Here is a 72,089-nt window from a genome sequence, read left to right as displayed (position 1 = left end):
ACTCAGACAAATTTTTGAATCAGCTTGCCATGTTCCACCAAAAACAACAACAACAGCAGCAAACCCTTGGTAGTGCAAATCTCCATTGGTTTTCAAAAAACTGTTCGCTATTCTGTCATCAATCAATTAACTTTTATTCCTAACATTCTGTGTTTTGAAACATAGGAGATTTGAAACCTTGCCATTTGTAAATTAAGTACACCTACTCTTTTAACTAGGATGACTATTTTTAGTCTATATAAGTTAAATAGTAAATTTAAAACACCATTTTAGTATAAATGCCTGAAGTATTGTGTAGTTTTGATTGAGAAGAGTTAGCGAGTAAGGAAGAATTTTTAAAAAATCAAATTTAGGTGTAAACAGGAGAATGGAGTGAATCTGCAGTCATGAACTCTTAACCTTCAATTTTCAAATGATTGTGTTAAGGAAAGGAAGTTAAGTGCTAAAGTTTGGGGCTTAACCTGAACTATGGAATATGTTATGAGGGTTAGTCTCATTACATAATAGTCATCTATAGGATAATAATTTTTCATTTTCATAGGACCTGTCTCTAATCCACATCACATTCTCTGGGGATGGCAGGAGCTGTGAGTCATGGCAGAGAGTAAATGGTTTGTGGAATTATCTCAATTTCCTGCAACTGGGATGTTGAGGTGATTTGCTGAAGGTCACTCGGGACAGCCAAGAAAAAAACCCAACACTCAAGATTTCTGGGCACTGGGATTGCTTGGCCTTGCACCTGAATACCTCAAATCAAGGTTGCATTTGGGCTTTAAAAAGTGCTAATGATAGGCAAGAGTTCAGATTACTCTGAGGGTATTTGTTATGTCTCTATGACTTATACTACACAAGAGCTTTTTTTCCCTGATAACTTTTGTATTTGGAAGGTTTTGTTTTTAATCATCTTAAAACTATCTGACCATTTTGGCCACTGCTGGTATCTTTACTCTTCCCTCCTCACTTGGTAGTTGGCTGCATAAAACTTTTTGGAGAAGAGATGCAAGAAAAAGTGACATCAGGTATCACAGGCTTTATTCAGATACCCAGGTAATATCTGGCAGCTTATCCTTTGCAGGTTTCATGACAGTTTGGAACACCAAAACAAAGTAAAGTTGTTATGGAAAAAAAGATTCTCTCTCTGTACACGAAAAGTTGAGAGTGCCTGTGCTTAAATAAATACAAGGAGTATATATCCAGCTTTTATAGGGAGCATACAGAATCATCTAAAAAGTATGGCAAATTGCATTGTTGACTAGCTCCTTGACAGGGAGGAGAAACTTAAAGCTATTATTTTAATTTCTGGCTAAAGTGAGGAAGCTTTGATACTGGGCCGATGAAATAAACCTAGTGTTGGATAATACTGAACCAGAGCCAGACCACAAATCAGAAGTGATTCAGAAAGCACAGCATAAAAGCCAGAACAATTAAATATGATCTATTACTTCCCAGATGACTTTAGAAAACTTGGAATAAAAAAAAAGGCAAAAAAGAGGGTAAGCCACTGGAATAGCATTAGATTATTAGATTTAGGATTTAAATGCCACTATTTCCTTTGAATCCAGTGGGAAGTTATGTACTCTCATGACTATTAAGTCTGTAGGATGAGGTCAGAGACCCCTTATCTAATGTATGGGGTATGTTTTGAGAGAACAAAATTTCAAAGTGTGGTCTTTATAGAACACTTTGAGGTCTAAAAGAGATTCTATATGAAAACCTTATTGTAACGATGGTAACAATTATGACTGAAAGTAGTTTAGGAGGCACCTTTTGGCATACGAAGCAAAATGTTCTAAAATCACCACCATATGAAACTTTTAATTTAGTGTTAAAATTAACTGAGAACAATAGAGACTCCTTAAAAAAGCTATTTTGACAAGGGGAAATTAAGACATTAAGCTAAGGACAGACCCAGTTTCCTATGGAAAATTTTCACATTATTAAAGCCAAAGAATGAGAGTTATAAATCAAGTCTTTATGCAGAGCATACAGAAATGCTCCTTAAAAGATGGAGTCTCAGCTTGGTGCTTATAAATTTTGTCTGAAAATATTGCTAGTAAATACATCAGTTCTCTTAATCAGTACCACATATATTTGTATTGAATTAAATAGCACTTCCGGTGATTTTGTTAAAAAAATGAAAGCATATCTTCTATTGATCATTTATATTTTTAATAAAAAATATTTCTTCTGCCCTTCAGCTATGTTTAGTAAGGTCAAAATGAAGCCCATTAGGAAACAGTAACAGTAACTGGCACTAGAAGGTAAATTTTTTCTCAAATTGGCATCTTTAGATTTTAGGGAAGGAAGGAAGGAAGGAAGGAAGGAAGGAAGGAAGGAAGGAAGGAAGGAAGGAAGGAAGGAAGGAAGGAAGGAAGGAAGGAAAGAAGGATAGATATCATTTGTTTGGCATCCTATAAATGGGACAACTGAGGCATGGAGAAGGGTGGAGACTTCGGTTGTGCAGCTGGTTCTGACAGAGCCAACTCTTTCTGCCCTAGCCTAGTGCTCTTTGCTGAATGTGGAGTCTACTTAAAATTAATTCCTTAACATAGCTTTGCAAAATTACAGAAAAAGCACAGTGGCAGAAATCTACTTTCTAATTTTAAAACTATAGAAATGTTAATTTCCTTAGGTAGTCTTAACTATGGCAACTAGGTTCAGTTAATACAATTTTCTTTAAATAAAAATGGATAATGCACTGCTTGTTATTTATGTGTGACCCTATTTTTCCTTTTCACTGCCTGACTTAGTCTGTTTTGAATGTGTCCGCTTTCAAACAACACCTCTTCCTTTAGTCTTCAGCAGTTTGACTTCCACCAGCTTACCAAAACTTCTCACCAGTCCTTCTGTTAAATCTTACTCTCTACCACTCTCTAAAGGTAGAAGATTCAAAATTTGTATATATTGTGAAATGGTCACCGCAGTAACATCTAGTTAACATCTATCATCAAACATAGTTAGAAAATGTTTTGGTAGGTCATCTCTGCCACCGTTATGTGTTGCTGATTAATCTCTGCAATCAATACCTTCAAGGAGGGGGTCCAACATGGAATGGAGGGGTGCGTCCTGTTTGCCTGACTCTGATAAAGTCACTTGTTTTGATAGTCCGGTAACTAATTATCATTTCTTAGGTTGCCTCTTGTATCTGGCTTTTGAATCACTGAAAAAATAATTGTCTAATTTACTGTCCAAGAGTGTGTTTAGCATAGCTCTTCAGTTTTCATCTCTTAATCTTGTCCAGAAATGAAGTCTGGAGAGCCGTGGGTTATGTGCAAATTCTCAGCGCACAAGCTCTGCTTTGCCTTTACCCTCCCCAAAAAGAACACATCGCGAGCCTCAGTAGTTTGGGGGTCCCTTAGATAACTGATGGACAAAAAGGACACCATTCATACTTGGGAAATTTATTATACTGTGTTTCCCCAAAAATAAGACCTTACCAGACCATCAGCTCTAATGCGTCTTTTGGAGCAAAAATTAATATAAGACCGGGACTTATATTAATTTTTGCTCCAAAAGACGCATTAGAGCTGATGGTCCGGCTGGATCTTATTTTCGGGGAAACACGGTAAGACCCACATCTGTTTTTCTCTCAGTCAAGTGCCCTTTTCAGTTTCCCATGCTGCCTTTCCTATTTACCCTATTTGCTTGAATTCCAGCCAGCCAGCCTGGCTTTCACTAGGGGAGGGGGGGGGGTGTTGAGGTGGGAGGCTGGTGAGGATGGAGCATGGGGGTGGTGGGGTGGAAGAAAACTAGAGTGTGTCACCAAGGCTTACTCTGGGCCCACAGGTGAACCCTCCCCTTTGGTTCTGATATCAGTGCTATGACAGCCTGGGCCTTTCACAGATATTTTCATTACTGATAAAAGTAACGGGGAAACAGAGGGCAAAAGCATGAAAACAGCCCAGGCTATAGCCCTTGTCTAGCTGGCCCCCTCCCAGAGCTTTTTGATTCCAGCTTCTATGGCCACTGCTTTGTCCCACAGGAGTTCCCAGCACTTAGGCACCAGCCTGAGTCAGCAGCTCAGACCCCCCACTTACTCCAGGGTAATGTTGGGCAAGTTGTTCAACTGCTCTAAACATCCTCATCTGAAAAGCGGGAATAATAAGAATAGTATCACCATCTCAGGCTTGTTGTGAGGATAAGGTTGTCCTAAGTTTACAACAACTATTAGCTGTGATTCTTCCTTCTTCCAGCCTGTCTCCCCATCTCCCCGAGGAGGGTTCCATTCAACACCTGCTTGCACCCCCCACCCCCACCCCTGCCTCATAGAAGAGAACAGCGAGTCAGGTTGCCCGCAAGCACCCTTCCATGGGGCATGGCTTTGCCCTTGGGTCCTCAGGAGGGATCCTAATTTCACATGTCACAGACACGGGGGCACTCAGAGTCAGAACTAGACAACGTCAGTAATGGAAGTTCTGTCACATTGTGGTTCCTAAGTTTGGGAGCCAGGGTGGGAGGGATGGAGTTACAGGCAGAAAACAGGTTTAAGGGATGACAACATACGCATTAAACTTTGGACTCGGACCTGCAGGGATCCTGCTGGAGATCTTGTCGACATCTAGAATGGGCTGTTGGAAAGGCAAGGCTGACTCTTGGGAGAGAGGTCAGGACTGGAAACCTACAGAGAAGGTGGTTTGAGCCCATAGAGTTGATGTCCAAGGGAAGCACAGGGCAGGAAGAGACAGGATGCACAAGAAAGGTTAGACAGGGGCAGGCCTGACATGTAGCAGACTCAAACTGGACTCAAATCCTGTCCTCACGGATCCTATAAAGCTGCCACACACATAAATAATAATATTCCAAAGTCGACAGGGTCAAGCTACTAAGAGAGATCAAGGACCTTATTTCCAGGCATAGGGACCAGGAAAACTCCATGAAGGAGGGCATTTCAATGAGGCTTTGAACCATGAGTGACATCTGGCCTGACAGGATGGGGAGATGGTTAGATACAGCCTCAGCAAGGGCAAGGAGGCAGGAGAGTTCGGGAGGTCTGGGAAGAGGTGGTTAATATCTGGCCAGAGGTACTCATAGAACAAGGTAGAATTAGATTTGTGTTGAAAAGCATTTAAAAAAATATGAGTCACAGATTGAAGTTTAGGAAGAATTTGAAATGTATACTATTGTTGCAGACACTGAGATGGAGATTAGTGTGCAGGACATCTGTTACGGAGACTTCCTGAAATAAACACCTGTGGAAGGGAAGAGAAAGAAGCAGGATCAGGCATGGAAGAAGTTGGGAGGTGCTGAGGTCTCACCAAAGGCCTCAGGTGACCTCACAGGGAACTCGGGAGGTTGGACGGGCCTGCAGAGCAGTTTCCCTATGGAAGGTGTAGTTGTTTGATTAGTGGCCACCACTTTTGGTGTCCGAGTCCTAACCCTCAGTACCTGTGACCTTATATACAAGTGCAGTTAAGGATCTCGAGATGAGATTATCCTGTGTTTAGGGTGAGCCCTAAATCCAATGACCAGTGTCCTTATAGGAGAAAGGAAAGGGAGATTCAACATTTAGACACGCAGGACAGAGGTGGAGATTAGGGTGATGCATCTGTAAGACAAGTAATGCCAGGGGTGGCCTGCAGCCACTAGAAACTAGGAGAGAGCTACGGAATGGACTGTCCCTCAGAGACTAGGAGAGAGGCATGGAGTGGACTCTCTCTCAGAACCGCCAGCAGGAACCAACCTCCTGATTTCAGGCTTCCAGGCTATAGGACTGTGAGAGAATACATTTCTGTTGTTTTAAGCTTTTTGTTATTTTGTAGTAATTTGTTATAGCAGCTCTGGAAATGAATACAGGAGGCCAGGACTTTTCACCATGTGTAATAAGTTATTGGATGTGGAGTGTCCCTGGAAAGAAGTGTGACCTTCAGTGAGTTAGTTTTCTTCAGCAAAGGCAAGCTCCAAAGAGGCCTGACAATTGAGAGCCTTTGTCTGGCAGCACTCCCAGCAGCCTTGGGAATGTGTTCTTCATTCCTGAAGGGGATCTAGATAACTTATTATAGCAGTCATTTCTTTGTCCCTCAGTTTTCCCATCTATATAATGAGAATAACAATAAGACCCATCTCATAAGGTTGCTATGAGATAAAATTAGATGGTAATACTAGTTGCTAACGTTTATTGAGCACTTACTGTATATATGCCAGGCAGGCCTGTACCTGTGTTCACACTTGCATGTTGTCCAGCATATTGGAAGCACCCAGTAAACAGTAGCTATTATCATAGGGGATGTGTCCAAGGTCACAGCTGCCAGCGCCAGGATCAGAACCCAGATTTCCTGACTCTCAGGAGAAAGGCCCTTCATCTGTAATAGGCCCTTTCTCTGAATGTGCCTAATCAGATCTTCTTTTCATGACACTGATAGATAGTACTTTAAAGCATGAAACAAAATTTTTGCCTCACAAAAGAAATTCTATTTACCTTGTCATGTGAAGGGAAGAGCTTTGAGTTGTCTGAAATTCAGTCACACTCTCTCAGGCTGACTCTGCGACCAAAGACATTAATTTGTAAGACAGGCTGGGGCAGGAGGGGCAGCTGGGGTGGGCACAGGTCCCTGCCGCCTCCAGCTAATTGGCTCCACAGGCCCCACTTCCCAGCATCTGCTGACATGGCATTCCTGAGACGTGGGGAGAGGCCAGACACTATCATTTTAAAGAGGACAACGTGAAGGACAGAGAGATTAGCCGATTTGCCCTCTTAATTATGTGGTGAGCTAGAGATGGAGCCAAGAATTGAATCCAGATTTCTCAACTCCCAGATGGGTTTTTTCATCAGGAGGTTTACCACATTCCTTCCCTTGGAACTGCCCCCTCTCTGGATCTCAGAAACACATACCTGGGTTGAGTTCAGGAGTATGTGTCTCTGTGTTACTGCTCTCTTCACCTTATACTGATTCTTAAAAAGAAAGAAATAAAAAGCTCTTACCCTTAAAAAGGGTCACTTAATTGAGAATAGCATAGATGATACACAGATTGCTTAAATGCCCTTAACTACATCTATCTTCCAAGAATTTTGGCTTGGCATGTTCAACGCCCAAACAGAAGGTCCCCTCAGATTTGACCCATGGATGTCTTTCCAGAAGAATTCACATACAGAAGCATCGTGCACATTATTAATGTTAAAAGGAGTTCTCTCTGCCATTCCAAAATCTGAGATAAAATTCACACTGATACAACCTGGGACTAGGAAGGAGCAGTGACCATCCAGAAATTTCCATATGCATCCCTCTATACCAGGAGGGCACTTTAAGGACAATATGGTGGGCTTCCACCACTAGAGGGCTCAACCTGAATTATATGCTTAAAATATGTTCAGCGATAGTTGGTACCCATTTCCAGAATTTCAGGCAAAGTCAGCGTCCCAACAAGGTAACTTGCCACAGATTAGAGTTCCTGTTGACTTTAGATACATTAGGTAAGTATCCCTGTTTTGTGCCCCCTCCCACAACTAAGTTCTATATTTAAAAGTATGTACGACACAAACAAAACCAGTTTGCTAATTTTGATCTAATTCGTTTTGATGACTCTGTTTGTGAAACCACTAGGGTGAATGACATCCCATGGGGCCCCTTGGCAATTATCCTGCCTGGTCTTCTCTGTCAGCATCCCTGTCTCCTCCTGGAGATCTTCTTTAGAAATAGGTAAGGTTTTCTCTTCGCGTCTGCTGGCGCTGGTGGGCAGAGGGGTGGTTAGTGATTTTTTTCTTCAAAGACCTATGAAATTCTTTAAGACAGAAAACAGCTATCTGCTTTGTTCCATTGGTCATTCATTTTATTCAGCTGATAGTCACTAATACCTATTAGGTGCCAGGCACTGAGAGACTGTAGGGCTAATTCCTTGACTTCTTTTAATGAACAGTCTAGCGGAGAATATTAACAATGACAAATGTGGAAACTATGACTGAAGGGTGCGATGGAAGCATGAATTCTAACGCCTCCGCCCCCACAAAAGTGTTAACTGCTCCTTTCTTCACTCTCTTCCACTCAAAAGAAACCACATCTTCATAAAATTATTACCGTGCATCACCAGGAAATACTGTGTTATCTCAATTATTGAATTTGAAAGGGTGTTTCCTTTGGGCTCCACTTGAAGCAAAAATAAATGTATTAGCAAGAGAACAATAAAAGTGCTCTGAGGAAGAGTCCTGGGCTCTTCTATAAAGATATATTTGGCGGCAGGGAGGGGGAAGGTGGGAGAGGGGAGTGGGACGGTAGAGAGCTACTGCTTTGCTATTAACACATTGAGGGCTTGGCCAAGTCACTTAACTTCTGGGGATTTGACTTGTCCAGTTTCTAAAATGAAGGCATTGGACCTTGTCAGCATCTTCCAAAAATGTGTCTCTTAAAACAGAAATCCTGAGAAAACTGGTATTTGGTGGTCAAATGAGTTTGGGAAATGTAGCATAATCTCTGCCCCCACTTCATTCACTATCCCATGGGGATTCAAAATCACCTTAGTATATTAAAGGTTTTGATAGGCCCTAGAGTAAAAAGCCTATTTAACTTTATTTAACTCAGCGTTTCCCAGATGTATTTGCCTGGAGATCCAATTTTATGTACTACCTATTAATATAGAAATGTTAGACTAGATGTTCATTGAAAAGCCAATAAACATTTATTGAGTGCCTACTTTGTGCTAGGAAGTTACCTCTCGGGCTGTATTACATGAGTTTATGAATCTTATGATTTAATCAAATAAACAGTGTAGATGGAGATTTTTCTACAGATAACGCCTTCTAATTAATCTGTTCACAGTTCCTAGGAGTGACTCCCTTCCTTCCAGAGGGCACTGTTTAGTATCATTAGTGGTTTTTCACATCAGTGCCATTTTTTTCCTTCACATTGTATTGGAATTCACAGATTTAATTCTTTGAATTTAATATAGCAAACAGCAGAGGGTAAGTAGTGATAACCTGGGGCTGGTCTTAACTGCCCATCAAATCCTAGCCCAGAGGACTAGGTCTTTAGGTGCATGAGGCTTTTTTGGCATGTTCACACAAACTTCATTTACTCATGCCTCCTTTCTTTGGATTCTAGGTGCTTTGAATTTTACCATTTGGGTAAAATTTATTAGTTTTGGAAAGGATAAACTTTAAGTACAATTTTTTTTTTGTACAGCTGATTATCAAAAAGTCTTCATCTGGGCAGCTCAAAAATACATTCATTTTGTCTTTTGCCACTTTCATACAAAGGGAAAGGGCATCATATGTCTTTAAAATGTTCTTCCAGTTGTCTTATTGTGCAGAAACTTTAGGAAGTGAGTTTTGACAGAGAACCTGGTTTCCTTTATTTTAAAGTCATCTTACTTTATGTTTTCAAAAGAAAGGAAGGGCATGTGAGAGTGAGGGAAAGGAAGGGGTACACATGGCTCATAGCGAGAAATCCCATTGCTTGTTCTAACTTTGCCTTATCTAACATTAGGAGAAAAGAATAAGCAGGAAGTTAGAATCTGCAACTTAGGCATTCTAAAATCTGGATTCTGTATTCTTTTTTATTCTCTGAAATTGACTCTATGCTGCTGATTGTAATGCCTAAGTGATAGCTGCTGATAAATATTATCTTTGTGGAGACGTAGGGCATCATCATATGTCAAGTCTGCAGACTAATTTTTAATGCAAACCCAGCAGATTTTTGTGGATATGGGCCAGGAATTTTAATGAAAGAAAACATCAAAGATGCAGAAGAAATGAGAATATTAGTCAAGGAAGATACACAGCGATGCTCTCTGATAACCCCTGTTATTGACATTAGAACTCTGTGGGAGCAACTTAAATAAACATCTGGACACCGAGTTTAGACATTTTCAGTGACAAACCCCAGACAGATCTTTTCGACTTGCAATAATAAATATTTCAGAGGCTATATGAATCAACTGAAAATCCTGTTTTCAATTATTCTCGTTTTATAAATAGAGCATAGTTAATTATTCAAGTATAGAATTTCTTTTGAAGATTAGGTGAATTTTATATTTCCTTTGTCCATGTTATACTTCAGTTTTATTATTCATATCAAATTTATGTCTGTGTGTTCAAAAATAATATAGTTGGCTTGCCAGATACTATTAAATCAGAATCCAGCTGAGCTTGATTTTTTTATTATTTTATTTTCAGCAAAGACTCTTTTACAGCCCTCAGCACTGCTGTTCCATGAACTTGTTCAGCATGGCCAGCCCCAGTGAAGGACACCAGTGCTAATAAAAGGAGAAAACGGACTCCCTAGCTCTTCTTACCAAATTTCTTTGACTTTTTAGAGTCATTTGGCCATTAGTTAGTCAGGAAGGAACGAGCACGCTAGAAAGACAGCGTGCTGGTAATACATCAGGAGAGCCAAACTTTATGAAAAACTTGACTGAAGTAAAAAGAGCTATGGCGTCTGTGGCCAAAGCTATCCGGATGGTCCTGTTGATTGCTATTGTACATTTTATAATATGAATACAGACTTTCCCCTAAAAGCTGAAAATTAAAAAGAGAAATGTGATGAATTGCACATATTACCTCCAGAGAACCTAAACTCTCATGCATTAAAAGTTAGTATCTGCAGTGGATAGCCCCCACTCTTTATGACCCACTCTGGGGGCCATCTTGGTTAGAGGCTGGCTTAACAACTAGTGGAAACTTGTTATGTGGTGCTTACCAGAGTGTACTTTGTGGAACAGTTATGTCTAGACTTGTTCCTTCCCACCCTGGTCAGACTGCAGACTCACGGACTGGGACTAACTCATCCCTGGTTTGGGCACAGAGGATGCCCTTTTAAATGCTTTGATTAAGAGGTCCTAGTTCTGCTTTGGATAATTTTGGAAAGAGAAAGCTTTAGGGAAGCCATTTGCCCAGTTTTAGATCTCGGACGTGATAATAGTAGCCAGCATTCATTGAGCTCTTATTCAATACAAAGCACTGTATTAGGAGCTACATTCAGACAGAACTAGAAGGTTGATAATGAAAAACAGCCATCCTGTTTCCAGCCCCGTTCTATCCCTAAAGCAACTACTTTAGTTGTTTGTCAGTTATTAATCTCCAGATTTCTAAATAGCGTGCTTATAGCGCTAGTGCTTAATTTTTAAGATAGACATTATCTACTGATTGAAGAGTGTGATTTAGCTCCTATACCCCATCCATCCTCTCACATTTCTGGCCCTCTCAATCTTTCCAATTTTTTTATTAAATATTCCGTGTCTACATTATAATGACTATAAACACTATTTTCTATTGATAGTATTTTCAAAGTATTGTAAGATTACATGTCCTTTACATGACTTCAGTTTGCTTTGGGATTCATAATCACATTGTTTATTTGTTTGCCTGATTTTCTATGTGCCTAGAAAAGGAAGTCTCATATTTTCTGACAGAAACCTAAAGCTCCTCTCCATATTGTCAAACAAATCAAATAAACATCAGTTCTCTTCTACTTGGAGCCTTCTCTGCTAGAGCCCCTCTCCTGCTCCACTCTGGGCTGACTGGTCTCCTAGTCTGCCACATGCTGTCATCCTGAGACTTCCCTTCAGTTTCCTCCTGGAATTCCCTTCACTTCACTCTTGCATATGATCTGTTTTCTGGATCCCGTGTCTTTGTCTTTCTTGGTTTTCTCTCAAGTTTGATGGCACACATCTTCCATCAAATATGGAAGCAGCAAAAAAACAGCATTGGAGATAAATTTTGGATTCTTTGCATGTCTGATGGTTTTAGTTTTACCTCTACTCTTGATACACAGTTGATGTGGGTATAGAATTCTAAGTAGGAAATCATTTTCTCTTAGTATTTGAAAGCATGAATGACTCTACTGTCTTTTAGCTGCTGAGAAATTTGGTGACTTTTTCCAAAATCCAAAATCCTTTGTATGTGTTCTCTTTCTCTCTCTTTCACCCCCTCCCCACACTGCTTTTTCTTCTCTTCTCTTCTCTTCTCGTCTCGTCTTGTCTCGTCTCGTCTCGTCTCGTCTCTTCCCTTCCCTTCCCTTCCCTTCCCTCCTCCCCTCCCCTCTCCCCTCCCCCCTCTTCCCTTCTCTCTCTCTCTCTCCTTCTGTCACCATTTAAGGTTTTTTTTGCCTTTTTTTTTAATCCCTAGGATATTGAAGTTCCATGAGGATGTGTTTTGGTGTTTGCCATTTTATTTGTGTGGAGGGGTAGGGTGACTTGTTCAATTTAGAAAAGTGTTTCTTGATTCCTGGGAAATTTTCTTGTATTAGTTATTTGATAATTTCTCCTTTCTATTTTTTATTTTCTCATGCTGGAACTTCTAGTCAGATATGGGATCTCTCAGATGGTTATTATTACATTCTTATTCATATTCATTATAGTTTTCTTTTTTGTTTTAGTCTACTCCTTGCATTATCTCTGTTTCTTTTAAGGCTCTCTGTCACGTTGGAGGCTTTCTTCTGATCTCTTCTATCCTTGCTGGCTGGTGAGTTACTAAATAATTGTAGGGAGTGTGTGTGTGGACCTAGAGTGATGGGGGCACCCAGACTTTCTTCGGGAGATCCCCAAATGTCAGCGTCTGTTCATCTTTCTTTCATGCTGGCTAGGTTCTTTAGAAAGTCTCCTGCCTTTGCAGTGGACCCTAGTGGCAGGTATTCAGGGGAGAGTACTGAGACTCTTACCATTCAGCCTGTAGTCTTTCACTCCACCCCCCCTATTTTTAATGAATTGCCTCACTCCCACCTCCACTGTGTGTCCTTGAGTGTCCTTGAATCTACCCCTCTCTAGTCTGTCTCTCTAGAAGGGCCACCGGTCTGGGATGTGTCCACTCCCTGTGCACACTGTCAGTGAATCCTCCGCTGTTTAGTCTACCTTTCAGGCTGACTTGCCGATAATCCCACTGCTTCCATTTCCAAAACTTTTTGGGGCTCTGTGGTATAAACTGGCTTGTTCTTTAGTGGTTTCTCCCTGCCTGCAGACAGTTACATATCAGCTTTCTCTACTCTAGTAGGTGGGTGGATGCATGGGTTTGTATAATTTTTATTCTTCTATCATTTCAGTAGGGCTTTAGGATAGCATGGATTTAAGTGCATGTACTCACTCTGCAGTATTTAACAGGAAGTCTTAAGCAATCTTTTCAACAACCTTGTAATGTAGGAACAGTTATTATCCCTGTTTTACAGATGGTGAAACAAGCATAGTTTAGGTCACACAGCTAGGAAGTGACAGCGTTGGATCTTAAACCCAGCTCTGTCTCACCCTCTGCCTCAAAAGATTGGGCTTGGTGGTCATTAAAGCAGTGGTTCTCAACCCTGTTTGACATAAGAACTACCCAGGGAGCTTTAAAAAATGCTAATACCTCGGCCACACTGAAATCAATTAGAGTCTCTGAGGATGGACTCAAGGACTGATGGTTTTTAACAGGTCTCGCAGGAGATTCTAATGTGCATCCTGGACTGAGAAGCACAGCTCTGAATTCTTGTCTAGCTCCAGGATTCTTTCTACCACTTTCCTTTTAGAGTAGAGGATCACCCTGCAGTGTGACAGTCTGGATTTTTCTGTGAAGCTCCTCAGACCTCTTCCTCAATTACCTTTCATCCTTTCCACCCCGCTTCACCTTTTTACTTGCTCTGTTTAGCTAGGGTTGCTAGATTTAGCAAATAAAAATACAGGACACCCAGTTAAATTTGAATTTCAGATAAACAACAAATACTAGTTTTAGCCTAATGTCCCATGTAATTATTGTGACATGCTTATACTAAAAATTTATTTGTTGATTCTTTGAAATTCAAATTTAGCAGAGTATCCCATATTTCATCTGGCAATCTTGTATTCAGAGCAACAGTTTGCAGAATACTCAAGGTGTGCTGAACATTCCATCTGGAAGTAGCCTGCCTTCAGGCCCCGAGACTCCCCTTGGCATTGCTACCCCCTATAGTAGAATCCAGTGTATGGGCAGAAGCTAGGCCTCCTCCTCTCATGAACAGCATGTTCATATTTCTCAGTGCCAGCTTGAATACCACCTCCTCCAAATACAACTTCCCTGTGTTTTCCTTGGTGTCCCCACAGTCTTTTGTTTGGGATTAATGGTTGGAGTTACTGAGTTCCTTCTGCATGTTGTGCGATGTTGTATCACTGTCTCCTCCATTTGACTGAAAGCATCTCCAGGACTCAGATCTTGTCCCTTCAGCATTTGTGTTGCCGGGGTGTGGGAGTGGGACCTGGAGGAACTTAAGGAAAGTTGTTTCTGTTGTGGTTGTTTTGAAGCTGTGTTCTCCTTGCACCGTTTCCCTTAGGCCTCAGGGCTGATCCTTACTTTGGCAGATCTCTTCCAGGCTTGCCAGGCACTGGGGCCTACAATTTAAGGAGGCACTAGCTTTCAGTGTTGTGCAAGTACTGATCCTGTACTTACACGACACTAAGAGCAAGTGCCTCCTTAAATTTTATACCCTAGCGCTTTGCTTGCCTCACCCTAGTCTGGTGCAGCCTCTAGCAGAAAGAGCAGAAGAAAACAGGCCTTGAGTCACACAAGTGACAGGATGTGTTTCCCACTTGGAGCTTGGTTGGTGTCCCCTTTGCCTCATTGAGAGTATGTGAATGCTGAGGCCGTGCCTATGGTCTGTGGGGCCACCAGCGCATTGACACCACGCGAGAGCAGTTGTATGAAACATATACTCCAGGTACACAGAAGAGTCTTCAAACTTTCTGAAGTCTGCAGACAAATATTTAGGAAATATTTAGTGAAAATGAGCATCAGCTCCTATCGTCAAAGAGTTTATGGTACGCAAGTGTCTAAAGTTAAAATTACATACCTCTCTATTAATGAAAATATGTTCTTCCAGAATGAAAGAAAAAAATCACAAAATCTCTACATTATCTTTAGCAGAAATAGGGTCTTTGATGCCATTACATGGCTACATTATTATAGAAGTCACTTAACTTCGAGGACCTTGGTTTCTTTGTTTATAAGATGATGGAGGATCTGATGAGACAATCTCTAGTCCACTCTGTATTTATAAAGCTCTATGATTTCTCTTATCTTAGTATTTCACTTTCTACTAAACTGGCACTTATCTCCTGCCAAATGACAAAAATATTTCTATTTTGGATATCTTTCTTGATTTATTTCTTGTTTTAATCTAGTTTCATATCCTGGCATACTGCTTTGTCTAAAACTTGTATTTTAATTTTTTAAATGCAATTTGTCCTTTATAACTCTTTTCATGTCCCATAAAAATGATGGATAGAGGAAGGTAGATAAAGCTACAGATCAATCTTACATTCTGATAATCTAATAAATGCTTTGAGCACCAATCTTGCAGTTTATGACCTCTTGCCAATTGATTTACGGCCTTGTAGTAAATTTTCTCTCCCACTTATCCAATATTTATTGGAACATCTTGTTCTTAACAGACAAAGTACTGTATAAAACATCTGTCAAAACAAAAGGCAATTCAATTAAATATCTTTTACTTCCAAATCTACTTCTCTGGTTCTCTCCAGCATCCAGATTGCAAAACAACAAGTCATGTTATGCACATGTTAAAACCTTTGAGCAAGGTTTTAGGAACATAAAGTGTACTTGAAAAAGCATTAAAATGAAAGTTAATCTGAAAGGAATGAAAAATCCCTATTTACTCCACATTAGAAGCCCACATTGATGCTGGATCACCTAGTGCTTCTCAATCTCTTCATCAGTGATGGCTCTGTTGCTCATTTCCCCCCACAGATATCACAATTTGAAAGATTTTCTTTAGAAACAAACTTTACTTAAATCTGGTACAAGCTAGCTTAGTTATTAGCCTAAAGATATATTAACCACTAATTTCTCTTGTTAGTCTGTGATAATCCACGTTCATTCACAGAGTTGATATAATTCCAGCCAAAAACAAAAGAAAAGATTGTACAATTTCTTTAGGCATTTAAAAAAAATTGAAATAATATCAGGCGCTCTCTCTTCTACTTTCTTTGAAGGAACCACTAAGTAAATATAAACTGAGAAATTTTTCACTCAATTAGATCCTCTTTTTCTACTATCAAATCCAATGGGGAAAGAAAAGAGCCAAATTCTCCAAGAATTACAGACATGAGGGGGAACTCTGGCTCTTTGCACAAAGATTCACACATCTGTATTTGTAATGTTTCCTTTGTGTAAGGGTGAGAAGTGTTCCAATCAGGGTCCTCCACCCCTCTTTTTAACCTGCAAACCCCTGAGCTCTACTCTGAAGGCCAATTTATGGATGGTTTGTGTATGTAGCTTAGTGAGCCCAGAGTTGCAATGTCTCCATAGTTTAAATTTCTCCAGAATTCAAGGTTCCAATTTTGTTCTTGTTGCTGCTAAATGCTCCCCAAATGTAACATGGATTGATGACATATTGAAAGCATATGCATATTTACCTCTGTATTGATGTCATTTCCTATAACACCAGGAATTATATGTGAAGTGCAGGGTGGGGGTGTGTGAGTGGGGGGATCTGACAAGCAGAAGCAAAGGCCAAATATATTCCAGGAGAGGATATCGTAGTGCTTTTGGTGTTAAACTTGAAACTTGAAATATATTGTCATCTTAAGGAAGGAAAAAAAAAACATCCTTTTGATGGACACTAGTAGTACCTGAGCCATTTTCTTTTCCATCTTAAATCACAGGAAATTTTGGAAACAGTTTTAACTGTAAGCCTTCATATTAATTACCACAGCACTGACTATTTTGCCTTTGTGCTTAAGTTTTCAATCATGGTATTCTCATATCCACAGGGAATAAGGATAGACTAGATATAACTCTAACGAACACAATTCAAACTTGTTGCCCAGGTCTTTTATAGAAGTTGTTGAGCCAAAGGGAAAAGCGTTGGAAAATGCAAGTTAGAATATTGTAGGAGTGGAGTTTTGCAAATGGTGGATTTTTGTCATCTCGGGCCTGGGTGCTCCCAGCTCTTCTGTGGACAGAACGTATTTTAGGTTCCATTTTAAAAATTCTGCTACTGAAGGCCAGTAAGTAATTTTTTTGAACTTTCACACACTCAGATTGTCCTTGGACATTTAAGATTTCAAATGTTAGCCCAGAGTTTCTCCAAAAACTCCATTGAAAGCAGGTGAAGTGCAAGATCCTCTATTTGCCCGCCGCCGCCGCCAAACCTCTCCCTGTGGCCCCTGCCTCCCGAGCAGGTCTGGAGCAGGCCTGTGAGGAGGCAGTGTGTGCAGGGAGCTCCTGGGGTCACTACTTGCTATGTCCCCGTGTGCCCTGCCTTCTTGGGTAAAGCCCAGCTACACCAAAGGCCCCCCGCCCAATGCCTGCCTGTCTGTCCCAGTACTGCCCCCTTCCTGACCTACTTCCTGAGGGCCTAGGGTCTCTCCCCCAGAAAGGCATAGGCTCCTGAATCAGAGGTCCCAATTGGGTATTGCTTAGCTGAATGTCCTTGGGCAACTTACTTAGTCTTTCTCTATCTCAGTCTGCTTACCTGTAACGTGGATTTTGTAAAGATCAAATAACATGATGCATGCGAAGTACTCAGTACAGGGCTTGGCACTATTAGGGGTGCAGGAAATATTGATTCTTATAATTAGTGTGAGTAACAACACTGGTGTGGAAGTGACCGTGTGTCACAATGCCTCAACACTTTCCCCTGTGTTTCCACATCCAAATGCCTTAGACCAGAGTATGGAAACCCCTGGACCCTGACTTAATGCACCGTATGAGGTAAGAATGGGTGAAAGTCAAGGAGGCCTTAGCTGTCCTTAGCAGCCAGAGGTTGAAAGTCCATGAGATGCTGGTGAAATTCACGAAGGTGCTCTCATGAAGCCCTTGCTGGGTGCAAAACCCATAATGGAGCAGGAAGCAGGACAGCCGGGTCTAGCTCTCAAAGAGCTTCCAGTTGGGCAGGAGAGAGAGCAACCAAATGATTGCCCTGCAAGTCTCCAGCAGAGTTTTCTTTCTGTTCCACTGCCTGTATGCACTGTCTTTCCCATGATGCTCACTTGCCCCCTACGTCCACCTCAGCCAACCTGCCTGAAGTTTGGGCCGTTTCTCCCTGGTCTTTTGTAACCCCGCTCTGTAGAGGTCCCCACTACACACTACACTCAGGCTATGGTCCTTGAGCACAACTAGCCACTTACCTAAGTCTGGTTCCTGTAACTGTGGCTGCACGAGCCCTACCACTGGCATAAGGAGAGAAAAGAGAGACTATGTTTTGTCCAGCAGATTCTTAATGCGGGATCTTAGTCTGGAGTCTTCAGGCAGGGCCCCGTACCCGTCCAAGGGAGATGCATCTCCCTAATATTCCTACCAATTAGTAGTAGTTTTAGTAATTCAGATCATCCCGGTGGAGCTTTCAGTATGTGAGAAGCACTGTGCTAAGCATTGGCTATGCACTGTCTCATTGCCCTTATCAACCTTTGGAATCACGGCTATAATTATCCTGATTTGACGGATGGGAAAACCGGGGCTTGAATTGTTTTATATTCTCTCTTTCCTGTTTCATGCAGCTTCTGCTAGGGGCACGGGTACTTCTTTCCCAGCTCGAAGGCTTGCCATTTCTGGTGTTTAACTTCTATCCCATCCAATGGATTGTGTCTGTCTGACATTCTAGGCCTTTCACAGCCGGAGAAACCATGGCATAATGCCCCTTCGGCAAAATGATGAGATGGGCAACATTTGTCTGCTTTGTGGCTTTCCTACCTCTTCGTATTGTGCCCTTATAAGTAAGCCCCATGACCCTGGACAGTGTATCAAATCATGTTTGCAGAGCCCGCATTCACCCCCAGGTGCAACCTATTGACAGTGCTCTTCCTGGGAGGTGTGACCTGTTTTAACTGGAACCAAAGCCGTAAGGTAAAGGAAAGAGGATTTCATAGAGGGATAGCAGGCATCTTCAGGCAAGGAGGACTTTGCTTAGCCTCCTGCAATTCCACCTAGGCTACCTGATTTAATTCATGTTGGGCATTTTTTATATTCCCCAAGGGATAATTTTTGCAGAAAGATCTCAGGGTGGGAAGGCTGGGGCCCTGCTGGCTATGGGAGTTCCTGGGCCAGCTGATAGGTGTATCTGTCAGCTCCCAAAGAAAGGGCACCCATAATCTGACCTTGCTCTTCTCCTCTTACCTCTTGGGCTGCCCCTCATGGGTGCCTCTCCTTCCTCTCACTCTCCAACAATGGGCTTCTTTCATCCCCTGTCCCTTTTCTTTGCCTTGCCCCTCACTATGAGCTCGTCTATTCTCATGGTTTCATCAGCACCTCTTTGCAGATGACGTGCGAGTTGACCTTTGCAGCATGACCCTTTCCTGTGCCCCAGACTGCATTTCCACCTGCTGACAGGACATCTCCACTCACATATCCTGAAGCCCCTCAGCCTCAGTGTGCCCAAAGCACTGCTCTCCATCTGCTCACTCCCTGCAAGATGTGTAGGTGCTTCATCTATGTAGCCATTTCAATCGGAGCTCTTGCCAGGCTTGTAAGAGTTCCTGGCTAGAAATATTAGAGTCAGTTACTAAAACTCGACCAAAAGTCTGTTGTGTGTCAGGCAGCATGCTTAGGCTCGGGGTAGAGAGATGAATAAAAGTCATTGATAGAACTTAAGGTGCTCAGTCTTGAGAAAGGGAGAGATGCATAAAGAACTCCAGGCAATCCTAGGGAGAGAGGTGTGCAGGGAGCTATACATGGCAGCATTCAGTAAATGTCGGTAAGGAGGATCTCAGTCTTGGCTGGTCTTGACTTTCTCCTCTGCCACCATCTTGGTTCAATCCCACATCACTTACACCTAGATTACTGCCACTGTCTCCCCTTTATCTCTTTGGTTGTGAATTTCTGTCACCAGAGAATTTTTCTAAAATGCCACTCTCAGTTTATTCCAATTCTCAAGGAAAAAAAATCACTCTGATGCCCCATCCTTTCTCTGGAGTCTCATTTCAGCACAGTGGTCAATGGATGGGCTCTGATGTCAGGCTCACTGTGCTAAATTCTCAGCTCTAACATACAATTGCTGTGTGACTTTTGGTAAGTTACTTGACCTCCCTGTGCTTCAGTTTCCTCCTCTGCAAAATGTGGATAATAATACCTACCTTACGGAGTTGTAAGGACAGAATGAGTTAATACAGTCAAAAGTTATAGTAAGCACTGAATAAGTGGTAGCATTATTATTATTATTATTATTATTATTCTCTTCTACTGCTTGCAAATAGTAGGGGCCCTCTGTTCCTTTGAAGCCTCTTCACAGGCCTTGGGGATTTCTGTCTCTGCGTTTCACATGACACTTTTTGCTGAAACACCTGGCTTTTCTGGTAATGTTCCTTCTGCCCGTGTATCAGACCCAAATCAGTTCCCTGAACCTGACTGGAGTGCCCTCAGCTTCCCTAGCTCCTGGTGACCGCCTTTTGCCATCTGGGCTTGAATCACAGATATAATAGAGGCACTTAAAGAAAGTAGACTTCCTCTAACAATACTGCCCTTCCTTTAAGCAAGTGAAGACACTGTCTGGCAGCACTGAACATGAAAACACTGTCCTCTCCTGCCCAGAGTATGGGGACAACTTCCTGCCTGCCATTTGCACCCTCTGTGCAGGGGTTGGCAAACCTCTTCTGCATAGGACAAACAGTAGATATTTGAGGTGGTGTAGGCTATATGCCCACAACTCCACTCTCAACTACTCAGCTCTGTGGTTGTCTTGAGAAAGCAACCAGAGCCAATATGTGGCTGTGTTCCGATAACATTTTCCAAAACAGGTGGTGGGCCAGATTTGGCCCGACAGTTGTAGTGTGCTGACCCTGCTGTAGCTGGAGCCAGTTTGCTGGGCAAACCCTTCTACTCAGTTAGCCTCCCTGAATTTTCCTCCCCACAGCGATTATTTCCTCATTGTTTGGACTCAGTCAGCCTCAGCAAGTGTTTAAGTGGACTGAGATGCAGAGGTGACCAAGTGTGTGTCTCATCTGACAGCTTTGTTCCTGAGATCAGCCAGAGCAAGAGAGGATGGGCCCAGGGGGCTGAGGACGGTTAAGCAAAAGGAAACCAGAGGTTCTTCTCCTCCCCTTCTTCCTCCCTCACCTGCACTCCACTGCCCTTAGCCTATTCCCAGAGGTAAATACATATACATTTTTATAACCACCTCAGACACATTTTTATTATTAAGAAAGGAAATTAAAAGTCTCTTAAGTGGAGATAATATGGAGTTCGCTGGACAAATTGACGATAGCCAGGAAATTTGAAACTGAGGGCTCCAAGCTCCTTCCCTGAAGGGCCTTTGGGGCTGTCATAGCTCTGGGGTGGGCTGGCTTCAGGGCGTGGCGGTGCAGCCTCGGCCACACGCTCAGTGGACCTGGAGTTTCTCTGTGGGCCGGGCTGCTTTGCCCATTATGGATTTGGCATTCACGGGGATCCCTCTGCCGCAGGCTCCCTTCTTCCCTTTGCCCTCTTAAAGGATTGGTGGAGAAGGCAGTTGACTCCCCCAAAGACAGACCCAACCTCCAAACCCTGGGTTACTCTGTTAATGGAATCTGCCTGTGAGGGAGACAGAAACATCTCTCCTGGACTGCCCTGCTGACATTCTCCATCACCCCTTTGGTTGTCACCAGGGGAGTAATTATAATTTAAATCGATGGGTACTTGAGAGAAGGTGAACTGTTTGCCCTCCCCTAGCACTTGACATTTTGAACATTGGACAATGAAAGGTGACTTTGTTTATTTATTGAGCTATTATGGCTTAATGCTAAAAGGGGTTCCTGCCAAGAACTGAAAGAAACCTCCTTTTTGGGATTAAATCTTTAAGCACAAATTGCTTTGGTACTGGTCAATATTTGGGGGAAAAAATCCAGTGAAATTTATATCCACTTGATATTGCATGTATTTTTCTATATCTCACTGGGTACATCGAAACTAAATGCTTTCTCCAGTATTTCCGACATCTGGTCTTAATATTTGAAAGTCTTTGTTTCATGTACTTTTGATAGACAACATTTTTTTTTTTTTTTTTTTTGTGTGAAGCATTTTGTTATTAGACTATGAAATGTTGATATAAATCTGAGCTGCCCTGGTCTTCATGGAACACAAGGCCAGTCTGAAACTATCCTTGGGTACATCTTTGGGAGATTGTTTTGGGGATCATGGAACTTATTTTGACAGTCATCCAAGGGCATCTGACTTTATTTTGTGGAAATACTGTGTGTGTTTCTAACCCAGAGGACCCCTGGACAGGTTTGCTGCTCACTTCAATCTCCCGAGCCAGTGTGTTGGGTGCTGTTAACGCGGAGTATTGGCAAGTTAAAAGGTCAGAGTTCAGGATTTACATCCTCCACGCCAAAGGAATTGAAAGGCTCTGTGAGAAGAGGAATGAATTGTATTTGGGAAGGGACTTCAACACTTTCTGGATCTGAATGGACTTAAAAGCTGAGGCCTGTTTTCCGAGAAGCCATTTTCTAGTAGGCTGGCCCACGCTGAGCTTGGAGGACTAGCTGCTCTCCAGACTCGGCCAAGCCTGTTTGCAAATGGGCAAAAATGACCTGGTCACATGCAGAGTGATGACACTATCATGTGATAGCAACATCTTTAATGAAAAAAAAAGTACATCTTTAAGGAAAAAAGGTGCTGATGAAGTAAAATTTAGAAAATTTATGAAAATGTATAGGGGTGGGTGGTTCCATTTTTGTGGAAAACCTTGGAATGAGGAAATGTGATGAAATTGAGGCAAGGTGATTTGGAGGCCACCAACATCTCAGACCTGGAGCATCTGTGACCTGGCTATGGTCATAGCAAGTTAGTGTTACGAGTAGGACTATGTCAAGTTAGTGTTAAGAGTAGGACTGGGTCCAGGGCTGGGTATCCCCACTAACAAATCACCTGGGGATGGGATAGAGACTTATCCTTCTTGATCAGAAATGTTGATTTTTGTTTGTACATATTTCATGTCTTTTTCTCTATCCTTTAAATTAGTAAAGTGTCAGTTAAACTTTCTAATGTAGATTCCTTAAACTAGGGACGAGGAACTAAAACCAAGACGTTAAGAACCTTAAGGATATAACGATAGGTAGACTTCTGCAGAATGACCCTTCAAAGCTGCCCCTTCTCAAGCTTTTTTCCATAGCACCTCTCTCACCCCAAGAAAATGTCCTGGGCTTTCTTTTTAGAACCCATATAATTCTACTTTCAACTAAATTTCATTACTGCGTTGTTGATTCACAGATGCTCTCAAGTTCACTGAAGAAGAAAATTAAATAGAAATGCACACAATACAATATAAATTTATCATCCAATCTAATAAATTAAGATAGAATTAGAAACCTTGGATGAGAAATATCCCACAGGATTCCCAGCCAAAGGTTAGTGTGCCTCAAAAGAGAAAAAAAGATCTTTTAATTCCCAGGATGAACATTCATTTTGGCAACCACTTATAAAGACTTATAAAGTTAAAAGGTGCTCTCAGAATCATGGTGGGTGGCCCAACTTTTAAAAATTGTACTTATTGGCAGAAGGATCACCAAGATGTATTGTTCAGAGAAATGAGTGGGGTGGAGAACAATGTACATAGTGTGCTACTATAGGTTAACATGTTAAAGAGCATATCTGTGTCTGTGTATGTATATAATAAATCTAGAAGGATATGCAAAAGTTGGCAAGGCTGTATCCAGAAGTTGAGTTGGATGGCCAGGGTCCAGAGCAGGAGAGGAACAAGCTTTCCACTGTGTAGTCTTTTATATCTTTTGAAATCTAGACTTTGTACATGCATTACCTATTCCCCCCCTCCCATTAGTCTAAGCCAATAACTGAACAAAATGACTACTTACTGAGCCCTCTAGCTACTCTGTGTAGCCTTCTAGAACTTTCTAGAAGAAAATCAAATTTACCAACTGAATTTATAGAAACAAATATTCTCATCCCAGGTCCTTTCTATCCCATTGACAGACCAACCAAGAGCAACCCTAATACTACACTATGATTTTTAATAAAGAAGTAAAATCTTTCAAACCTTTATACCCCTCTCCCCACTTTATTTTAGCAGTCATGGCACAGAAAAACTGAACAGGATGCTAAACATCAAAAATGGTTTTGCATTTAGGCTGCTGACTTGTAATGTTTACAAACAGGGGCTTCTAAGCATGGAAATGAGATATGCTCAATTATTTGAAATCCACCTGCAGAGGGATACATTTATTTACAAATGAGCATACCCAGAGGCAGTCTCTGCACTGAAGGCCAGGGTTAAGGCATATGGTTAATGATAAAATAAATAAAAGTGACTTTCTAAAAATGTCACATGGAAGAAGGAAATAAAAGTGAAGGGAAAGCTGGCCTTTATAATTGTGGGGACAGAGCCAGGAGTGCAGTTTCCAGGCTCTTGGCCTCACATTGGAAAGCTGCTGGCTCAGGTAGTAAATGGCCATCAACTGTGATTGGATGGCCATCAGCTGTGGCTAGTTGGCCATCAGCTGTAACCAGTGAGCCATTGGCCACTAATATAACTGCTGTGGATACCCTAGCAGCAAATGGGGACTAACAAGAAGATGGTGGCTGAGCTAGCAAGAGCCGATTGCAGTTAGCACGGCGGATTGCAGCTAACAAGTGAGGTCGGTTGGCGGAAAAGCAGACAGCAGGTTGCGGGTCGTGTGGCTCCTGCTTCCCGTGTCTCCAACCCAGTCACCAGTGAGACTAGAGTGGTGTGACTCCTGTCATGCAGGATCTCTGGTCCCGCTCCCCACACAAGCATGCAGGACATGTTGAGGCCGAAAAGGAACACCCATGGAGCCATAGATAGGGGAGTGACACCACTATAGTCTCATTGGCGCTGGTGGCTGGGTTGGAGACATAGGAAGCAGGAGCCACACGATCTGCAACGTGCCGTCTGCTTCTCCGCCAACCCACCTCATTTGCTAACTGCAATCCGCTGTGCTAACTGCAATCTGCTTGCTAGCCACCATCTTCTTGCTAGCCCCTATTTGGTGCTAGTGTAGCCACAGAGGTTATATTAGTGGCCAATGGCTCACTGGTTACAGCTGATGGCCAACTAGCCACAGCTGATGGCCATCCAATCACAGTTGATGACCATTTACTACCTGAGCCAGCACCTTTCCATGTGAGGCCAAGAGCCTGGAAACTGCACTCCTGGCTCTGTCCCCTCAACTCCCTTATCTATGGCTCCGTGGGTGTTACTTTTTGGCCTCACGATATCCTGTGTTCTTATGTGGGGAGCAGGAGCTGACACCCCGCATGACACCCTGCATGACAATAATCGCTTAATGTTCCAAATATAATTGCCATCTGACAGATCTTCTCAAAGGTTGTAGTGCACGGGTCATGTTTTCAGTGGCATGTCTTTGTCATTAACAAAATAATAACTTGGAGAAAAAGGCTGTAATGATTTCACCACAGAATTTAAACTCCTCAGTTACTGTCTCATTTTCTTCCATAGATGCATAGAGATCTCCTAGGAATGAAGCAGAACAAATGTATTTCCCAGGGTTGGGATTTTGAGGTGTCGTTCTTTTGGGGAACAGGAAGTATTCACAGGAGCACGGGAATGGAGCCAGGTTGCTCAATGTCCATTCCTGTTCTGCTCCTTCCTAGCTGTGTAGCTTTAGACAAACCACCCACCGTTTTTGAATTTCAGCTTTCACATCTGCATGATGGGGTTAATAATACTAACCTGGAAGGTGTGTTATGAGGACTAAGTGGGAAAATTGGTCTGGAGCACCTGCATCCATTCAGCACTAAGAAATGTTCGTTCCTTTCCCTTTGTAGAGTCCTGAGATAGAAACCACTATCCCCCAATGGCGGCATCCCCATTCTATTTTTACAAGCTGCCTGGGTAAGCATTCCAGGACCCTGACCTTCCACTGAAATCGATGAGTGCCTGCTCAAAGGTCCATGACGTGCTGCAGATGGCATTACCTGTTAGAGACACAGCTTTCTCAAGAGGAGCTTGAATTTCCTTTACTTGGAGAAATGCTATTTCATGGTCCCTCAGTAGATGTCAGCAGCACAGCAAACATCTCTGTGCCACCGTGGAAGCAGGTTGATTTAAAAACAACTTTCCAATGAAAAAAATTAAAAACATCATTGCTCCCCTTTGCAATTTCCTTCAGAAGTCCCACAACCAAAATGGTTACATCTACTGGCCTCAGAGTAGATTCTTGAGAGGATTACCAAGGGTGCACTTGCATTTTAAAGACAACCTTTCTTCTCAGTAATGAAAACATCATCCCAGAAATGGTTAGGGATTATAACAACCTTTTTAGAATTTTCTGCAAGTTTATCTTGCATTTACCCTCCAGGCAAGAGTGAAATAATAGAAGATGTTCAATGTTTTGCTTCTTCCTGTGAAGTAAATCAAAACCGTGGGAATGTTTTCCCCTAATTTAATTTAGTGCTGTCTCCTCGAATGTATCTTTTATTGTATTCAATTAACCCTCTGATTGCAACCACAGACAACTGCAATGAGGTCAAAGAAGTAAGACGGAGTTTTTTTGTTGGAAAAAAAAAGGGATGATTGGGGTTTGTGGCCAAGTAATATTTGGATGTGGATATCGACCCAGGGTTTTGCTTATGACATTTAATCTATAAACTGACTCTCCCTCCCACTCTGTTCTCCATGCTTGCCTGCCCCACCCCCAGGTATGAGAGGACCCAGGTTAGTACTGCTAAGATGTAGGAATGCTTTCCTTACTTACATGCCCTTTTGTCTGTACTAGTATGTATAACTTTGCAGCCAAACTTGATTTCACACAAGGTTGGCTCTTGAGTTTTGTATTTTTCTTGCCTCTGCTCCTCACACCTTTCTATTGAGGCTTCTATCTGTGGTTTCCTGCCATTCCTACCATGGCCTACATTTTGGTTGGAGGGAAACAGATGATGCCCTGGGTTTGAGAATTTACAGCTGCTGTCTTTAGGTAGTGAGCTCCTTGTCACTTCTCATCTGAGAGGGAGACAACAACTAGGGTGACCAGTCATCCCAGTTTACCAGGGACTGTCCCAGTTTTAGCGCTGAAATTCCCATGTCCCAGGTTACCCTTTTTGTTTTGGGTAAACTGAGATGCTTAGTCACTTTAACTGAGGTTTTCTATTCCCAGAGATTTCAGTTTAAATGAGAATTGAAATGTAAAAAAATTTTCCAGTTTATTCTACTGTACAGCCAAGGTTTAGAATGATTGACCTTGAGGCCAAATGACCAGGGTCAGAAATGCTATAGAAAGGGCTCTTGAATAAGCTGTAGGAAGAGGTGGCTTTGCAGGTTTTCTGTAGCTGTCAGAGCCTTGATCTGGGGATGTGGCACGGTTGCTAACACAACAAGCCACTTTATTCTCGTATGGGAAAGACTAGGGCTGGGATCAGGGTGAGGCAAGTGGGGCACTTGCCTCGTGCACAAAATTTAAGGGGGCACTAAAACCCACAGTAGTTAACATAGATAAAATATTTAATACAATATTTTAAAAAATTAATGCAAAACTTCCATGCTGACTAAAGTATCAAACTTCTAAATAAAGACTAGATCAGTAACAGTGTGTGCAGAGGCATATTGGAGCCTGAGACAAAAGGAAAATAAGGAATACTGACTATTTAAAATTTTGACATTTTATTCATCATGGACTTTTTTGCATTAATTTTGATGTTGCATTTAAAGATCATACAGAGGGTGCCAAAAAATGTATACACATTTTAAGAAACAAGAAAACTGTATTAAAATTGTAATACTCAATGTATACCGATAACAAGCAATGAGTACAAACGATGAGTATGCAAGTCATGCGTACACATTTTTTTGGCACCCCCGATATTATCTTGATGACTGAGGTTTTTGGTGCCCCTTAAATTTTGCACTTGAGGAGAGTGCCTCACTTGCCTTACCCTAGTCCTGGCCCTGGGAAGGACACCTCTCCTGTTTTACCCAAACCAGCGAGGGCCTGATGGGCTTCTCAGAGGCCCAGCAGGTGCACAGGTGGGCAATGTTGTCCCTGTCCACCATCTTCAGAAGGAAATAGGCTTCCTAGAAGATGGGATGTGGTGAGGGGCGTGTCTGAGTGAGTGGAATTCACAAGGGTCCTGGAAGGACGGGGGGCTGTGGTCCTAGGCACACTGACCAGAGCAGGGCAGGGGTGCCCCGTTTGGATCATCCATCTCAGGCAACGCTAGGTGACTTAGAGGTTTCAGCTGATTTAAACTCCTACAGCCCTTTTGGTTAGAAACTAAAAGCAAACTGTCTTTCTCCATTTCCAGGATTAAAATTAAACAAAACTAGAACTTTTTTTTTTTTTTTAATGTTTTTTTGTAAGTGGAATGGAGAACAGACAGTGCAGAAACCTGTCCTAGGCAGGCTTTTAGGGAAGAGGGAGTCAGAGGGCTAATCCTGTCCAGAGTCGGCCAATTACCCAACTAGCATGCTCCCTGGGCCAGGGCTCCGACTGGTAGTGCCAATGGCAGGAAAGAAAAGCTTAGGTGGCTCAAGGTGCTAGGAGCCTCTTCAGGCCGAGAAACCCTACAGTGAAGGCCGCCTCCTCCCTTCTGTCCTTTTGCCATCCGTCCTCTTTGGATCAGGAACAATAAAAATTGTACTTATTGTAGATTTTTTTTTGTATTGTAAAGGGAAGAGTGAACCAAAATGTTATTATTTATGCAACTTGGCTTAATGAAACAGCGTCAGATTTGGATTTTGAAGACTTGATTCCTATCCCACCCCTACCTCTAGCCAGTTGTGATGTCTTGGGCAAGTCAGTGAGCCTCCTAGAGACTCATTCCCACCCTGTAAATTAAGGAGAATAGAACTTACCCTGCTGGTCCTAAAGATATTCATGGGTCTTGACTGGATTAAGTTTGTGAAGGTGCTGTGTAAGGTACAAGGCTCCACAAATAGGCCTGACTGTGGTGATGTTTGTCATTATCATTTGCTGCCTTCTCCCAGTCTATGGTCTCACGATTTGGCTTGCTTACTGAATTAGTTTCTTTGATATATATCTTAGATCCTGCCATGTGCAGCAGGCAGATAACGCAGATAACACTGTGAGCAGATAAAGTGTTTTCCTGCTAAGGGTCTAGGAGGAGACAGGACAAATATATGGTAAACTATAAGACATGATAAAAGGGACAATAATATGTGAGAGGCGCTCTGGCTGGAGGTATCTTAGAGGATCTTGTGTGTAGCTAATTTTGGGGATGGAGCAGTAAGAAAGGTTGGGCATTTTCTGGGGGACGGGAAGACATTCTGGTGAAAAGCACAGTGGCTGGGAATATGTTGGGGCGTGTATGGGGAAAACAAAGGCATATCTTTGGCTGGACTGTGGGGTATATGAAGGGAAGAGTGGCAAAAGTTTGGAAAGATGTGCCGTGGCCAGATTGGTGGGGAGTGGGGAATCTGATCTAGGGGGAGAAGTATGGACTCTATCACTTTGGCAGCTTTGCTCCTGAGAGTGTTTGAGCAGAGAAGTGGCATAGTCATAATCACATGTACAGATTCAATCATTGTGAGTAGGACACAGGCTCTCTGCTGGCTGGTCTAGGCCTGGTACCATTGTTTCACATTCTTTTCCTTTTCGGACTCACTGGTGGATACTGATGGATACGTGGGTTGCCAGTAAGGGCAGCCAACCAGCTTCAGGTAAGAAGGCTCTTTATCACGCCACCTCAGGGCCCTGGGGACTAAGAATTTGAACAATTCAGTAAGTATATATAAAACACCCTTTCTGTTCCAGGCACGGGGCCAAAGCTTGGGATCTAGTTGTAAACTAGATTTAGTTCCTGTCCCCAAGTCTGGTGGGAGAAAGAGTCGAGTGTCGGGGTCTGCAGTAGGGTGCGGTTACTGTACTACCATCATAGCGTGTGGGAGCACGGCTGGTCCTTACCTAGGGTTTGGGGATGCAGATGGAGGGGGAAGGATCAGGAAGGATTTGGAAGAAAGGGATGACTAAGCTAAGATCTAGAGGCTGAGAAGAGTTATGCAAGTAAGACAGTGGGGAAGGAAAGACAGCCGAGCAGAAGGACAAGCAGCATAATCCAGGTGCTGAGAGGGCAGGACATATGGGAACCTGTAAGCAATTGAGTGGCGCTAGAGTCCAGCATCCAGGGACCAATGCTGAGTCCTGTAGCCAGGCCAAGGGCTTCAACTTTCTTCTGAGGGCACGGAGCCTGTCGGTGGCTTTAAGTGTGGGAGAGACTTGGTCAGACTTGCATTTTTTGGAAAGAGGACTTTGGGCAAGGTGAAGATAGCTTGGGTTGGGGGAGGTGGATGGAGCCAGCAGCTTTTTCTGGGCCAGAGACAGTGGTGGTTAGAATCGGGGCAGGAATGCTGGAGCTGGAGTCCAGGCAGGACTAGCAGGACTTAGTTTGGGGCTGAGAGAGGCAGGAGGACAAGTCAGAGATTGGCACGTACAACATTTAATCTTAGTTCTCTGTGCTCAGATGTTTTCTTTGAGGATTTTAGATCAATTTAAAATCAGTCCTCTGCTCCTTCCAAACCCAGTGAGCTGACCCTCCCACGTGATCTGCCCAGGTGAGCTGATTCCCCTAATTGTGATTTTTCTACTTGTTGGTTCCAGTGTTGGACGCTGCCACACACTGCAATATCAGCCCGGTAGAGGGGCACTGGAGAGCAATACTAACTTCCTTGTGTGAGGACCACACTTACAGTGTTGTGCAAGCATCATTATTATCAGTTTCCAGAACATTTTCATCATTGCAAACAGAAGCTCTGTGCCCATTGAACAATATGGGCAATGGAACTTTAAAAAGCGGTCCAGCTGATTCTAAATGCAGTCAAGTTTGAGAATTACACACCTGGACAACTTGCTCACTACATTTAGAATGTTCCACCAGAGGCTGTGAGCCCTTCTATGGTGAAGCCTGTCTTTGAATACTGAAAGACCCTTGTTCAAATATAGACTCTGCGATCTTGGCAAGTCAACCTCTCTCTGAAGGTCTGTTCTATATACATGAACAGGCAATCATATATCCCTCACGGTGTTGTAAGGGTGATCAGAGAGCCCAAGTAAAGCATTTGGTCCAGGGGCTGGCCTATACAATTCAATGAAGAGTCATGAGTCACGTTACCGAATATAGTTCAGCATGTTACTAATACTATTGAAAATATGTACTGTCACATATATTTTCCAATTCATACTAGCCTATGTCAGTTTATTAAGTCACTGTGTGGCACATGGGATTGTATTTGCACTTCTCATGCCTATTTTTACTAAATGTGGAGAGACAAGTTAGTGCAAAGAACACAGGTTTTGGAGTCAGAGAGACCTGAAAAATACTGGCTTTACCACTTATGAATTATGTCATCTGGGCAGGTTATTTTACCACTCTGAACCTTTGTGTTATTATCTGTAAAATGGGGAGATAGAACCTACCTTATAGGGTCACTGTGAGAATGAAATGAGATGACATTGGTATAGTGACTGGCACATAATAAGTTCTCAAATAAGTGAAGGTAATTATTTACATATGTGAGATGTGTCATTACTTTTGTGTCATTTGTCATCCAACAACAAAATAATCATAGGCTTTTAGCACTAACAAAGATTTTTAAGACTAGAGAAAAATTAGTAATATATCAAACCTTTGAAATGTTCCCATTTTTTTGCAGTGCAATAAGGGAAGCAACTGTGGGTTTCATAGTTATCAGAGCCCCTGGAGTTCAAATACCTGAGCTCTTGTTTGCTGTGGATTCTCAGGCAAGTCAAACTCTCAGGGACTCAGTTTCTTCACCTGAAACACAGAAAATTTAAAAATGATAAATATACATCAATCAATGTGTGAATTTGAACAGAGAAAGTTCTTCCAGATCTTTTGTCTTTCAGGACCTATCAAAGCTTTGTTCATTTCACACCAAGCTGCCAGGGGCTAGAATAAGAGTCCCTCCTTTGTCCCATCCTCCCTTGGCCCCCCAATCCAGGGCCTCTTCCCCCACCTGAAAGACCTGACATGTGGGTAACACCACTAGTAATCATCCTCTTGTTCCCACAGATATCCATTAAATAAAAGATTCTTTTCAGCACCCTCTCCATTTACTCTGAACTCTCAACCAAGTAAAGATCTTTCCTAAACCAGGATCAATTTTGTTTGGGTTAAGTTGTTTCTGGTAATATATACATGATCTGAACCTCCAGGAGGAAATGTCAGCATGTTACTAATACTATTCAAAATATATACTGTCACATATATTTTCCCATTCATAATAGCATATGTCAGTTTATTAAATCGCTGTGTGGTACATGGGATTGTATTTGCACTCCTCATGCCTGTTTTTACTGTATTGTAGTCAGGATGAATTATGCTTGAAGAAGATTTGTAGATACTTTTTGTTCTTGATGGTCTAGCTTTGATTTATCATCAAAATTACTTTGGTTACATGATTAAACCAAATGTTATCTTCTTTTTTGTCCTGGATAGTTTGGAATGTATAATGTTGATAAATACAGTGATTTAAGATTGAGAACCAGGATAACATTTCTATCTTAAAGCTAGATGTTCCATTTATAAGACATCAGTAAGAAATAAAAGACCTGGAGTCACATTACCGAACATAGTTCAAAATTGCTGAATATAGGATAAGTGTGTGGGGAAGTAAACCTGAGGGGTTCACAGGGATGAGGTCCTAAAGGCTCTGAAATCCTAGGCCAAATCTCGGTACTTTATTCCCGGGACCAAGGGTCACAAACTTGAATACTTACTGTGGCCAGATAGCAGTGACTGAAGCAACAGCAAATGAAGAGGTTCAGTATAAGAAATGGCAGTTTTGTATTTTTTCAAATTTGATATACTTTTCTTACAAATGTATTTTAAAAATGTCATGGCTGTGAACAACTATGTAATTCTCATGTTTTTCTTTGAATGGGCCCTCGTAAACTCTTGATTTGTTCTATACTGGATAGAGGGAAAGATAAATAGTTTTTTTGTGTGTTTTTTTCCAAGTCAAGTTGTTGTCCCTTCAATCTTAGTTGTGGAGGGTGCCATTCAAGTTCAAGTTGTTGTCCTTTCAGTCTTAGTTGTGGAGGGCATAGCTCAGCTCCAGGTCCAGTTGCTGTTGCTAATTGCAGGGCCTTTAGCAACATCCCTTGCGGGACTCGAGGAGTTGAACCAGCAACCTTGTGGTTGAGAGCCCACTGGCCCAGGTGGGAATCGAACCGGCAGCCTTCGGAGTCAGGAGCACGGAGCTCCAACCGCCTGGGCCACCGGGCCAGCCCGAGAAATAGTTCTCTGCTATAAGGAAAACAACAGTATATACAGCATAGGGAATGCAGTCAACAATATTGTGATAGTGTGGTACGGTGTCAGATGGTTGCTGGACTTATGGTGATCACTTCTTTAGGTATATAAATGTTGACTAACTATGGTGTACACCTGAAACTAATATAATATTGTATGTTAGCTATATTTCAATAAAAATCTTTTTAAAAAAGAAAACACCATACACGGATCATATTGGCAATTCCCTCTCACTTCAGTTTCAGGGAGGCTATAGGGAGGGGTGGGGAGTGTGGCTGGCTGCACCATGTAGTCCCTGCCTGAAGGGGATCTGCCTCTGTTTAGGCTCATTTGACGTTTTTCTGGGGGAACACGAGCTCCATGTGGATAAGTGTGAATTTTCAATAAATGTCAAAAATTCACTTTCTGTGAAATCTTTCATTTTAAATGTTGGACCAATAGCACCTGAAAAAAAATGTGCGTGCAAAACACACATGGACATAGCACACATCTGTAGACTGGATTCCACTTGAGAATTGCTAGTTTTAGAGCACTGCCAACAACCAAAGAGCTTTAATAATGTAAGTGGTGTGATCCGTTGCATTTTAGGAAAATTTATATCCAATAGCAGATTAATACCAAGGGTGCTAATTGGTTAAAGTAGTCTCATTGGCCTCTTTATTTTAAAACATGTACTTAACAGATACCCATATAGTGTTAACTATATTCCAGAAACAGTTTTAAATGCTTTGCAAGCATTTACTCCTTCTAACAGACATACATGCTCTACACTGTTACTATCCCTGTTTCATAGATGAGAACAAAAGCACAAGGCCACAAAGCTAGTAGTGACAGAGCTGGGTTTTGACTCAATCTGTTTCCAGAATGTGGCACTTAACCACTATGCCATGTTACCTTCCAAGAATAACTAAAACTTGCTAATATGCATTCAGGAGGTTGTGGTGTGTGTGTGTGTGTGTGTGTGTGTGTGTGTGTAACGTGGGGGTGGTGGTGAGTATAACTTCTTGACCTGTAATTATGTTCTGATTGTGGATGAGGAAAACATGGGGAAAAGGAATTTTGTTGGTCAAACAGCATTACTGAAGGATGAAACACTTCTCTGTGGAATATCTAATGTATTTGACAAAGTATAGAATAAGTAATAATGTAGTCTGAGGACTCTAAAAGGAGGGAGAGTGAAAATCCTAGAGAGTGGACTGGTGTGCCCCTTCTGTGTACGGGGTGGGCACTGGCTGTGCCTGTGTAGCTAGGCCCAGGGAAGCTCTGCTGAAACGGCAGGGCCATGAGTCCTGCGTGGAGAACCCCACGTGCTGTGCTGTTGCTCTGATTTTCCCAAAGGGCTTTGGTTTACATAAAAATGATCTACGGAATGAGTTTTGCTCTGATTGAATGTACATGTTGAGGAAGCCCTGCTAGGAGGACCCACCCTTGGATCCTGTGGTGGGGCGGGGAGCACGGGCACAGGGAGCTGGACATGAAAGCGCAGAAGGCTGGGGCAAAATCAAAGACTATCTGGCTTGCTTGGCTAATGGAGCAAACAGGCCTCAATTGAATAACTGAGTCACTCCAGGCAGTTTCTGAATTCACAAAGAATTCAAATACAAGGAAATACACTTAACATTAAACAAGTACACTAGACGCAGCCTAAGCTTTCAGAAGGCCTTCAAGATTTTGTGGGATCAACATAATAGGCATCAGTGGGCATTGATGATACGCAGAAGTCTTGGCTCATCCTTCTCTACAAAGAGCAGAATGCCTCAATTCCTTCTGATAATTTTGCTGTTCTCTTTCATGTGGCAATATCTCAAAGTAAAAATTCCATTTGGGGACTTTTAGTATACTTTTTTTCAAGAACCATAATGATAATCACAAAGGAGGTGACAATGACTAAAAACAGTAGTCTCCATCAAACGTTATACAGATGCTCCTCCACGAAAGACGGGGTTATGTCCCGATAAATGCATCATGAGTTGAAAACATTCTAAGTAAAAAATGCATCGAGTACCCCTAACCTACAGAACATCATAGCTTAGCCGAGCCCACTTTAAACGTGACCAGAACAGTTGGGCAAAGTCATCTCTCTGCTCCTGCCCAGCCTCAGAAGAGTGTTATGCTGCATATCACTAGTCCAGGAAAAGATCAAACCAAAGTATGGTTTCTACTGAAGGTATATTGCTTTCACACCGTTATAAAGTCAACAAACTGTGAAGTTGAACCATCGTAAGTTGGGGACAGTCTGTATTTATTTATTGCCTTGTGTAATTCAGAAGAATTTGCACACATTAAACTTCCATAATTAGCAGAAGCATAGATTGGAGATCAAAGGGTAGTGGTCCAAGCAGAATAGGAGAGACAGATCAAACCCCCAGACTTCCTTCTTTCTGTGTTGGGAAGGGCTTGGGTTAATTTCACCTGGAGCAAGAGAAGAATGAGGTCCCTGGACACATGGCCCCCTCAGAGTCCTGGAGTCTGGTTCAAGCAAATTTGTGTCTCCTTCTCTTGGACAAGAGTGAGGAGAATATGGAGAGAGGGACAGAGAGTGTTCCCTCTCTTTTACAATCTTGAAACTCCCAATGTGTACTTTTGCTTTAATTCTCCTGATGAGTGGCTTGTTCTTTACTTGTGATATGGCTGCTCCTGATAATTTTGCAAGTTGGGCCACAGCCGATAGCTCTGGTGGGCCAAAAATCACCTGCTGTAGTGCTAAATTGGGCATCTTTGGTCCAATTGGCTATGACCAGGGCAGGCACCCTAACTACTTTAGAAAAGAGTTCACCTTTTCTCCCAATGGTTTTTTCTCTCCCTGGGAAAAATGTTCCCAGCTTCTTGCGTTGAAGCTTTTTCTTAGAAGAATCCCCTCTGGATAATGGATTTCCTCCTTGTTATTCATTACAGTCCTCTCAAACTGAATTAAATCATCCTGCCTTTGGATTTTTGTTTGTTCAGGGAACTTAAATTTATTTTACCAAACCATTCTCTGGCATTTATGGGGTATTTTTCCCTCTAGAGCGAAACTGGGGCACCCTTGGAGCACAGATGTAATATAACCCCTCTCCCAGGCTTCACTAGTCTGAGTGCAAATTAAGTCACATTAATGTCAATAACTGAGTTCCTGTTCTCGCTCCCCCACACACTCATAAGAGTGCTCCAGCCTCCTGCAAAGCCTCTCCAAATATTTTTGTACCTTTACAAAGAGAAGCCCCCATGGGGCTACAAACCAGGGGCAGTCTATACTCACCACCTGGCTTCTGTCCTGATCCTCTCCCTCTGCTGCCCCTTACTCAATCTCTCTGGGTGGTGGAAATGCCAGCCTCTGTGCCCAGAGCAGATTCTGCTCCCAAGCTGCCCTCAGGGGATTTGCGTGCCTAAGGGGAAGAAGAGAGCTTTCCCCTGCTTAAGGCTACATTTGTCACCTGGGCCCCCGAAGTGGCCTTGCTTTTGAGTTCCTCTTGATACAGGTTCTTTTTTCCTGTGCCCTAACTTCTTTCTCGCAAGAGACCTGGTAGGGCGTGGGCCCCGTGTGACAACCTTCCTTGTTCTCATCACTCTCCTTTTTCTTCTGACACCCTGCAATCAACAACAAAATCCTCCTTCCTCCTTCTCCAGCCCCAAACAGAAGTGTCCACTCGTATCAGCTCATATACACCCACATCCAGGGACCCCTGGCTCAGCAAGACCACAAAGGGAAAACCTCGGAATTCCCAATTGCACAACTTAGAAAACTCTGCTATGTGATAAGTGAGAGATTCTCTTAAATGTAGTGAGATTCTTGAGTTGAAGTATAAGAAGCAGGGAAGTGACTTTTTTTTTGATTTGGAAACTAAAGACCTAAGAAAATGAAGAATTTCTTTATTTTTAGAACTCACTAAAATTCCTTTCAGATAATTGTATTCTTTTTATTTTCCTTTTATTTATTTTTTAAAATTTGGTAAAATATACATAACATAATACTTATCATTTTACCCATTTTTAATATACAGTTCGGTGAGATTAAGTACATTCACATTGTTGTGCAACCATCACCACCGTCTGTCTCCACAACTTTTTTCATCTTCCAAACTGAAATACCATACCCATCAAGCAAGAACTCCTCACTGCCCTCTCCTCCAGTACCTGGCTACAGCCATTCTGCTCTCTGTCTCTATATCTGGGTACTTCATGTAAGTGAAACCATACAATATTTGTCCTTTTGTGACTGCCCTATTTCACCTAGCATAATGTCCTCAAAGTTCACCCATGTTTCAGCATGCGTCAGAATTTCCTTCCTTTTTAAGGCTGTATCCATATTCCATTGTATGTACATACCACATTTTGTTTATCTATTCATCCATCAGTGGACATTTGGGTTACTTCCATCTTTTGGCTTTTGAATCACATTTGTAATGTTAAATTTTCTAGTAGCAACATTAAAAAAGCAAATTGGTGAAATTCATTTTAAAAATGTATTTTATTTCACCTAATGTATCTAAAACTTTATCATTTCAACATATAAACAATATAAAACATTTACTAATAAGACGTTAAATTCTCTTTGTTTTTTAAATAAAGTCTTCGATGTCTGATGTGTATTTTACATTGATAACACAGTTCTTTTTAGACTAGCCACAGGTCAAGTGCTCAGTGGCCACATGTGGCCACTGGCTATTCTAGTAGATAACCAGATCTAATTCATCATAGGGCTGGAGTTTGGGGATCCTAACAATATCTTCTTTCCCTGGATTGTCCCTGGATTGTCTCTGTTGGACAAAGCCAGTATCTCAAATAAATATTGGGCAAGGTATAGATTGCTGTCCGTTCTTAGCTGATTTCTCCAATAAGTTCCGGGAGTCCTGAATTTCTTTGGCTCCAAATGTTTTAGCTCTATGTCCATTTTCATTTTGAAAATGAAGAAAATTGATTTAAATTCTCCCTAGGCAGAAGGACATGTGCTATCATTTATGTACTTCAAGTACATTATGTACGCAACACATTAAGGCACCAAATATATTTTATCTACATATGATCCAACAGACTGATTCCATTTCATATGGAGACGTGCAGGTATCTGAAAATAATACTTCACCACAACCATTTGTTTATTCATGAATTCAATGACTATTTGTTGAGCTGCTTTTATGGGCCGAAACCATGCGAGGTACTGGGGGGTCCATCCACAAGGAGATGTACACAGAACCCATCCTTAAGGGCCTGGACCTACAGCTCGTGGTCCCACCCTGTCAATGTACTTGACATTGGCTGGCATGGAAAGAGGATGCCCACCTTAGCTTGGGCAAACCTCTGTAGTTCTCTCCCTTCTAACCTGAGAGATAATGCCATTCCCTTGATTGTCCACCCAGTGAAAAAAGTAACATTAGCTCTTTGGAACTTCATGGGTTAGTGTGTCATGTAAGTGATGTAGGAACTTTGATAAATACAACAGTAATTTGCCACGAAAATTACTGAAAACTGAAGCTCACTCAATGACAACTGGGGTGGCCAGACGGATTTTTTCCACATCACCCAACTTCTCGATAGGAGGCCTGGGTTTTATTTCACATGAGTCTTACTTTTGCAGCTAATGAAGGCCCAAGTGGCATATTCTATGTCATGATATGTATGGTTTCTACAGAGAGTTTTAATAATCTGTGGTGTAGAAGTGCTGGTTGAGTCTGAGCCTGATTTTGTCTTTTTTACTCAAAAAACATGGACATGATGCTTGAAAATGTCCTTAGTCCTTTCCTTCATTCTGCCATTTATATTCACAAGAACATCAAATTGTTGGGAACTTGAACACATGGGCCATTCCTGAGAAGGGATTTCTTGATGCCTCCTTTGATTGAAGTTGTGGAGCTATATCCCACATTTCCTTAGGGAAAATTCCTTAAAATTGGTGGATTCTTACTAGATACCTCACTATAAGAGAAATGCCATTCACTTGATTTCTAGAATTGTAGATGAAAACTGTATGGATTTGGATGGAGGTTATTGTCCTTCCCTTCAGGGCAAGATTCTGGGGATTTCAGGTCGGAATTTAGTAGGGGTTCCAGCTTGTCAGTCCCTGTTGTATCTGGGAGGGCAATTTAGAGCACGGGTCCTGGAGGTGGCCTGAGAAAAGCCAAATTCATCTCTGCCTTGGTTTCCTTCTCCCACCATCAGCAACTCAAGGAACCCGCCCCTCTTCTCTTTGTCCAACCAAGCAGCACCCTCCGTTGTCCACACACAGAATTTGCCACCTCTGGACCTCTCAATAATTTTCTTCATTGAGCATGTACTTCCTGTCCTTCCATAGCCAGCTCAAGTGTCCCCACCTTCTTGAAGTCTCTGCCCCCACCCCTACCCCGTCACCACACCATCCCCAGACCCTCAGGGTCACTTGTGGAATCTGGCTTGTCAGACTCTTTCTTTCACCTCAGTCTTTCTGCTGCAGCCCGAAAAAAAATGAAGACAGAAAGATGAGAAAGAGAGTTTTTGTTTGATTCTAGGTGGCAAAATGTAATTCTTTTATATCCAGAAGCAGACTTTGTTTTTCTATGAGAACTCTCCCCTCCCCCACCCTCCCTCTTTTGGATGTGAATCTTGGCCATTTCTACCTGATAGGTGGTCACTCCAAAAAGAGAACACAGACCCTGGGCATGGAGGGCCTTCTAAACCATCTCCATATGGTAATAAATATAATGTTGGAACTTTACATATGTTAATTTGTTCAGCTCTCCAAAGGTTGTATTATTATCAACCGCATTTTATAGGGAAAGAGCCCGGCTATGGGTTGAAATGGTTTGCTAATGGTTACACACTATACAGGCACCGGAAACAGGGCTGGTGACAGTCAGTACAGACAAAATTCTACAGTTGGGCCAAGGCTTGGTGAGTGGAGCACAGGCCCCCCTTCCTCCTTCAGCTGGGCACAAGCCTACATAATCCCTCTGTTGCCATCGCAGCCTTCTGTCTGGATCCTGTTCTCTTTCTCATTGCAGCAATGTGTCTCCGCTACATGGGGAAATTATAGGAAGGCGGAATATGGTGATGAGCTATTGTTCTTTCTAATTAGGGCCAGGCTTCTAGGTAGGCAACAGAGGCTGTTGGTTTTTTCATGTGATTTGAGGGACTCAGGAAATCTTCCCTACCTGCTTGAAATTCCATCATAAAGTCTGGAATGGATTAGGGATCCACTCTGACTTTGGGCTGTGCTCCTTTCAGGTATGCAGGTTGTAAGTAGGTCTCTCCATTCTTCTAGACCTGAGTTTTCTCAGCTGTAAAAATGAAGGAGTTTGGTTAGGTCGCTGATTTTGGAAAAAAAAAAAAAAAGAGATATAATTACATACTATGAAATTCACCCTTTTAAAAAAACACAATTCAATGGTTTTCAGTATTTTCACAAGGTTGTAGAACCATCACCACTAATTCCAAAACATTTCCATCACCTCTGAAAGAAATCTTGTACCCATTACCAGTCATTGTCAATTCCCCACTCCTCCCTGGCAACCACTGACCTATGGATTTGCCTATTCTCGATATTTCATGTAAATTGAATAATAAGGTACGTGGCCCTTTGTGTTTGGTTTCTGTAATTTAGCATGTTTTCTAGGTTCATTCATGTTATAGAATTGATCACTGATTTTTAAACTTCCTTTTGAAAAACAAAATGCTGGGAACAGAAATCTTGGATTGAACCTCAATATAGAGGCAGACCTCAGAGATATTGTGGGTTTGGTTCCAGACCACTGCAAATAAAGTATCGCAATAAAGGGAGTTGTAGTATTTTTACTGGCAGAGGGTCTTGCCTTCAATTTGTGAAAATAAATAAATAAATAAATAAATAAATAAATAAAAAGCAACATGTGTGAAATGCAATAAAACAGGTATGCCTGTATAACATAGATAGAAGCAGCAGTGATCCGATGGCAGCAAGGCAGAATTCCCTGCCTTCTTGAGAGCCCTCAGCCTGGTGGCAGCTCCTGGGGCACTTCTGCAGAACCATAGGGCTTCGCAGAACACAGATTGAAAGACCCTGAACTGGATCATCTACTTTTCGATTCAAAGACCTGTGTGTCTAATGATTTTACTTCAAGAATGCAAATCACCCTACTGGTCATTTTCACCTGAATTTGTTCAGGACACCCGCCTCTGAAACAATTCAGAGAGCAGAAAATTGAACAAATGGGAGTCCAATGGGAGAAAAGCATAGGAGGTTTTGTAGCTTTGACACTGCCTTAGAGAGGAAATGGGAAGAATAGGAGCTCTGGCTACTCGAGGGAGGGGTCGGCACCTGGAAAGAGGGAAACCATATAGAAAGGAAGGAACTGAAGGTGGCAAAGGAGGCTACTTTATAATATTGCACTGTGGCCTGGTCCACAATGATGGACTTTTCTGAGAAATGTCCGGTCTTTAGCTGACTGGAGCTCTTCTTTCGCTGGGACGTGATTGCCTTTCTGGGCAAGAAAAAAACCCCACATAAATCTCTGTCCAAAGTCAATTATGTGAGATTTGGAGTAGTATAATTTCCAATGGAAACTGTGGATCATTTGTATGTGGCCTGGTATGTGGGATGCCTCAGACAGCTTTTCTGGCTCTTCCTTCTGTCCTCATGGGAGACCTCAGGCAGCTGCAGCCGCCTCTTCAGCTGTTATCCACCACTGTGCTCATCCTAAAGGGAGTAAGTGTCTTCCGAGTCAGTGTCAGCCATCTTGACCATGGTGTGAAGCTGGCAGGGACCTTGCCTCCTTTATTCCCACACATTGTACCTGAGTCCAATGTAGGCTCTAGAAGGTGAAAGGAACCCTGGACAGCAGTCAGAAGACCCAATGCTGACTAAGGAGACACAGGCTTTAATGTAGGCTCTGCCTTTTTTTAAGCAAGTGATAATATGCAAGTCATGTTGTCTCCATGAGCCGTAGTTTTCTCATCTGTAAAATGATTGATTGGTCCCATCTTGTTCCAAAAAGAGATTTAAGGCAACTCTTCTATAAAATTAAGGAGTTAGACCAAGGGATTTCTAAGTTCTTTTGTTGTTGTTCTACATGTTCTAAAGACTCTTCTGTAAATTGGGTGCTGATTTATGATTTAGAACCTTATAAATATCCTAACAGTCTCCCCAGCATATCCAAATAGACACCGTGTCACTTGTCATCTTTTAACTCTATCCACCCAGTGAGGCCAGATTCCTATTGACGAATTTAAACCCTCTTTAAATTGCCTGCCTGACGGGGAGGATGTTCTAGATGAAAGGAAAATGAAGATGTGTGAGAAAGAAATACAATGTGTGCTCCTGAATGGAATCTTGGATCAAACAAAACCAAAGCCAACAACCTACAATGGATGTTTCTGGGAACAATTGAGGTTTGAGACTCAGAGCTCCCCCAACCTTCCCAGAATGCCTTCTTTGCTCTCCTCTTTTCTTCTTTCACTCATCTTCGAGGGCCTCACTCAAACCTTCACTCCCCAGTCCTTCCTCAAGCCCACTGACCCCTCACTTTCCTTTGCTGCTGCACCCACTTCTACTGAATACTCCCTTCACACTTCCCCTTAACCATAGCATCCTTAACGATGAGAATTGCTTTATCTGTGCACATGTGTGCAAGTGGAAGCTGTTAGTGGCCAGGGGTCCTTGTTTCTGTGCTACCCGCCAGGCAACACATTCAAGGAATAGTTTTGCTATTGAACTTGGAAAAGGTATTCAAATTCAAATTTTACTGTCTATTTCTTGCTGAAGGCAAAGTTTCATATTCTGGGCCTCTTGCTCATTATTCAGAGGTGAGGGCAACATGGACAAGATCAACCTGGATCCTGACAAAGCCCAGTCTCCCCCAAGCTCAGAGCCCTATGTTTATTTTACAACTATTAGAAGCGTACAGGCTCCTTCACAGACAGGTTAATATATCAGGCCAACTTGTGCAAAGCTCCTGCTCGAATATGCCTGGTGCAAGGACTTCAAGCACAGCTTAAAAAGTTGTTTTGGCAACAGGATGTTGAGAGGCATTTCCCTTATTTCTCTAGAAATTGCCACCAAACTGGGGGCAATGAGATATGACCACCTCCCATTTGGAGGAAAGCCTCCAATAATTGGGGTCAAACTGCCCTCCAGGGCCAGCCTATCACAATCAAAGCATCAGGGGCTGCAAAAAATCACAACTAAAGACTAGCTCTGCCTGCTAAGGGAGACTGGCATCCTATGATCTAGTTGGATGCCTCCTCGGGCAATAAGTTCATCTATTAGGGATCATTAATCATTGTCTGGAGACATCTTTGTCAGAAGGGAAGGTACTAGTGGCATCTAATGGGTAAAGGCCAGGGATGCTGCTAAACATCCTGTTGTGCACAGAAGAGCCCCTCCCCCCCTCGCCACGCACAAAGAACTGTCTGGTCTGAAATGTGAGGAGTGCCATTGTTGAGAAACCCTGGTGTAAAAGAGCTGTTGGTCAAAAGGGAAGGAATGTCATTATTCCTGGGGACACCTTAGCAGTTGCATCCTATCCTCATGTTCTCATCTGTGGGCCAGCACATCTACTGCCTTTCAACACTCTGTATTTGTGTTCTCTTAGGCAAAATGTTCAGGCTATGGCCCACGTCCTTAGGGACCCACGTGTTCTTATTTTTGCCCCAGGTGTTGTGGCCTATTAACTGTGTGATCCCACACAGGCACTTTTGAAAGGGAAGCTGCTCCATTAAAAAAAAAAAATTGTTTTTAAATTGCTGCACATTAGAATCATCTGGGGAGCTTTCAAAGCTCCCAATGTAACAGCTGCATCCATGTCAATTAAGTCAGAATCTCTGGGGGTGGAATCTGGGCAGCTAAATTTTTTTAAATCCCCAAGTTATTCCAATGTGCAGCCAACTTGGAGAAACTGCTGGTCTCCATAAGCCTTACTTTCCTGGTATGTGGTCTCAGGTGAGTCCTTTGTCCTGTTGCAATTGTAGAGCAGGGCCTGGTAGGTGCCAGTGTGCTCAAAGTGGGAAGGTGGCTTTGATCCACCCACTTCAGGTATTAGCTGTTCAACAATAGCTGGATTTATTACTTAACTCCAGTATATACATGTATATTGCTAATTATTTATGGATTTATATGTATTATATATCCTGTTTAGCCATCAATCCCTCCTCACTAAGGATTGGGAAGATGTCTCTGGCCCTCAGAGGCTATGGAGTAGCCATTGGAAATAGGCTTCTGTGTCACCTGATTAATCACCTGGAGGGTCATGATTTTGACCATCACACTGGCTTTTGCTGTATTGGCTGTCCTCTTCCCCTGGGATTCTGTCCATTACCTGGGCTCTTAGTCCATTCCTGTCTCTGCCAGAATTATTATTACCTCTCGTTTATTCTTTCTTTCATCTCTACTTCTTCCTCTTTTCATTGTCCCTTTACAATGGACTCAAACTCTTTAATGCCTAAATCAATAACTCTGGTTGCTGTGAATGCTGAGGCATTGGGAGGTTTTTGAAAAAAATGTTTTTTAAATTAAGTGATTGTGTGTGTGTATGTATATATATATATATATACATACACACACACATATAATTATATATGTATATAAAATTATATATATGTAAAGTTATAACTTTACATATATACAAGTATATATATTGCACATGTATATACTTGTGCAATAATCAAAGGAATGTCTGTGAGCTTGCCTACCCCCTAACCCAAGAACTAGATTATTGCCCATATGTGGTGTAAACCACTGCTGATCATCTCTGTGCTTTGCTGCCAGACTCCGCAATATTCTAAACTTTGTTTATCCCTTCTGGGGAAAAAAAAAGGATTTTTATCAAGGATGTATGGATTCTTGAACAATGCGCTATTTGGTTTGGTTTGTGCTTATGCTATATTAAAATGGTAGCATACTATATGTAATCTTTTGTGACTTGCTTTTTTTCCTTAATTAATTTCTTGCAAAGGCTCATCCTTATGACACCAAAGAGTTCACTCATATTAAGTGTGAATAACATTCCATTGTATAACTATACAAATTTATTTATCCATGTTACCGTTGACGGGCATTTGTGTTGTTCCTACTTTTTGTGTTGCTGTGAATAGTGCTACAAACATTGTCTTACACATCTCTTGCTTTATATACGTGAGCAAGAGTTTCTCAAGACCAGGGCTTCTCAAACTTTAACAGGCCTATGGATCACTTGGGGATCTTGTTAAAATGTAGATTCTGGTTCAGTTTATCAGAGGGGACGTCTCACAGTGACACCAGTGCTGTGAGTCCATGGACTACACGTTGAGTGGCAAGGTCCTGGCACGGACGTGATTGGCCAGCTTTATAGGAGGCTGCCACATAGCCCTCTAAAGTGGTGGTGTCCATTGACATCCCCACCAGCAGTGAATTTTGACACCTCTTCTCTAGGACTTGCTATTGTTGGTCTTGAGGTCTGAATTTGCACTTCCCTGACTGTCAATTAGGTTGAATAATCTTTTATATATTTATTGACCATTCATATGTATCTCGTCTTCTGTGAAATGCCTATTCATATCTTTTACCCATTTTTCTTTTAGGTAATTTGTCTCCTTATACATTTGTAGGAGCTCTTCTTATCCTTCTTATGTTCTGATTCAAATCCTTTATTGGTTTTGTGTGTAAATATTGATACCCAGTTTGTTTCTCCTCTTTTACCTTCCTTTATAATGTTCTTTGATAAATAGAAATTCTTAATTTTTTTCAGTTTGATAGATTGAACATTATATTTTGTAAATTTAAGGTATACAGTGCTTACTTTAATGCATTTATATATTGTCGTATCATGGCCACCGGAGCAATATTTATCACATTATCATTATAGCACAATATTATTGTCTATATTCATTATACTGTGTATTAAGTCTCTATGGCTTATTTACTAGTCATTACAAATTTATACCCTTAAACACCATCATTCTTATCCCCTCACCTCCCACCCATCCCCTGGTAACCACCATTTTCTTTTACAGGTTTGACGTTTTAGATTCCATGTATAAGTGATATCATACAGTATATGTCTTTCTCTGTCTGACTTATCTCACTTAGCATAATGTGCCTAAGGTCCATCCATGTGGTCTCAAATGGCAGAATATCTTCCTTTACCATGGCTGAATAATATCCCATTGTATACCATAATATACCACATTTTAAAAATTCATTCATCTGATGATTGATATTTGGGTTGTTTCCATATCTTGGCTACTGTGTATTATGGTGTGATAAACATGGGTGTATATATGTCTCATTGAAATACTGTTTTCATTTCCTTTGGGTATATACCCAGAAGTGAAATTGCTGCATAGCATGGTAGATCTAGTTTTAACTTTTTAAGGAAACGCCATGTTGTTTTCCACAGTAGTTGGACTAATTTACATTCCCATTAACAATGTATAGGGGTTACCTCTTCACCACATCCTCTCCAGCACTTGTTGTCTCTTCTCTTGATAGCCATTCTAATAGGTGTAAGGTGATATCTCATAGTGGTTATTATTTGTATCTCCCCAATGATTAGTGATGAGTATGTTTCTATGTGTCTGTTGGCCATTTTGATGTCCTCTTGGGAAAAATGTCTATTTAATTCTTCTGCTCATTTTTAATCAAATTGTTTGTTTTTTGTTATTGTGTTACAGTAGTTCTTTATATTTTTTGTATATTAACCCCTTACCTGATATATGGTTTGCGGAAATTTTCTCCCATCCTGTAGGCTGTTTCATTTTGTGGATTGTTTCTTTTGCTGTTTTTTTCATCTTTTTTCAAAAAAATCTTTTAAAATTCAAATAGTTTAGTTAACAGTATTATACTAATGTTAATTTCTTTGTTTTGGTACCCTGTTTATTTAAGATGTTAACCTTAAAGGAAGCTGGGTAAAGAATATAAAGGACCTCTTTGTACCATTTTAAAAACTCTTCTGTAAGTTTAAAATTATTTCAAAATAAATATTTTTCTGAAGTCCATCATTGTCATTAGGTTATGAAGATATTCTCCGATATGATTCTAAAAGTTTTGCCTTTCACATTTAGGTCCTTGGTCCATCTGATATTGATTGTCTGTTTGGTGTGAGATATGAATTTAATTCCATGTTTCTCTACACGGATTGCTAATTGTCCTGCCATCATTTTTGAATAGTGTCTTCTTTCCCTAGTTCTCTGCAATGACCTCTTGGTCATATACCAAATACATACTGGAGAAGGTATCTTTATGGAACTTCAAACTATATAGAAAACAAAAAAAGTGACTTCTGTGAAGGGTGCTCCTAGGAAAGCTGTGCCATACTCTCCCAAACTCATAGCCCTTTCCTCTAGGGCAGTTCCTCCCTGTGCAGCAAGATCAGAGGGACTATTCATTCTTGATTTGAAGCTCATTTGGGGTTTTCAGTCACACCCGGCTTAACTTCATGCCATTGATTTTAGACTTTGTCAGACCCATTGTACTCAAGTTTTGTCTTTTGAATCACATGCTGTTCAAGCTAGGAAGACGCTTGGGATGAAGTTTTCCAGCCTTTTCAGTTTATAGTTGAGAAAGCTTAAGTGACTAAGCAATGTAGCCAAGGTTAGACACTGGTTGATAGAAGAGCTGAGATTAAACCCAACCTTTCAACTTCTAGTTGTACACTCATTTTTTTTTCCTGTCCTGTGTTTCTAATTCCAATTCACAGCAACACTGTCTACCCATTTTCTACCAAGCTAGAAATCTGCATGTACTCCTGGCTGACCCCTCCACCCCTCTCTGAACTTTTTTTTTAAATTAAAGTTTACTGGGGTGACAATTGTTAGTAAAGTTACACAGATTATGGGTGTTGTAGATGAGGGTAAAAGGGATCAAATATATGGTGATGGATGGAGAACTAACTCTCGGTGGTGAACACACAACGTGATATATAGATGAAGTATTACAGAATTGTACACCTGAACTTTTTATCATGACCACATTCTTATAATTCTGCCTCTTTTTCAAATTTGTTCTTTCTCATTCATTAGTACATCCAATGCCCTACTTCATGCCCTCATTAATGCTCAGTTGGATTACAAGAGCCCTTACTGGCCTTCTTGTTTCTTGTCACTCCCACCCCCTTGCTAGACTGCTCTTAAAATTCTAAATTCAAAAACCCATACTTGGTTGTTTAACTGCCCTGCTGCTTTGCTTAGAGACCTGTGTCTCCTTTCTAAGGGATGAAGTTATAACTTTTATCATCTGCCCCTAATTTATCTTCTCAGGTTCATCTTTTATTACCTTTCTCTTCCCTGCCAGGTAGCAGTGCTGCATCCACAGTGAACTATAGGATGTGCCTAAGAAATGCCACATATGTTGGGACCTCTGCTACTTAGCACATGCTGTCTCTTATTGCGGCACCTTTATACCTTTCTCTACCTATTGCAATTGCATTCACACTTCAAGACTCAGAAAAGGACTGTCTCCTTTATGAAGTCCCCCTGAATGCCCTAGTTGCAGCTAATCACTCTCATGGCATTTTGTATGATCCTATGGAACCCTGTTATAACAATGGGCTTATATGTGTCTGTATCCTTACTGGTCTGTGAGCCCCTTGGGGTCTGTACCCATATTTTAATCATATTTGTGCCTCAGATATCTGGCCCAGTGTAGATACACAATGTACTGTTGTTGATTGGATCAATAGATATAGACAGAAAATGCTTGGAAAATATTTCTTAATATTATAATTTCTTATTCTGCCAACACATCCTTATTGGTTTCACTTATATAGTAGTCAGGACTTGTGGTGGCAAGTGCAGAAATTCTGTTTGCATAAACTTCAGTCAAATAAGAAGCAAGTATTGGTTCACATAATCTGGTGTGGAAAGGGCAGGGCAAGAGCGGGCTTTCTGGGCAGCGGGAACCAAGGATTCAAATGTGTTCAGAGCTCTCTACTCCAGGTTGGCTCCTTTGGGTTTCTCTGCATAGTGGCTTTATTCTCTCCCATGGGTTTTATTTCTTCCATGGGAAGCTCTGGACAAATATTAAGAGCAACATGACAGAGAGACAATAGCTTCTCTCTTCAGTCCAGTATGAAGCATTCTGGAGAACTCTGATTGGCTGAGTTTGGGTCGAGTACCTGCCCCTAACCCATTAGGGGAAGTAGAGTCATCTAAGAGAATGCACAAACATGGCTAAAATGGGGAAGAAGGAGCAGATCCCCCCAAAGATGGAAGGACTAACACTGATAGGTGATGACTGGACAGTCTCCTCCCTGTGAATTTGTGTCCACTTAGGGGACAGGAGATAGAAAATGACTTTTTTTTTTGTTCAGTGATAGTGTTTGGACAAGAAAAGAGTGCAGTATTTGCATACTCAGCTGAAATACTTGACGAAGTGAACACGTCTCCCCATAATGAAGTTATTCCATCTTTTGGGCAATGTCTTCATGTTTGACAAGTACCAGGGACTTTAATTGAAAATTACTTTGGGAATCTTGCCAGACATTACAAATTAAAAATATGAAAACCCTTCTCCTGGGTCAGAAGTGTAACAAGCTCCATGTCAAATGTCATTACCCCACATGCATTCTAGGACTGTGCAGGTGGGAAGCTAAGTGTTGATTGCATATTTTAGCCCAAGAATAATTTCCTGAATGGCAATTTGCTCCTTTATTTGATGAAACTGAGGTTTTCAACAGCAGTAAAATGCAATCTTTCCAGAGTGTATTTCCGTGGGTTATGAAGATTGATTATGCTGCTTAGTGAGAGATTCATTATTTGGTTATTTAGACCATGATTTATTAAAAAAAAAAAAAAAACGTAATAAGCTAATGATTTCCAGTTAGGAAGGTCTGCCCCGTGAACAGTGGTATTTAGCTCAGTATCGCTTCTAATTGATAGAGCTGGGGCGGGAGGAGGGGAGTCTGGAGACAAGCCCTGTTTTACACTGAGCCATTGGCACTTTCTGGAACCAGAAAAGGGGCCCCCTAATTTCTCTGGATGTTAGGACTGCGTTTCTCCTCCCCACTGCCCCAAACTAGATGGGACTGGAATTTTTATTGTGCCCAACAATAAGGGAGGAGGGGGCAGGGCAAAGGCCTGGCTGGAGGCAAAACTGAGGTCTTGGAGAGAACACCAAGCCTAGGACAGACCCAGGGAAAGTCAGAGGGGGAGAGCTGTGAGGAAGATATGTCGGGGAAAGAATCAAGAGAGTAAAGCGTGAGTGAGTGAGTGAGAAGGAGAGAGACAGAGAGAAGAAGGCAGAAAATCATATAAAAGAGTTCAGATACAGGTGGTAGACTATGAGAAGTGGGGTGAAAGGAGAGATGAAGAAAGAATGGGGTCCCCTCAGCTCTCGTGTGTCTGTGCTCAGCTCCATGCCCTCCAGGCTTCCTGTGCAGACCGGTAGGGTAGAGAGAGGGTGAGCCTCCATCTAGGAAAAGACGACTTAACAGAACTTTCTAGGCTGCAACCCTCAAACTCTCTTTTTAGGAGAACAAACTTGTTCTCAGTTTTGAGGATCAGAAAAAAAAAAAGGTGGGGGTGGGAGGGATTCTGGGAGGGATATTGTTCAGATTACAGAGGAGACTTGGAGAAAGGAGGAAGAACACAGGAAAAGTGGACAAATGGATTTCCTAGTTACTCTTCTGTGCCTGTAATTGTGTCCCTGAACATGGTTGTCACATTCCAAACCCCTGCGTTTCAGAAGGCTCCTCTTGGAACAGAGCCCACAGTGGTGAGAACAAAGTGGTAGACAGGAAGTCCTTTGTTACATGTCAGGAACCAGCCCCCGATCCTAGAGAAATGACCTGAAATATCCCAGAGCAAGAGCTGAGATGATGACAACCCTAACTAGTCAGGTTGACTCCGAAGTGGCTGGGACCTGATATTATGATCTCCTTCAAACCTTGTAAGAACCTTGCAGGGCAGGTTTTGTTACTGCTATTCTTTGCATTTTACAAGGAGGTGTTATCATCTCTCTTCTACTGAGCAGGAAAGTGAGGTTCCAGAGAGCTGGGTGTCTTGTCCAAGGTTTCTACTCTAGGAGGTGATGAGCCAGCTTGACACTAAAGCTCCAACTCATTCCTTCATACCGGGCTGTCCTCCAGGCAGTCCGTGGGCCAACTGGAGCCAGTGACCAACCACTTTAGTGCACATGTGAACACAGATCCCTACCTTTGCGTCAGACTTAATAACCACTTTTCAAAGCCATTCATGTCTACGGTATTACTTTGGTAATGGCCACATGAGAGGCAGACCAGGCATCCTGGAGCAGAAGGGTGGGAGGGGCTTTGGGTAGAAGGAGCAGGGGAATACCTTCTAAATGGTGTCCCTTGAGTCTGGAAACCTAGTATCACTGGCCAACCTGTCTCGTGAAAGTTAACCTTCAGTTTAGAACTCAACTTTGTGACTCTGACCCTGCCTCAGGTCAAAGACCCAGAATACCGTTTGAGGAAGGAAATCTTTCTTGCCAGGCTTTAAGGGAGCAAATAACCCCATAGTTGTGATTAGGGAGAGGTGGGAAATGGCACATTCAGTGGAGCCCTGCCAAGGACAGCTCCCTATTTGGACCTCAAAGGAATCCAGAGTAGGAGAAGCAAAGTCATTGGGGGAACAGAACACCCTTTGTTGTTCCTTTGAGATGGTCCCAACCCAGTTTCCACAAAGTCATGCTTCGAATTCCTTCAGCATTCTTACATTTTCTTATTATTGTGTCTCCAGGGAAAATCCTCTCATCACCCAGGGATCTCATTTCCAAAGATACAACTACAAAGTTCATTCAAGTGATGGCTTACAAAAAATTTTATTTTTAAAACGTATTTCACTGTAGTGACAAATTTCACAATTAGTTGTTTTGTCACAGATCTCTCTTAAGACTTGCATTAACTAATGTCTTTTCAAGTCCACATGGGATGAGCAGATTGTTTTCCTGTGCTTTCTACATATAGTTTACTGTAAAGGAAAAGAACACTTGATGAGGGTTTTTTTTGGTTCTGAGAAATACGGTGTGGATTTTTATGGTGCATTTCCAACTAGGAAAGATAACACTTGGCATTGAATACAAAAAAGAGGCTGGTAGTAGAAATGAGATTTTGCTGTACAGTCACAGTCTAGTTGAGTTTCATTGACAAAGCTGTAAATGAGAAACTCAAATTTAGAAACATAATCAGGAAAAAGGTATAGGATAAGGGAGAATGCATTGGCCATGGTATCCAAAAATGTGTTGTTCTTTATGACCTTTGTTAGCTGAATGATTATCAATTCCTGTAGGTCAAGAGAGTGCTTTTTTTTGGTCCATTGTATGTCCCCAAAACCTAGTACCGGGGTCTTCTTGTACAAACTATTATGCGCTGCACAAAGCTGCCAGCCCAAGGGGGTGAGAATGCTGCAATGTAGCCAGCTCTCGGCTTGCCAAGACGAAAGGCCTGAGCCTTCCTTCTCCATCCCAATTCAAACAGTCTGGCTTAGTGGAAGCTCTTCCTGGCATAACACAGTGTCTGGTACTTCAATGATTAAAAAAACAAAAATTCAACTGACTGAACTTGCGTAAACCACTAAAACTCTCTCTCAGTTTCTTCATCAATGAAGTGCTGTGAATGCTTAGTTTATGGGACAATTGTGAGGTTCAGATAAAAATAGAAAAGGCTTTGTAAAGTCCCATATGACTATAAGATTTTATTCTTTTGGTATTGCAGAATCTGCCATGCTAATATCATATCAATACCCCAAGTCAACCATCTACCCATTCTCAAAATTTGCAGCTCCACTTTTACATGGCAAAAGTGAAAAAAAGAACCATTCCCAATGCACCTTTCAGTGTCATTAACCAAACCCAAAGAACGTGGGTTATTATTTTCTCTCCTAAGTGGAAATCTTAAGAGCAGGCTCTCTGAAATAATTGCCCTTTTGCAATATTAGAAATATTTCAATAGAGACAGCTTGGAAATGCTTTAACTTTTAAATACTTAAACCAAATAATAAATAAGCCCCCATGATGAATGTTTCCAGAAGGGACGATTAACATTATCCTTACAGCTGTTCATGATATAATATCAAAATGAAAAACATACACGAGAAAAACAGCAAGCCCATGCTGACTTCATGTCGCTTTTTTTGCAAATAGCTCTAATGTGAAGACATCCTCGGTAAGACTTAACCAACGATATTTCATCTGATCATCATTTAGCCAAACCACAACAATACTCCTGAGGCCTCTTCAGTTTCACTGACAGCATCTGTCATTTCAGTTACTGCAAATGTGATCTCTTGCGATGATGCTAGCAGGGTGCTCGGTGGCCTGAAAGGAACATGAATCTCTCTTTTTCACATTTTAAATGTTTTGTTTTTGAGGTAGGACTCAATAGTAACTCAGAAAGAGAGGTTTGTTGTCATTATTGTTATTTTGTTTGTTTATTTGGGGGGATTTAGGAAAAAAGAAAAGAAAACATGGATCTGGGTAAATACATATGTTTCTGATTTAACGAGGTACCTGAGCTTCTAAATAGCAAGAATTCCTGTTTACATCAAAGATGGTGTAAAGGAACAGAAGGTTGAACTATAACTTAAAAAAATCTATAATCTTACTAGTCAATAATTTATTGGCAGAATGCCACAGTAACTTACAACTTTACGAGAATAATAATAATAACCATATGTGGCAGGCTTGCTATATGCCAGACGCTGTGCTAGGTAGCCTTAAATACCTTATCTGACTTGGTCTTCATGACAACCATCTGAGGTAGGTATGGTTTCTCTCACTTTGAAACACAGGAAACTGAGGCTTAGGTTGGTTGCTAGAGGTGGCAAGATTGCCTGACTCCATGGGTTGTTCTTGTCCACCCTAGAAGTTCGTATGGCACCTCTCGGCTACTGAAGGAAGGTGAGGAGCATTTTAGGTTGTGAATAAGATTTCTGCTTTTCAGCTTCCTTCGATCCTTTGCTTCCTTCTCAAATGAAACCTTGTGTGTGGTGGGAAGGGGAGGGAAAGCACTCTTCTGAAGACTTGGCAGTCATGTCTCATCTTTCTGTGTTCATCCAAATGGCCTCCATCCTGGACTGACACACCCTCTTCCAGGAGTCTGTCCATTGCCTTGCTCTGACCGGCTAACAAATCCTGTAATCTGGAAATAATAATAATGCCCCAAGCATTAATGAAGGACAATGGGGCTTTGATTTTGGACAAATGCCTTGTGAAGGATGGGTTCTGGCTGACACACTTTCACCACTGGGGCTCAGAATTGAGAAGGGAAGGAAGACTGGAGGTGTCAACTTTAGACATGTGAGGAGACCCAGACTGTTAGCTCCTGCCCTGCACTTTCAGGTGACAGAGAATGTAGCCTCTGACCCCCCATGTATCAGGGGTATGTGGAGCACCCAGGAGCCTTTCCTCATATCCAGGCAGAATGGCTCATTCTAGGTGGGTGTGAAAGGAACTGAGTTTGGGTACCACCACCTGAGCTACAAATTTCCTTGTTCATGTAAGAGAAAATGTTCCCACATTATTTTAGTCCACATTGATCTCAAAGGTGAGGCTGGGCTTAAGTCAAAATGGATCTGAAATGAAAGCAGTTGTGGTGAAAAGCCCATAAAACATAGCACTCAAGGGTAGTGAGGCTCTGCAGCCTATAATCGATACTGTTTTCTGCTTCTAGAATTTATCTCAAACTTTCAGTTTTTAGAAAGCTTCCATTTGAATAGTGAAATATTTGAATTCTAAATCCTCTAAATTCTCTTTATTGTGTGGTTCAGTCTAACCTGTATTTAGGACTCAGTTTAGGCCTCATCCCCTCTAGGAATCCTTTCTTGACACCCCGAGTTCTGGTTGAGTCCCCTCCATGTGAGCTTATACAGCCACCTGTGCTTACCCTTAGATGTCTGTATCAAAATTGTCTGTTTAATCTCTGTTTCCTCATTTGAAGGAAGGCACTGGGTCTTGTTTACATTTTTGCATGATATCACTAAACACGACATAGGAAATGATGAGAATCATGACAGAGACCCAGAAAACCACTCGAGTTGCTCTGAGGAGGGTAGTCCATGTTAAAAAAAAAAATCTCACGTCCTTCACCAAGGAACAGATTGCTCTTAGGATGTTTATAGTTTCACGCTATCATGAAATTTGTATTGATGATTGCTTTTATTTCCTCAAGTTATAATTTCTGCACTTAAAATTCACTGACTGCTCCTCTCCTAGCATTAGAGTCTTCAGCATCTGGCTTGGTTTTGGTGAAAGTCAGTAACTTGGGTCTTTTTGAGCAGGGGGTCTGTTGAATAATGATAGTGAACATACCTAAGTGTCATATGATGTGGTTTTCTGAAGCATAGCGATATTATTTGGTGGGATCCTAACCTTGGTCTTGTCAGGTTGAATGGCTTTCATTATTGGTTATGAACGAGCTGGGCTCTTGGAGGCACAGATCACCAGGCAAGGCTCAAACCATATGAAACTTCTAAGTCCCAGTCAAGGTTCCTCTTCAGATGGTAACAAAAGGCCCCTTTTTTTCCAGAATCCACTCAACATATTAGTGACCCCAGGGTGTGTTTAGTTACATGGTGACCTTGTAGGAGCTGAAGGTGTAAAGGGGTTGGGCCAAAGTCAGAGTCCTGTAAACACCTTTATGTTGGAAGACCTGGACAGGAGATATAACCAACAGTGAGCGAAGGGTCCCAGGCTGCTGTGAGAGCCCAGCACGCCACTCCAGCTCTCAGAAAACATGAGAGTTATATGGTCTCTGCAGGGTCTCCTAGCTCATGCGTCCCACAAGTATGAAAGGCTATAGCTCACAATCCTTAAACACAATGAAAAAAGTGAACCAAGACTTGGAGTTCATCATTCAGCTCTTTGCTGTCACCCCATCAGTGTGCCAGACAAGGCAGACCCCTGGACGACAGGGTCTGTTTCCCCCCTGTATTTATATACATGTGTACATTGGAGTAGGGGATTTCCCAGTTTTTTTTTTTCTTTCACCTCATCTAAAGTATTTCTTTCTACCTCATATATAGCATTATGTAATTTTTTTCCTGTTACAAAAAAACATTCTGAAATAGAAATAATATGTACTTAAGAAAATTCACAAATACATAAAAGAAACAATAAAATCCATCTATAACACAACTAGAGGAAGCTACCATTAACTTGCTGAATTTTCACACTTCTCCTATGCAAATACACATATATGAGTAAATATTTGTAATATATAAAACTAAAAATTAATTTTCTTATTCATAGGATTTTGAAATTTGCCTTTTTCACTTAAACGTACGGCAAATATCTTTTCATTTCCATGAATGCATATCAACTACACATTTGCAATAGCTGCATAGTGGTATGATTGAGTTATCCAGCCCCCTCTGTCTAAATATCTAACAATATTTTGTTGTAACAAACAGCATTGGAATACACATTCTCACTTACTCATCTGGAGGCCGCAGCATCTGGGCTGGTAGAAATGGCTGTGGCTGATGAAAGCAGGGCCAGGAAAGAGTAGCGGAGACCTGTGGAGTCCTGGTGATCTCAGATCCCATCTGTGGACCTTGAGAGAACAGAGTTAGTTCTGAGACCAAACTATGAGTTTCACTCAGCAGTTGAGGGGCCCTGATTGGTGTTTGAACTGTTCTTATCTTCAGGGAGGTGTGGAGTGGCCCAAAATCAGGGCATACTTCCTGGAACTGTGTCTCCAGTGGGCAAAACTCACAGAAGTTTTCAAATAACAGATTGCTCACCTAGAGAACAAAATGACTATAGTCGTACCTTGAAAATCCCTTACACTGTAGCAGTTGTTTGTTCATGTCTGGAGCAGTCAGGGAGCGTGAGGGATGTGGAGAGAGGAGGCAAGACCAAGACACTTCAGAGGCTGAGCATCTGTAGAAGCCGCTGTTGGTGGGTGGTACCAAGCAGACTAAGGAAAGGAAACTGGCATTATTGGAATGTTCTGGCTGTTTTAGGACCATCCTCTTATTGAACTCACACATCAACCTTTGGAATCATTCTCCTGTTTATGGATGAGGAAATAGAAGTAAAGAGAAATCACTTTTCCAAGGTCAACTCATGGTGACAGAGCTGAGATTTATGTGGACCTTTGCCTTTCAGGCACTTCCTGTCAGAACAGTCTAGGAAGCTTGAGAATTGCCCACAACCACACTGAGGTAAAAACTAATTAATATCAATTTTGAAAGTGGTGAGTTAATAACAAGTATAAGAAAGCCTAAAAAATACGAGAACAATGTGAGATACCATGTCAACTTCTGTCCCATGTGGTTGGATCTTTATTTTCAAGCTGCCAGTCTGCCTGTAGAGAAAATCTTAGTGGGTGTCTTGAGAGTTTTGCCAATACATGTTTGGCTGGGATCTGGCTTCCATGGGGCTCTTACCCTCCACTCTGTGCTTAGCGACTTCACAACCACCACCAGATCTGCTGTGGGCTGGGCCTCAGAAGGCAGTGTGAGTACAGAACAGTTAGAACACTCCTCAAGTTGCCAGTAGTCCACCTTCTGATATGGCTAAGTGTCCCTGAGGGTTCGGCTGCCCCTCGGGCATGGGGTCTCTGCTGTTTTGCCCATTCACTTTTCCCTTATTACCTTAGTTCAGGGTCAGCAAACTTGTTTTTGTAGAGGGCCAGATAGTACATCATTTAGGCTTTGTGGGCCATATGTCTTTGTCACAATTATGCAACTCTATTGTTGAAGGGTGAAAGCAGCCAGGAACAACACATTAACAAACAAACATGGCTATGTTCCAGTAAATCTGAACTTAGCCTGTGGGCTGTGGTTTGCTAACCACTGCCTTAGTACAACTGGTTTATCAAAGCCCCCACACTCTTTTCCTTCCACAAGATAATGCTTCAAAATACAAGTTGTCCCCAGTTTGCTGGTCACTAGCCACAGAGAGTATATATAGGAAGGCCACTAGCATTTGCCTCCTTTTATCAGTAACTAAATGCTACATTATACCAAATTACCGTGCAACTAAACAAGGAGCCACTTTCTTTGCCATGTCTTTTCTTTGGCTGCTATGCACATCTGGTGGTCATAGGTGTCCTGAAGATTAAGCCTTTTCTAAGGTAAAAATAAGCCCATTACATGCTCCTGGCACAGTGGTCTGGACTCGGTGCTGGCTGTCCATAGCCACCCAAACCGGTCAGCCTCAATATTGCATTTTGTTTCCCCAGTTGTTTCTGATGCGACACATAGTAAAGCCCAGGGTCACTTACTCCTAGAGTGTCTATTTCCTAAAAGAGTACGGAGGATTTTGGACTAAGACACAGGAGGCTTGTATTTTAGTCTCGGCTCTGTCTCTATCCAACTACTTTATCTTGGGCAGGCTTCCTTCCTGTTCTGGGCTCAGTTTTCTTTTCTGTTAAAAACCATCTTTCACCACATGCAAAAGAACAAAGGCGGGCCCTTACCTTATACCATATACAAAAATTAACTTGAGATGGAACAAAATCTTAAATGTAGGAGCTAAAACTATACAACTCTTAGAAGAAAACATATGAGAACATGTCATAACATTGGATTTGGCAATGATTGTTTGGATATGACATCAAAAGTATAAGCAACAAAAGAAAAAAAATAGATAAATTGAACTTCATCAAAATAAAACAACAACAACTGTGCATCAAAAGACAATCAACAGAGTGAGGAGACAACATATAGAATGGGAGAAAATATTTGCAAAACTTGTATCTGATAAGGGGTAAAGATCCAGGATATCTAAAGAACTCCTAGAAGTCAACAACAACAACAAAAAATCCCCCCAAAATCCAATTAAAAAAGGGGCAGAGGACTTGAATAGACATTTCTCTAAAATAGATAAATAAATGGCCAATAAGCATATGAAAAGATACTTAACATCAATAATCATAAAAATGCAAATCAAGATCACAGTGAGATACCATGTCATAACCATTAAAGTGACCGCTATCAAAAAATAGAAAATAACAAGTGTTAATAAGGATATGAAGAAACTGGAATCCTGGTACACTGTTTTTGGGAATGTAAAATTGTGCAGTTGCCTTTAGAAAACAGTCTGGTAGTTGCTCAAAAAAGTAAACAGAATTACCATATGATCCAACAATTCCACTTCTGGGTATATACCCAGAAGAATTGAAAGCAGAATTGCGAAAAGATATTTGTACATCTATATTCATAGCAACATTATTCACAATAGCCAAAGGTGGAAGCAAATGCAAATGTTCATCAACAGATGAATGGGCAGACAAAATGTGGCTTACGTATATGATAGACTATTATTCAACCTTAAAAATGAAGGAAATTCTGACACTTGCTAGACGGCTAACTCGCCTCAATAAGCTCTCGGTCAAGAAGCATCCACTGAGCTGACAAGAAGTGTCAGATATGGTGCGAGGACTGTGATGCAGTGGGAAACGGACAGGACAGGTCACTGGTCAGGGTGCTCCCATCCCACCTAGGAGTCTGGTTATAAACATGACAAGTGCACAGACGTGCTATTTCCAGGTGGTGGTAAGTCCAGTGAGGGAAACAAACAGGGTGCGATTCCATGGAGAATAACTGGGGGAATGTTTTAGTTATAATCTACAGGGAAAGAAAAAGATGCCAGATGAAGAGCAAAGGGGAAAACATGCCAGGCAGGGACAGCAACTGCAGGTGGCCTCTTGCTGCACAGAACTTGGGGAGGGAAGGAGGCCAGTGTGGCCAACCACAGGAGTGAGGTTCTGTGGACAGGGGAGCAGCAACCAGCCCAGGGAGCCTTAAAGACCAGGATCCTGAGTTTGGGTTTTATTCTGGGAGCAACCAGAATTCGTAAAGACCATGTGGGGGAGGGTGATTCTACCATGGAGGCCGCCATTGTCCCAAACCTCACAGAGGAAGCTGGGGACAGTCCCCACCCCCAACTCCTCTGCACATTGGCTCAGCTCAGCCTATCATCTCCACAAACTATTCCTACTACCCTTATGGAAAAAATCTAAACAACGTATTTTAGGAGTTATAGGGTCCATACATTTTCCAGTTTCTTTTAGGAACCATAAACCTTCAGTTTTATGATGACTTAATATTGATGTTGAGTTGTAAACAGAGCTGGGCTAGTTTGATTAGGAAAGTGGCAACTTCATGCCAAATAGGCATTTTTCTTCTTTTCTTTGCAAGCATGTTTAAATCTAACACAGGAAGCAAAGGAGCTGGCTTTCTCTCTTGAATATCAGGCGGCTTCCATGTGTCCTTTGGAAGCCACCTCCTAAAATCTTTCTCCTCCAGGAAGGCACCTCACGTTGCAGGGAACACCACACAGTGTAGATGCCTTGCAGGGTGCCTCAGATGGGGAAAAATTGCAAAAACCATCAGCAAGTTAAGTGATTATCACCCCCCCACATCTCTCCAACAACTCTCCAGGAACATAATATTTATAGGGCCAACAACAGGACTGCAGGAAGGCCCGCGGTGCAAGAACTTGGGGAGAGAGAAGATGATGAAAAATAACTTCCAGAAGAAGTTAAAATGAACTCATTTTTTTGAATAGAAGTAGTATTTAAAGAAAAGCAAAGCCCAAATCCCAAACATCCTATCCAACAGGAAATCATCATCAGTGTTAAGTAATTCCAGAAGAGCACCCTGGGACAGGTGAAAAATTAGCACATGCACGTCAGTTGGGCGGAAGAGCGGAGGGTGGATGGACCAGTTTCCCAGACACCTGGGGGTGTGCTCGGTGTCCTGCACTCCCTCGACAGCCTGGGAGGGCAGAGATGTCAGTGCTGTGCGTGAGGAGCTGGGTAAGGTGCTGTGGACACCTGTCACTTTGCTATATGGCCTCCTGTAGTCGGTAGATATTAATCATGCTCCTCTTAGGTGCCGTCTAGGTACCGGAGATACATGGTAAACAAGACAGCCCGAGTTTCTGCCCTTGAGGAGAGGGCACCCACTGCTTTGGGAATACTCTGTTTCTTGACTGAAGTGTGTCAATCAGTGTGAGCTGCCCTCCCCTAGGACAAGGGCAAGAAAGTGACCCAAGCTAAGTTATCAGATGTACTCTCCCTGAAATTTGCATCATGAGAAGAGTGACAAAAATACTGGAGGGAACATAATTTGAGCAAATGGGTCCATGTTCTGCTAGACTCTCCTACAGTGGCTGCCACCTGGAGCCTAGGAGCTGCCATGGCACCTGCCTTTCAAAGCTGCCTCTTCAGCTTCCCCTACATTCTGTGAGCTGCTGTATAGCCATCTGATAAATGCTGGTTCTGCTTACATTGGCCAGTATCAGTGTCTGTTGCTTGTCATCAATGATCTTTGACTATTAGAAAGTGGCCAAGGGGAAGTAGCTGGAGCCAGATGATTGCCTTTGCAATTTAGATCAAAACTCAAAACTACCAGCCCTAAATCTCTATTACCAGCAAAACCTGATTTTCCTATCTCAGATCCTCTTGCCTAAATGATTGAAATAGCCCTCTTCTGGTCTCCTTGCCTTCAATTTCTTCCAGTACCTCACTAACTATAACCAGGATGATTGATCTAAAATGTTTTCCCACTTCTCCAGAACCCTCAGTCTCCTTAGCCTGGGAGGAAAGGCCTGCCAAAATCTGGTCCCAGAAACTGAGGGTGGTGCTTGCTCCCACCATCTTTACATATCCAACATTAATGTCATACAGGATAACTGATCATTACCCAGCGCTCAATACAATGGCCTGTATCAGGGCCTTTGTTCAAGATCTTCCTTCAACCAGGAATGTCGCGCCAGGTTTCTGTGCTCTTTATCCTGAAAAACTCAATGGAAATGTTGTTTCTGGTATGAAGCCATCCCTGAACGCTTAGGAGGAATTAATCACATCTCCCTCTGCGTTCCCACAACCCCTAGCTTGTACTGCTACTGTCTCCCTCTGTCGTGACCCTGAGTTAGTTGTATATTACCCATGCGCCTCTGTGGGTTTGACATCATTAAGGAGGGCCCATGTCTCCGGTGACCCAAAGCTTAGTACAGTGCCAGGCTAAACAGACAGCACAAGTTTACTGAATTAATTTAGTGTAATTGCTAGTCATAGGCGTCTAAGAGTTATTTATTAGTTACATTTGACCTGAACATGAAGAGTCATGTCCTGATCACTCACTCAAAAAACCAGTCCTCCCTCTATCATCTGTCTCCTTCCTGACATTGACTGGGAGCTGTCATTTCACTGCTCTGGGGTTTTCCTCATTCAATGGCTGCTGCCTCCCCTGCTAGCCAGACTGTAATCATCTAATTCACTATGGCATACCCAGTGCCCAGCACAATGCTTAGCACAAGCCAGGAGCGAAGAAAGTTACGGCTGAATGAATGAATGGATAAATGAATGAATGAACACACTTGATTCTTGTTTACTCTGTGATGAATTCTGTCTCAAGCCCATTCCTAACATTGTGAGTCCGGATGTAAGAATAGAAAGAAATCCCACATACTTTCTGTCCGATTACATCAAAGTTACAAAGCAAGCTAAAATACTGCTCTATGAAGCATGTGTCATCCTCTTACCTTGCCAAATGTGTCTCTGGGACTAGGACTTCTCCGTCTTCTGCACTGGGATGAGGTGGTGCAGGAAAGGCCGGCTCCCAACCTGTAGCCGTGGGCCTGTGCACTTCTCTCCCTCCGCTGGCTCATACCTTGAGAGGCCTTGCACCACCCCCCCCCCCAAAGTGTCCACACCGCCCTACCAATTGCTGCCCGTGGCTACTTCTTGGCCACCCTGTACTTCAAGGTGCACTTCAAGGTATTGCGGGCATTTCCTGGCTTCAGAGGACAGAAGAAGGGGTGAGGCCCACCAAGGCCTGAAAGTAAGCTGGCTCAGGGACTTTGGGGTGGGGAAATCTGGGGTCCCGATCACCAGAACATAGTCTAGCATGAGAGGTGTGGGCTCCAGGTTGGTAAGTCCTCCCAGTGTACTCCTCACTTCATGGGGAGAATGGCTGGACAAGGGCCAGAGTGGACCCAGGGGAGGGACCGCTCATGCCTAGATCTAAAGATAGTATGGCTCTGACTGTACTCTTAGGAGATTTGCTCATCAAGGAACTAAGTCAGAAAGACCCCCACTCCTTAGATTAGAGGCTGATTCTGCACGGGTTTAACCTTGGGGTTTACAAATACATCATCAGCGCAGAAAGAGCCAGAGCCCTGGGGTATCTGGACACGCCATGTGTTAAAGTGAAGCCTGGTCCCCAGGGCAAGCCCCTCTCAAGGCGGGGGTGAGAATCACTCTCAGACTACAAATGCGCTTGGTCATGGCAGTCTAGAAGCTTCTGTTCCTGCATGTGACTCCTGCAATTTAGTAGGGGCACTTGGACATCCCTTGGACAGACTCAAATGGGTGGGAAGACCTCAGGGTGAGGGTCGCACTGCAGTTCTCCGAGCTGCGCAAAACCAGTGGCTGGCGCTTTAAAGGAAGAGAGAGATTTTCTGTGCGAAGCCTTTCAAAAGGGCTCCTGCAGACAGCTGTGGCCAAGCTTTTGAAATATTTCTAGCCTCTGTTTTCCTGCTGTGAAGTCTTTGGAGAAACAGCTTAGGAGCGATGAGCTGTTTGCTATTCTGGGGCAGTGGGTGTGCAGATGAAAGGGCAGATGGGTTGGGGAGGAATAATTCCCAAAGTGCCCATAAAATTTTTGATCTTTGGTCCCTGTTGTAAAGTGATTCTGGGAATGACCAGCTAGACAGGGGAGCTGAGCTCTGTGGACGCAGGCCTTCTGGTGACCTCTGTCTGGACACCTGGGACACAGTCTTTGTCACCCAGGGCGCCGAGAGCGGGGCTCCATGGCTCCTAGAGGCTCCAGAAGCCTGTAGGAAATCAGAAGAATCTCAGGCCAGGTGACAGTGAGGACTGGGAAAGTCTGATGAGATATATGGAGCCCTGTCTAGGTAGTTGATGCAAAGAAGTAAATTTTTCACCAAGAAAGTAAAGTTTTACCTGTGAGTGTGTTTTGGCTGATGGCCCAAATCTCTCAGGCTCCGGTGAGACAAGGTTGTGCAGTTTATTAAGAAGAGCACTTAGCCGAGAGTCAGGCCACCTAGAGTTAGCGCTGGAATCTGTCACCACCTGGCTGGGGAACTGGCCATCCCTGCCTTAGTTTTCTTTCCAGATTAAAGATTTGAAGTTGCCTGTTCAGGAATGCTGGAGTCCAAGGAGCAACCTTGGAAATGTTTGCACATATTTCTTACCTTTAACTGATGTTCTGCTTTCCATCTTTCTTCAGATGACAGTATCATTTAATTTGGGTTGGGAGTTGAAGCTTTGCAGTCAAATTAGATCCAAATTCAGTCCCAGCTTAGATTCAGACAACTGTGTAACCTTGGGTGTGTGTTGATCACCTCTTTGAGCCTCAATTTCCTTATCTGTAAAATGGGAGGCTATCACTTCCCTAGTTGTTGGGGGAATTAAGTGAGATCATGGCCTTGGATTTTGGCTAAGCATAAGCTTCTCCCCATCTGCAGAGCTCATTGCTCTTGGGTTGGCAAGGCTGGGCAGGCTCACCGAGGGCCCTCTAGGGGTGAGTTTACTGTATTCTTGTTGGGACTTGCAGGGGCCATAGCTGAAGTGGGCACAGGCTTTCTTCAGACAGTGTTTTATTTTTCTGGTGGGAACTTTGTGGTCAGCACTGCATGAAGGAAAGGCTCATGGCCTAAAAGCAGGGTTTCCTGAAGCAGGGTCCACTGTGATCCAGGTGAAGGCCTCGTGTCCAGATGGTGTGGTCAGAGGCAGAGTAACAGAGGTTAAAAGGCTTATCCAGAACCGGAGGCTCTGCAGTTCAGTGGAAGGGGTGTCGGGTTTGGAGCCAATTGGTCTGGGACAGTGTTTAATATGACTTTGTGTCCCTAGTACTTAGTGACATAACTGTCATTCACCTGGGGCTAAAATGCATGCTTAATGAGTAGAGGAAGGAAGGAGGAAGAGAAGAGAGACAGGGAGGGAGGGAGGGAAGGTGGGAGGAAAGGAGGGAGGGAGGACGGAAGGAAGGAAGGAAAACAGGGCTAAGCTTGGTTTGCCGTTCTTTCACATGATGCCTGGAGCCCTAGTTTTCTCATTGGTAAAATGTGGATAATAATATTTACCACAGACGTTTGTTATGAGTATCCATTGTGGCACATGAATTTTAATCTGTAAAGAGCTATCTATTATCTATCTATCTATCTAGCATCTATTTATCTATGATAATGACAATAAAAACAAAATTAGAGCTGACAATTGTAGGACATTCTGAGAGAACATGAACATGGAAATTGAGGTGGATATTAGGCTGAGAATCACTGCCTTGAAAGCGAGGCCATTTACAGTGCGGGGAAAAGCTCCCAACTGTATCTCAGTTTATCATAGACATCAAATCTTTGGATGTATTTTCCTGCCTTCAATTTTTTTCGGTAAAAAGAGCCAAATAATAATAAAATAAACTCACTTAGCAAATATTTCTTTGTTGTCGGGGTTTTCCCTAGAACATAGTAACCCTACCCAATGACTCTCATTCTGTACAATAAAGACGCTGAGATTCATACAGATAAGGAAATTGAGTCTCAGCAACATCCACAATCATGTGGAAATTTTCAAGCTTATTCCACATAATTTATGTTCCAAGGCAAGACATTGATCAGTTTTGTTCTCCTGAGATATGTGCAAATCACATGTTCTTAACAGCATTACCTTACTTGTTTTTGTCGCCTTCCTCCCACGCTTAGCACAGTAGTTATAATGTGCCTACTGTGTGCCAGGCACTGTGCTAGAGGCTGGGATTGCATCATGAAAAAGACACAGGCCTTGCCCTCTAGAAGTTTACAGCCTAGTGAGGTAGACCAACCAATAAAAAGGCAATTAACATAGTAGTATTTTCTCACTAATTGCTTCTTTGCCTTTCAATCATCATTGAAAGGAAATTCTCTGGGCCAGCTATGAAATAGTCCAGAAATGCAATGAAGCAGGCCATACTCAGAGTAGAAGGGAAGAATAGAATAATACTGAACTCATAGTTTGTGCCTGTGTGAATGCTGAACACATAACATTTTAGGCACCCCACTACCCGAGACAGGTATCAGATTCCCATTTTGCAGCAGGGGCACAGGGAAGTCAGGTAGTTATCTCAGGACCTTGTAACGATTAAGTGGGTCTATCTTGTGCCCAGATCTTGCACTTTCAACCACACCACATTATGCTTGAATAATGGGCCCAAGTAAACAAACACATTTTTTCACCAACCCCCTTAAATGCTTCAGGGAATTCTTGAGGTCTAGAGTGAGGATGCTTTGGGTGAGGCACTGGAGAGGGGGCAGGAACCTGGTAGACGTGCTTAGGCTTTTTTCGCTGTGAGTCAAGAGCGCTACCTTCCAAGCATCACCTAAGATGCGGTGAACGTCCTGTGTGGGTCTTGGCAGTAGGAAAATGTGATCAATGGCACATTTGGCTTCAACAGAGTCACAGTTCCAAATCTGCCTTCATAGCTTTGTGAATTTGAATAAATTCCTCATCAGTAAAGTGGGAATAATAGTAATATTTTATAGGATTGTTATATTAAATCAGATCATGCCAAAAAGCGCTTATTAAGCGTGAGTCCCAGCAATGACTATTAGTTATTTTTTTATTTTTTAGGCATTTCCAAAGATGGAGTGAGATGCCATAGGATCATTTGGAGAGACTCAGTCAGAGTGGAGCTGACAAACATTAGATTGGTGAACTCTGAAGGGTTCAATACACCACATCAACAGGACTATGCATGTGTCTTTTAGAAATTTTAGGACCCTTGCAGTCCACCTCTAGGTTTTCTTAGTTTGCATTTCATAGTGCCTAGCAGAATGGTAAGGTGCTACTAGTAACTGAATGGTTACGAGCACGCAGTACTAATAAAGCACCTTACTGGCAGTGAAACCATTCTCCCCTCCAATATCAGAGTTTATTAGGAGTCCCATTTCTTTATCACCTTAGGACACTGCCAAAGAAGGTGGTTAGGCTGGGTATCCAAAGGGTTGTCCCTTGAGTGTGAAATGAGTTCTCCACTGCTCATGTTTGTACTAGACTCACCTAGCTGAAGCCAACATCCTGACTCCAAAAGGATCCTTGCAAATATTAATTTTCCTATTAGTTCTGGTCTCTGTGGCTCTTGGGCGATGCATGAACTGAGGCGGGACCTCTGTCCATCTCATCAGTTCTGAGACATCTGGGATGCCTCTAGGGAGCTATGTAATTAAAAGGATGCTCAAATGCAAATATGTCCAATCCACTATTCTGTGTTTGAAGAAAGAAACAAAATAGGTTTTGTTGTTGTTTGGTAAAATCAAGTTTTCAATCTTTACTCTTCCTAATCTTTTTATCCCCCTCTACTGACATATATACTTTACTGTTTTTAGAGGGGTAGCATGTTTACAGGGAAGTTACATTCCTTAGAGTGCTTTTGATTCACAAAAAACGTTAATGTCACACTGGCTTAAGTGATTTAGAAATATACTATCTCATAGAATAAGAAATTCAGAAGTATGGTAGGCTCCAGGATTGATTCAGCAGCTCAGTGATGTCACTGAGGAGCGCCAGTCTCTGTGTCAGCTTTGCTCAGGCTGGCTGTCCTCATCCAGATAAGACAGTGTTCGGAGGAAGGAAGAGAGGTTTCTCTTGTGTCTACATGTTTAGACCTCAGCAGCTGGCAGGCTTCCCCTCACTTTTTATTGGCCAGGATTGGACCCCATGCCCATTCCCAAACAAATCCCTAGTTAGAGGGTTGGGATGACCATATTGGCCTAAATGAATCCATTGGGGTGGAATGGGTGTTGGGTCAGGAAGCCATGACCACTACAATAGTCATAGGCACTATTTTCAATCTGCAGTTTCAGGTTGGTGCCCACCCCGCAGCATCATGAATGCAATAGGCTCTTAGCCCAAAATAATGGCATAAAAGATTTAAGTTTTATCTTCAAACTTGTTTAATCCTGATGCTGTTTGGAGGTTCTCTAACAACACAGCCTAGTTAACACAAGCACAGACAAATTGTAAGGCCCCTACACTGCCTGGAAACTCATGATGCCTATTGGTGCTGTAGCACATGAGCAGGAACTGGGGAGTGGTCGAAAGCCCCTTTCTGCAGTTTGGCTGGTCCACTGAGGCTTCTGTCCACATCCCTTCCTGAAGGCAGGATGGATGATTAGTGCAGAGCTGGCTTCCTCCATGCAGCTCATGTAGAGAGAGAGGAATTCCCAAGATGCATTGCTGTGAACAGGCCTTTCTAGTTTCCGTGGCTTCGCTTGCCCCCTGATTAGCTGTGAATATCAGATGAGGCCTAGACAATATCACCACAGCCATTTGAATAATAAAATCAAGTTATTCCATCATTTCACTTTTCTTTTGAGGAGGGAAAAGAGTTTGGAAAACAGGCCCATCAAGACTTTTCCTGCGTCTGACGTCTCTATCACAGACTTGGCTCCAAAGGTTAAATGTTTTGGATTACAAAATGTACATTATATGAGGGTCTTCCTATAAATCAACAAGGCAGGTATGTTAAACACAGAAAAATATCTACAGCTGTTCTCTTACTCATCCTGCTTGTTATTTAACTCAGCCTGGGCCTGAAGGAACATTTTTAGTTGTACTGTCAACAGTTTCAAAACAAAGAAGAAACTGCGACTGGCAAATGAGGAACCCAGCTGGCCCTCTGTTTAGGCTCCCACTGCATATACTTTAATCCTGACACCTGCAAGCTATTTAATCAGGATTTACAATTGAACATGAAGGATGAGGGGTCCGCAGGGCTGTGTTCTTAGTGTTTGGATTGCAAATGATGGAGAAAAACTTTGTTATCGGATGTTGTAGTTATTTGAAGTTGGGTGCCCTCTAACCCATGGGGAACCCAGCATCATTTATCACTCCCCAGAACAAACTCAGCTCAGGCAGACGTTGCCCCTCACAGCCTAACATTCTATTTTTGCTTCTTCTGTATTCTAGAGTAAACAAACTTGGAATTTATGAACAATGAAAAAAATAATTTCCAGAGAACATATGGCAAGAGAAAATTCTAAGTGAAATAATGAAAGCACAATCTTGATGTAGATATAAAGCAAAATGTAGAGAAGGGAATTAGTCTATGATCTGGCAAGGGCTTGTGATACGCAGAAGGTTCTCTACTTATAAACAAACCAACTTTCATGAAAAAGAACAAACTCTTGAGCCAGAGTGAAGGTGTGGCCATTTTGCCCAACACAACAGATAGAATTTAAAGTTCCTTGTAAATGAGCAAATTTCCCAAATGAATAAAGAAAATGTGCTAATTGTGGACTTAGAAAAATTGCCTTAGGAATAGTCCTTTAGAACAGAAGCTTTCTGTAAGTTGAGAAGCTTCTGTAATAAGGTGACTAGAATGAGCCTAGAGAAATGGTGACTGATCACTACTTATTGAATCCCCTGCCTAGGAGAGATGAAGAAGCAAAAAATAGGGCCCTTGCCCTCACTGGGTTTCCAGTCTACTTGAGGGGAGGAGAAGACCACAGTGGAGACAATAAGAAAACAATGTGTAATATAAATAATTTCAGAGAAGGGACAATCACTGTCCATTGGAGTAGTCAAAGAAAGCTTTCTGAAGAACTTGGAACTTGAGTTGAAAATGTAAGTGGTTGAGGCAGTGGTTCTCAACATATTTTAGTACAAAGAGCCCCAAATGACAGTCACTGGGCATTTACGTTTAGAATCCATTAATTGAGAAATACTTAACAAAAAACTGCTATGAATTCATTACCATTGAAAAATTTGTTTGTATTTTTCATCATAACAATATTTACATGCACTTGAAAAACAGTACAAATAGGTGCAATATATAGTATTCATCCAATTAATGTACAAGGTATGGTTTTCATATGGCTTTATATCTCTTCCTTGTCATAATTCTGCTGTTTCATCTCCGGGGTCTGAAATCTGTAGGTTAGTAAACACTGGTTTAGAATAATGTTTGAGTGCTTATGAAACTGCCCTCAGAACAAATGCCTAACAAATTGGGCAGATGGTCTCGTTGATGCCTTCACAGTTACTTGAGGAGCAGTGACCAAAGAACACTGCGATTTGGTTGTGATGTCGGTGGCAACTTTCCTTCAATATCTCCACCAATTCAGAACCATGAGTGACTCCTTTCTTCCCATTCACCTGTTTCGATTCCTTTTTCTCTGCTCACCAAGTTGGTAAGTGGCATAAGTTTTAAGGAACCTGGAGAGTCAAGACTAGGAATGATAGACCACATCATTAATCGCCTTCCACTGAATCTGGAGCAGATTACACAGAAAATTCCTTGACTACCAAGAGCCTATGTGTCTTTTAAAGACCAACAAAGAACTAGATTTAATGATATCTCTCAGAAATTCCTTATCCAAATGGATAAAGTAGATGCATTATTTTTTATTATTTTACTGAACAATAAAGTAAAAGATGCTTGCTTATTTTAGAAACATTTAAAACACAGGAACACACAGAATAAACTCCTCCACTATTCTGCTGTGATCATTTTGGTCTATATCTTTCTAGTCTTTTCTTCCCTCCAAAAAAAAAAAAAAAAAGAAAATTGCAATTTCAATTTGATCAAATGTCTTGAATTCTATAGTTTAGTCCCAGATTTTACCATCTCATTTTGGCTTCCTACCAATTTCCATTTCTGTTTGGGATCTGCGTTTAACCATTGGCTAAAGTCTATGGAATAGAAGGCAGTGAGGAGGATTCTTCCCAGATGAGCTGGGAGAGTCAGAGAAGTACAAACCTTCTCCTCGTCCTCCTCTTCTGAGCGGTTGAAGAGATAGAGCACTTTAACACTTAAGCAATTGCTGGGAGAAGAATTTGGATGTAGAAACTCCCTCCCTGGACAGCAAGGAAAGCTCAGAGCAGGACACAATGCTTGGATTCTTGCTTGGACGAGAAAGCTGGGGCTGGGCTCACCTTTCAAGTCTCCATTCCTAGCCAGTGACAGTGAGATTGGAGCTCAAGGATGGTGATGATGCTTTTCTCACTTCCATCTCCTTCTTCGATAGCCCTCTTCACTACAGAGCTGACATTTTCGCATGGACATTATTCAAGACAATATTATTTGTGACACTTGTTAAAGACACTAAGGAAGAGTTTTTTTCAAGGAGGATGACTACTGCAATGGGGTTTTGTAGTAGGGGAGAGAGATGAGCTCAACTCAAAATATAGTAAAGAAAAGTGGGGATTTATACCCAAGGAACTGGGTCGGTGGTCTGTGGATGGAAAGTTACTAAGAGCTAGGACAATTCTTTCTCATTTCCCTACTGTGCTGTCTCCATTCCTCACCCCAGTCACTTCTTCCTCATCCTTCCACCTCCCCTGTTCTGTGTTCTCCTTACCCGCACCCCCTAGCCCCCCACATTCACTTTTTCCTGGCACATCTTTAAGTGCAGAATCCATGGAATCATTCACTCACTCTATCATGGTGCTTCTTCTTTCTCTGGTACGTCCATGCTGGATGGAAGTATTAACACCTGATTAGATCATGGATCTCAAAGGCTCTGCTCTTCCTCTGGGGTCTTCCCTCTTCAGTTTAAAGCTTATCTACCTGACTTGTTATTTATCCTCAGCCACCAGTTTAGAAAAGATTTGTTATTCTTCCACATTGTCTTCCCATCTCTGGCCATATAATTTATCTAAGAAATGGCACTTTAAGAGTAACAGGAGATACTGCTATTAATTATGCCAGGACAATAGTATAAATTGGGACTGTCCCCTATAAACCTGGATAAATGGTCAACTTATCTTAATTTTGCCCCTACTTTTATTCCCAGTCTTTCTGCAAGCTCTCTGTCAAATAGAGTCAAGAATGTGTTACAACACTAAGAATTTGAAGTACAATATTTTGGAATTTTGATAAATTAATCAGAGGTTGGGCTAAATCAGGCTAGTATTGTGCTAGCAATCAAGAAAAGTTTGGTCAAACAAGTAGCATAACACAGAGACTTGTAGGAGACAAATCTGGGTATCATGTTTATACAGTGATTTAAGTAGGTGGTCAAAGGGCTTTGAGACATCAATACTTTATTATTGTCATTTAGGTTTATGGATTTTATTTGTTTCTTTTTTATTTCCATTCCAGACTTTTTCCTCTTTTTTCACTTGGTCTTTTTGTCCATCAAACAGATATGGTTTTATAATAATCCACCTCAATTACTAAGGCTAATTAGGTTTATTTTTGG

Source organism: Rhinolophus sinicus, linkage group LG03 (assembly GCF_036562045.2).
Source record: "Rhinolophus sinicus isolate RSC01 linkage group LG03, ASM3656204v1, whole genome shotgun sequence".
NCBI classification, from domain to species: Eukaryota; Metazoa; Chordata; class Mammalia; order Chiroptera; family Rhinolophidae; genus Rhinolophus; species Rhinolophus sinicus.
The sequence above is the reverse complement of the archived record's forward strand: the minus strand, read 5'-3'. Positions refer to the sequence as shown.